The 61,954-nt window shown below is 43.2% G+C and overlaps 2 protein-coding genes and 1 pseudogene across 2 annotated transcripts; 1 reads left to right on the top strand and 2 right to left on the bottom strand.

The window, feature by feature from the left end:
• Positions 1-2,546: 2,546 nt before the first annotated feature.
• LOC128070916 (zinc finger protein 280B-like) lies at positions 2,547-25,730 on the bottom strand (annotated as a pseudogene).
• Positions 25,731-26,012: 282 nt separating this feature from the next.
• LOC128070893 (heat shock transcription factor, Y-linked-like) lies at positions 26,013-26,516 on the bottom strand (the record flags this gene model as incomplete). The annotated part of the gene is made up of 1 exon (XM_052663964.1): positions 26,013-26,516. A coding segment is annotated over exon 1 (504 nt), but the record flags the coding sequence as incomplete, so codon positions are not given.
• Positions 26,517-52,716: 26,200 nt separating this feature from the next.
• On the top strand, positions 52,717-54,357 carry LOC128070915 (zinc finger protein 280B-like). Its single transcript, XM_052663976.1, has one exon. The coding sequence runs from the start codon at positions 52,717-52,719 to the stop codon at positions 54,355-54,357; it is 1,641 nt and encodes a 546-aa protein (XP_052519936.1).
• The last annotated feature ends 7,597 nt before the right edge of the window (positions 54,358-61,954 follow it).

Here is a 61,954-nt window from a genome sequence, read left to right as displayed (position 1 = left end):
TAGCTGGCATTCCAGCATCCACCCCTGAAGAGCAGTTGTTTTGACCACTGTGTAGTAAGCAAATCCTTTGGGGTATTGCTTAGAACCCTTTGGGGTTTAAACCTGCTGCTGACTCCTGTGAACACCCCTCACAAAACTTCAAAAACTTCTCCTCTTTAAAAGTGCAGAGGTTGGTAAAGTGACCCCAAAGAAACGATACATCACGACACTATCTCTCAGATCCCCTCCACCTTAAAAAGCTTGGAAATGGCCATGTGGGGGTACTTGTTTTCGCATTTAGGAGGACAATAATCTATTTCATGGAGCAATGAAACTGCTCCATTAATGTGGCAAAGAATGAAACTTTTTTTTCCTTTTTGCCATTCTAAACCTCCTTCTTGGATGTTATTTTGGTTCATATATATGTATATGTATATCCTTTGGGATATGTCTTCAAGTCCATACTAAACACAGGAGTGCAGGGGATCAATTTACTTTTTAAAATTTACAGCCAATCTTGGAAGACTGGACTAATCCTATTAAAAAGGGCAGGTCAACACTGCACTGTGAGTGAGCCACCTCTGAAATACCAAGTTGAGGATTACTTCTGTATATAAAAGCAATCACGGGTATTTCTTGGCTGTGAGGTGTTTAAGACTCTGGCACTATCATTTTGGGACCTTGAGTTTGATCTCTGGTCAGCGTACTAAGATCTTGCAAAAATTCCATGGACTGCTCCAGGCCAGAACACTGGAGTGGGTTCCCTTCTCCCAGGGATCTTTCCAACCCAGGGATTGAACCCAGGTCTCCCACATTGCAGGTGGATTATTTCCCACCTGAGCCACAAGAGAGGCCCGAGAATACTTCAGTGGGTAGACTATCCCATCTCCATGGGATATTCTCAACCCAGAAATTGAATCCAGGTCTCCTGCATTGCATGGCCTTTCCTGGTGGCTCAGAACATATAGCGTCTGTCTACAATGTGGGAGATCTGGGTTCAATCCCTGGTTTGGGAAGATCCACTGGAGAAGGAAATGGCAATCTGCTCCAATATTATTGCCTGGAAAATCTCATGGACAGAGGAGCTTGGTAGGCTACAGTCCATGAAGTCACAAAGAGTCGGACATGACTGAGCGACTTCACTTAGCCTAACTTCACTCCCGCGTTGCAGGAGGATTCTCTACCAGCTAAGCCACAATGGAAGCCCAAGAATACTGGAGTGGGTAGCCTATCCCTTCTCTAGCAGATCTTCTCAACCCAGGAATAGAACTGGGGTCTGCTGTATTTCAAGCAGATTCTTTATCGGCTGAGCTGCCAATGAAGCCAGCAAGTTTTGTAGCCAGCATGGCCAAAAACAGTTACCAGTATCTCCAAGCTGCCCAGCAGTACTGTTCTAGTTCCTGTGTGTAAAAGCATCACATCCCCAATTTCCCTGACAACCTCAAATTACCCCAACTCCTATTCACAATTTGCTTTCGAATCAAGTATGCTAGCCCACCCCAAAGCGTGGATGTGGATGTCCATGTACATCGCTCCATATTAGCATAAGGCCTGAAAATCCGGTACCCTGCCCCCTTGGGTTAAAAATGGCCCATGATATTTTGCTTCATTCAGAGCATCAGCTGTTGCCAGGAATAAGATTTAAGGAATCAAAATCACTTCATAAATCAAAAATTAACACTCAGCAGTAATGAAAGAAGGAGTCTTTTTCAAAACTGACCTTACAGAACCAGGAACTCCACTCAATACTCTGTGACAAGCCAGGAAAAAGTGAACTCACTCAGTCATGTCCAGCTCTTTGCAAACCCATGGACTGAAGCCTACCAGGCTCCTCCATCTATGGAATTTTCCACGCAAGAATACTGGAGTGAATTGCCATTTCCTTCTCTAGGGGATCTTCATGATCCAGGGATTGAACCTGGGTCTCCTGCATTGCAGGCAGATGCTTTATCATCTGAGCCACCAAACAAGTACAGGAAAAGAATGTAAAAAAAAGAGTGGATATAAATATATAGCTGATTCACTTTGCCGTATACCTGAAACTTACACAATATTAACTATTAACTTAAATATGTTGCTCAGATGACAACTTGTGTCTGACTCTTTGTGATCCCATGGACTGCAGCACGCCAGGCTTCCCAGTCCTTCACTACCTACCAGAGTTTGCTCAAACTCGCGTCCACTGAGTTGGTGATACCATGCAACCATCTCATCTGCTGCTGTCCCCTTCTCCTCCCACCTTCAGTCTTTCCCCGAATCAGGGTTTTTTCCAATGAGTCAGCCTTTTGCATCAGGTGGCCAAAGGATTGGAGCTTTAACTAAGTTAAATATACTTCAACATAAAACTAATAATAAGAGGTAATCCTTTAAGATTGTGATGTTGGATTCATCCTTAACCAAGAGATGAATCACTCTTGTACTTCCTAAGTGTACATGCTCACACATGTATGCACAGACACACACATGCTGACATTGAGACTGCCACAGTTGACACAGGGCAGCCAAGAGACTGCACACTTTGCTGGCCTGCTCATCTCTGTCTGTCAACAAGGCTTGACACCCAGGTCTTACCTTTTCACCTTCAGCTTCAGGGTCTTATGCAACCCCTTCACCAGGCAGATGGCCTCCTGTCTAAACCTGGACAGACCAATGTCGTTGATGCCCACAGTCTCATGTCCAGCCAGCAGTTTGTCCATGGCTGCAGCTTTGCTCCTTTCTTTGACCTGCAACTCAGAAAGAGGGTCCAGGAACCTTCCCCCACACCAAAAGAGCAAACCAGTCCCCAGAACACAGACAGGAGGATGTGTCGGTGACAGCTCTGTGCCACCTACCAGTTGTCAGACTGGCTTCAGGATAACCCAGAAGTGAAGATATCCAACTTGGGCCAGGATTCCCTGTGGGAGACAAGGGATGCACCCTTTTCCTGGTCTGTACCCCTCATCTGGTTTGTATCTGCAAGGCCTACCTCTTATGGAAGGGACCCCAAAATACACCAACACTCAAAAATACACCAGAAACGGGGGATCCAGGGAGACCCCTTCGCTTTCTAGATCTCCTCCCCGCCCCCACCAAAAAAAAAGAAAAAAATACGGGTGTTATAAAATTATTGACTAGTTATTTCTCACTCATCAATCCTGCACCTAGAGCTTGCCTGGGGATCCCATAGTTAAAACTCTGCCTGCCAGCACATCAGACATGGGTGATATCCTTGCTCAGGGAAGAGTCCACATGCCACAGTGCAAGTAAGCCGGTGCACGACAACCACTGAGCCTGGGCTCCAGAGTCCAGGTGCTGCAACTACTGAGCCAACGTGCTGCAACTACTGAAGGTGGTGTGCCCTAGAGCCCATGCTCCACAACGAGAGAAGCCATCACAATGAGAAGGTCACATGCTGCAAGTGGACAGGGGCCCTTGTTTGCCACACTTGGAGAAAGCCCACATGCACCAACAAAGTCCCACCAGAGCCAAATAAATAAATGAATGAATGAACAAATATTTTAGAAAGGTCCTGCACCTAGGACTTTTCCTGTAACAGCTTTCTTTTAATATTTTATTTTTTTTATTTATGTAACAGCTTTACTTAGCTATAACTCAAGTAAACACCAATCCCCTATGTACATATGAATGAACTGTACTCCGAGTGGTCGAACTTTCAACACCCACCCAGTTGAGAACAGGCTTCCTAAGCCCAGAAGAAACCTCATGGCTGTCAGCAGTCACTCCCCAGCCCTCCTGGGCCCTGGAAACCATGTGTGGGTCTTGGATATACCTCCTATGGACACTTGATATACACAGAGTCATACAACAGGTGGCCTTTTGTGTCTGGTTTCTTTCACTCATGATGTGTTTTCCAGGTGCATCCCTGTTGACCTCTGTGTGGGAACTCCATTCCTTCTTATGGTTGAGTGATATTCCATTATACCAACTGACCACATTTGATTTATCTGTTTATCAGGGATGGATATATTTACATTGTTTCTACTGTTTGGCTATTGAGCCAGTTCAGTTCAGTTGCTCAGTCATCTCTGACTCTTTGTAACCCCACAGACTGCAGCATGCCAGCGTCCTTGTCCATCATCAATGCCCAGAACTTACTCAAACTCATGTCCATTGAGTCAGTGATGCCATCCAATCATCTCATCCTCTGGCATCCCCTTCTCCTCCCACCTTCATTCTTTCTCAGTATCAGGGTCTTTTCCAGTGAGTCAGTTCTTTGCATCAGGTGGTCAAAGTATTGGAGTTTCAGCTTCAACATCAGTCTTTCCAATGAATATTCAGGACTGAGTTTCTTTAGGATGGGCTTGTTGGATCTTGCAGTCCGAGGGACTCTTAAGAGCCTTGTCCAACACCTTCTCCAGCACAAAATATTTGCAGGTCAAAAGCATCAATTCTTTCGTGCTCAGCTTTCTTTAGAGTCCAACTCTCATATTCATACATTTGGCTATCAGCACACACGAACACTTGTATACACATGTTTGTGTGTGAATATGCGTCCTTATTCCCCTTGTGTGTAAAACTAGGAGTAGAATGGCGGGGTCATGTGGCAACTAGATTAAACATTTCCATGAACTGCTAGACTGATTTTCTGTCATGGCATAGAGTCTTAGGTCTGGAATGTGGGAACTAGTTCCCTGACCAAGGCATTGAACCCATGTATGTAAAACATTTCCTACTCAGAGTTATACACAGTATGTATACAAGTATATTGGCTGACTCCTTAAAAGGATTTTATGATTTTATGCTGAGAATTTTCAATCTGTAAGTCCTTAACTCAGCTTTTATTATATAGTAATAACCCAACTAAGCATTTAGTAAGCCATCAATTAACCAACCTACTTTCAGTACCAGTGCCCTGGAAACTGAATGCTGTGCTTAGTCTCTCAGTCATCTCTGACACTTGGTGATCCCATGGACTGCAGTATGCCAGGCTCCTCTGTCATGGAGGTCTCCACACAAAAATACTGGAGTGGGTAACTGTTTTCTCCCTCCAGGGGAATCTTCCAAACCCAAGGATTGAACCCAGGGTCCCTGAATTGCAGGCAGTTTCTTTACACCCTGAGGCACCAGGGAACTCCAAAAATACTGGAGTAGGTAGGCGAACCCTTCTCCACTAGATCTCCCCAACCCAGGAATCGAACCTGGGTCTCCTGTACTGCAGGTGGGTTCCTTAATAGCTAAACTCTCAGAGAAGCCCTATGGCCCAGGAATCAAATCCAGCCAGCTAGGACTTCCTGGTGGTCCAGTGACCCATGGTGGATTCATGTGGATGTATGGCAAAACCAATACAATATTGTAAAGTAATTAGCTTTAATGAAGATAATGGAGTTCAAAACAAACAAACAAACAAAAAAGACTCCATGCTCCCAATGTAGGGAGCCTGGGTCCCATCCCTGTCCAGGAAAACCCAACATGCTAGATGGTGTATCCTATCCTCCCCCTGCAAAATATCTACACACCTGTCTTTTTTATTGGGGGGGTGGGGTAAATAAAATTTTACTGCAATACAACTACACCTATTTGATTATTCACTGCTACTGGAGAGAATGGAATAATCTGGGGCCCATAAAGCCAAAAATAATTACTACTTGGTTTGTTACTGAAAAAAAAAATGCCAACCTCTGTTCTACACCAAAAAGCCATTCTTTTTACAAACTGCTAGGAAAAGTAGCAAAAAAGATGAATGTTTATGTACAGTTTTGAAAGTTTGCTGTGCTCCTACTATATAACAGGGTTGACCTGAAAATCAATTCCAAACCTTACCAGGCACTAAAGCAAGGAAACATTCCTCCTCTGGGAGTCACAGAGCTGGAAATGCAGCCACTGACAGGCTCATGTATGAAACCACATGGTACTTGGACTTGTTTCTCCGCCTGGACCCGAGAACAACACATTAGGATAACAGAGACAATTATTTATTGTAAGCTGACACGACAAACAAAATGACTACCCCTAACAGAACCACGAGCAATTCATTTGGCGAACAACTGGTTTTAAATTCTAGACAATTTTCATCCCAACATAATGACAGATCCCAACATTAATAAGCTGCCACCTGGCCAAGATTACATACTCACCCAGAACCAGCCAAGGTTATGGACACGTTGTGGAGAGCTTGTATTTTGACATGCCCCAGCTGGGAGGCCCAGGGGCTGTTTCCAGTCGGAGGGTTGGTGGGCAGTTATCTGGGGGGGTGGGGGGGGTGGGAGGTGGAAGTCCCAGAGAAAAAAAATGGAGTGAACAACAGGGGAAGGAACTTAAAGACTGGAAAGGCAGTGATGGAGGCTGCCCACACAGAAAACAGACCCACGAACAGCAAAGGACAGAACCCTTGGGCTTCCTGGAAAAAGAGGGTGAAGGAGCAGGTTCAGTTCAGTCACTAAGTTGTGTCTGACTCTCTGCGACCCCGTGAACGGCAGCACGCCATGCCTTCCTGTCCATCACCAACTCCCGGAGTCCACCCAAACCCATGTCCATTGTGTCGGTGATGCCATTCAACCATCTCATCCTCTGTCGTCCCCTTCTATTCCTGCCCTCCATCTTTCCCAGCATCAAGGTCTTTTCCAATGAGTCAGCTCTCCATATCAGGTGGCGAAAGTATTAGAGTTTCAGCTTCAACATCATGGAGGAGAAAGAAGGGGCGTGTGTCCCAAAAGAGACAACAACCAGACTCGCACAGAGCTGTTGAATTTGAGCATCACAAGAAAGCCTTTAGGTGAAACCATGATGATGGAGGAACATGCAGGATTTTAGGACAGGTTCTTAAAGTAGCACTCCCTACAGCAACCCATCATCTATAATGACTCAGCCATGACCTGGTGGGCTTTTCTTTCTCATCCCCACAAATCCTTGCACACAAGACTCTCTCAAAGTGCTGTCATTAGCGTTTGGCTAAGGGACTCGCCTGGTGGTCCAGTGGCTAAGACTCCGCGCTCCCTAATGCAGGGTGAGGGGTTCAATCCCTGGTCAGAGAACTAGATCCCACATGCCACAGCTAAACATTATTTTCTTTAACACAAATTTATTTTAATTGGAGAGTGATTACTTTACAATATTGTATTGGTTTTGCCATACATCAACATGAATGTGTATACGTGTTCTCCATCCTGAACCCCCCCCCCCCTTCCACCTCCCTCTTCGTACCATCCTTCTGAGTCATCCCACTGACCAACCCCAAGCATCCTGTATCCTGCATTGAACCTGGACTGGCAATCCATTTCATATATGATATACATAATTCAATGCCATTCTCCCAAATCATCCCATCCTCACCCTCTCCCACAGAGTCCAAAAGACTGTTCTATACATCTGTGTCTCTTTTGCTCTCTCGCATACAGGGTTATCATTTCCATGTTTCTAAATTCCATATATATGTGTTGGTATACTGTATTGGTGTTTTTCTTTCTGGCTTATTTCACTCTGTATAATAGGCTCCAGTTTCATCTACCTCATTAGAACTGTTCAAATATACACAATGGAGTATTACTCAGTTAAAGATTCTAAATGCTACAGTGAAGACAGAAGAGCTTCGAGGAAGATCTTACTTGGCCAAAAATATGCATATATGTGTTTTTGAACGAACATCTGGCTTCACCCTGAAGCCCAGAGCATATTGTGTCGCTTCCCTTCGTCTGCAAAGACTGCCCAGCTCCTCCTCCAGCCACAAAGACTGCATTCCAAGGCAGCCCATCTGCCTCTCCCAAACCATACTCCACCTACACTCCCAGCAAAAATGGCTCCAGGTTTGAGAGACAGAGTAGCTGGGGATCCCTGCCCTCCTTGGCTTCCTCACCAAAACAAAGCATTTATTCAACATTTTTCTCACTCATGGTGAAGAGTGGCAAATAAGGCAGCTTTGAAGACCTCTAGTCTGAAATCTTGACACCATCAAACTTCTCCCATGAGGGAAACGTCGTTAGGCTTGAACCTGGTGAAGCACAGACCTGAAGCTGGACCTAGGGACCCAGGAATATGGCTTTGCCTGCCAGCTCTGTATAGTGTATCATATCTTACATGTGATAAGTCGTGCCTTAAGTGCATCATTCATTCCAGACATGTACATTCCTTTTATCGCCAGTCAAGAGAGTGCTGGGCACTGCCAGTTGCAGAGGGTACTGTCTGCAGGAGCCAACAATGGAGCAATCCTGTCCTACAACCCCCAGGCAAAGTTCTCAGCATCGCTTACTGTAGATCAGAAACAACAACAAACCACCCTGTACAAAAAGGCAAGCAGACAAGGATAAAGGAATCCACACCCCACCCACAATGCCTGTAATATGCACCAGTCAGAAGGAAAGCCCCAAGCTCTCTCGCCAGGTTGAATACTCTGACTTAAGATTATTCACTGGAATTTGGCTTGTAAAACTCCTCTTGAGGTCCCCAGTTCAGTCAGTACATTTCAATCTGTCAGTCGTGTCCAACTCTTCTCGACCGCATGAATCACAGCACGCCAGGCCTCCCTGTCCATCACCAACTCCCGGAGTTCACTCAAACTCACGTCCATCGAGTTGGTGATGCCATCCAGCCATCACATCCTCTGCTGTCCCCTTTTACTCCTGCCCCCAATCCCTCCCAGCATCCCTCCCAAAAATGAGCATACTGCTTTGCTGTCCTTATGCAAAGATTTATCCTGAAAACAGCAAGAGGGAAGAGGGAAAAAAAAAAAAAAGGAAGAAAACCACTCATTGGAAGTCTTTTTGGAAGCAAGCTTTCATATTTCATTCAATGGACTTTACAGATGATGAAAGATGTTTACCCACGAAGGCCACGGGACCCCCAATTCTCATGAGAGTCAGGACCTACTTAGGAAGCGACTGGGTCATGGCCGTGGGGGTAAGAGGGGCAAAGCTTGTGGATGGCGATGAAAGACCTTTCCTGGACAGCAACTTGAAAGGCCCGGCACAAATAGGGGTGTATAGTCCATGAGAAGGGGTCCGAACCCAGGCCCCCGAATGAAGAATTTCAGCCTGAGGAGCGCAGTGCCCTGGCAGGGGAGCTGTTAAAGATAAGTACAGGAAGAGGAAGATGAGGAATTTGACCTTGAGTTTCAGAAACCTGAAGGATACCCTGGAGGCAGTGGTGGGTGGAGTGTGGGGGGCTCCCAGAAGGACAGACATGGAAGTAGGGGAATGATCCTGTATAATGTGAGCAAATGCAGCTTATCCTTTAGGTAGACAGGTAAAAGCATCTCCCCCACCCAGAACAGATCACAGATCGGCAGTGGTTCAAAGCAACACAGGGCAGGGAATACGAATGTAAACAAGGACTAAGTGAGCTGGGAAGGCAGGTCAAGGGACATACTCGATGGACATTAAGGAGTCAACACAGGAAAGGGGTGTTCAGTAGAGCTCAGATGTGGAAAATCACAACCACCAGAGATCAGAACAAAAGGAGGCGGAACTTCTGTGCAGAATCAGATTTCAAAGGCCATGAATCACACTCATGACTTATCAGCTATGACTAGGAAGCCATCCAGAGGAGAGCATAAGATAGCACAGGCTTCTACAAAGCCAGGATATTCTTGATATCACCTCCCTGGTGGTCACTCTTCTGAGTTCCCTTGTCTCCAGAGAGCTGAGTCATGCAAAGAGGATGCAATTGCAAAGCAATTGGAGAGTACATCTCTGATAACAGAGAAGCCTGTCAAAGAAATAAAAATTAAAAATAAAAATAAAAAACCTCCACCCCAAGGCGTACAGTGATGTACTCTCATCATTAGTTTCTGTCTCTGTACAATCCCAGGGAGTATTTTACCACTGATCTGTGTAATTCAAGCTTTGCAGGAGCTCTCAGTTCAGTTCACAGAGTCAGTTGTGTCCAACTCTTTGCCACCCCATGGACTTCAGCATGTCAGGCCTCCCTGTCCATCACCAATTCCCAAAGATTGGTCAAACTCATGTCCATTCAGTCAGTGATGCCATGCAACCATCTCATCCTCTGTCACCCCCTTCTCCTCATGGCTTCAATCTTTCCCAACATCCAGGTCTTCTCCAATGAGTCAGCTGTTCGCATCATGTGGCCCAAGTATTTGAGTTTCTGCTTCAGCATTGGTCCTTCCAACGATATTCAGGACTGACCCCTTGTAGGATGTCCTGGTTGGATCTCCTTGCAGTCCAACGGATGCTCTCAAGAGTCTTCTCCAACACCACAGTTCAAATACATCCATTCTTGAGGGTTCAACATTCTTCATGGTCCAACTCTTACATCCACACATGACTACAGGAAAAACCATAGCTTTTACTAGATGAACCTTTGTGTGTCAGGTAACATCTCTATTTTTAGTACACTGTCTAGGTTTGTCATAGCTTTTCTTCCAAGGACTCGCAGCTCTAGAAACATCTTTTAAGAAGGACGGCCCATGTTATTACAATTTTGAAGTGTACTCTTTTTAAATTTTTTTTTTTTTTAAAGAGGTGGAACTGTTCACAGATTATTTTTTCAGTGCAATCAGGAAAGAAGAGGGTAATGAATTTGCTATGGCTGACCTGGGCTTCCTAGGTTGGCACTAGTTGAAAGGAACGTGCCTGCCAATGCAGGAGATATAGGAGACATAAGAGACATAAGAGTCATGGGTTTGATCCCTGAGTTGGGAAGACGCCCTAGAGGACGGCACAGCAACTCATTCCAGGATTCTTGACTGGAGAATCCCATGGACAGAAGAGCCTAGTGGGCTATGGTCCACAGGGTCACACAGAGTCATACACAACTGAAGCAACTCAGCACAGCACACATCTTGAGTGTCAGCTGACTGTTTCATGGGGGATGGTGTCATTTTTAACCAAACAACACAAAACATACTCAATGGCAATTTGAGTCACAACTGTGCATGAAATATGTCTTGAACATCTAAGATCACCTCGACTCCCAGGTGTTTTAGTTGAATCATTTTCCAAGAAAAGCACTCTTTGCTCTTGGTTCTTTCTTGTTCCTCATCATGACATTCGTTTCTCATAATGTGCCTTGAACATGCCATGAAAAAATGAAAATCAAGCATACAGTTCTTATGATATCAAACAATGAGTTAATGGGGCCTATGATGGCACAGCCTATCAATGTTTGGTATCCCCTTAAGGTCAGGAAGCAACAGTTAGAACTGGACATGGAACAACAGACTGGTTCCAAATAGGAAAACCAGTACATCAAGGCTGTTTATTTTCACCCTGCTTATTTAACTTATATGCAGAGTACATCACGAGAAACACTGGACTGGAAGAAACACAAGCTGAAATCAAGATTGCTGGGAGAAATATCAATAACCTCAGATATGCAGATGACACCACCCTTATGGCAGAAAGTGAAGAGGATCTAAAAAGCCTCTTGATGAGAGTGAAAGAGGAGAGTGAAAAAGTTGGCTTAAAGTTCACTATTCAGAAAACGAAGATCATGGCATCTGGTCCCATCACTTCATGGGAAATAGATGGGGAACACAGTGGAAACAGTGTCAGACTTTATTTTTGGGGGCTCCAAAATCACTGCAGATGGTGAACATCAGAAAGTTCACGGTTTAAGTATTAGTGACACCTGGCTGGGAGAATTTTGAGCACTACCTTTCTAGTGTGTGAGATGAGAGCCATTGTATAGTAGTTTGAGCATTCTTTGACATTGCCTTTCTTTGGGATTGGAATGAATACTGATATTTTCCAGTCCCCTGGCCGCTGCTGAGGTTTCCAAATTTGCCGGCATAGAATGCAGCACTTTCATAGCATCATCTTTTAGGTTTTGAAATAGCTTAACAGGAATTCCATCACCTCCACTACCTTTGTTCATAGTGATGCTTCCTAAGACCCACTTGACTTCCCATTCCAGGATGTCTGGGTCTAGGTGAGTGAACTTTCTATCGTGATTATCTGGGTCATGAAGATCGTTTTTGTACAATTCTTCTATGTATTGCCACCTCTTCTTAATATCTGCTTCTTAGGTCCATATAATTTCTATCCTTTACTGTGCACATCATTGCATGAAATGTTCCCTTAGTATTTCTAATTTTCTTGACGAGATCTCTAGTCTTTTCCATTCTATTGTTTGCCTCTAATTCTTTGCAGTGATCCCTGAAGATGGCTTTCTTTTCTCTCCTCGCTGTTCTTTGGAACTCTGCGTTCAAACGGGTCTATCTTTCCTTTTCTCCTTTGCCTTTTGATTCCCTTATTTTCACAGTTTTGTAAGGCCTCCTCAGAGAGCCATTTTGCTATTTTGCCATTTTATTTTCCCTTGGGTATGGTCTTGATTCCTGTCTCCTGTACAATGTCACAAACCTCTGTCCATAGTTCATCAGGTACTCTATCAGATCTAGTCCCTTAAATCTGTTTCTCACTTCCACTGTATTATCATCAGGGATTTGATTTAGGTCACACCTTAATGGTCAAGGAGCAGGAACTTTTTAACCATGGCTGCAGTGGCTATCACTTTGATGTTAGGCCTTAATACAAAATTTAGTAATGTACCAGTTTTATATTAATTATCTGTTTCTTTCTCTTTATTCTGATGCCCGCTTTTGTCATTTAAGTCAAGAAGACATTGTCCCATACTGGCTAATGCTTATGTCAGTGTTTTCAAGTGACAGAAGAATTAGGTGGTCTCTTGACTATTCTTCGACATAATTGTTTTTAAACATTTCATGCCTTATCTTGAAATACAACTTTAAGCACTTTAGAACAAGCATCAATGTGATCTCAAGCAAAATATTGTTAATGATCAACCTAATTTTAAAATCAGTAGAGTTCATGAGGGAAAGGAAAGCCAAGATTTGATGAATACTGTAAGAAACGCGGCGGGAAGAAAGAGCCACCTCTATGGACTGTTGATCAGGGCCTTTATTGGGCGGTCACTCTCAGGCAGCACTCCCGGGGGCGGGTGAGCAAGGAAGCAAAGGGAGTCTGCAAGGTATGAGGGGTGGGGAAAGGTTTTATAGCCAGGGCCGGGCTCCCATATAAGGTAGAAAGCACGGGCTCAGCGGTGATTGGTGTCCAAGGGCTCCGTGTCGGCACCTGATTGGACGGCTTGGTTGTCGGCCCGCCTCCGGGACTTGTGTGCGGCACTTTTCCAGGGCATGCCTCAACACGCCCGGGCAAGCCTCAACATGCCCGGCATTGCCCGACCTTTCAAATACGCAGTGTGAGATGTTGCTAAATCAGCATTTAGCGTGCCATTTGAAATGAGCCGCTTTGATGTCCAAAGGTAGACCGTGTAGCCATGAAGACCAAGACTGAATTGTTTTTCTCATATTAACGGATAACTTAAATATTTCTAGTAGCAGATAGCTTTCTTGGAAATAGCATTTGTGATTTTGGATTAATAGTTGCACTTTTGTTGATTTTTACTTGCTCTAAAAATAAGGGGGTAAATACATACGTGTAGCTGAAGAGACTATAGACATTGTTTGAGAGAATAAAAGCTTTCTCATTTTCATGGAGAAAATTAATATATGTCACCTTGAGACAGCTCTCATTTGTTATAATCAGTTCAGTTCAGTCGCTCAGTTGTGCCTGACTCTGCGACCCCATGAATCGCAGCACACCAGGCCTCCCTGTCCATCGACAACTCCCAGAGTTCACCCAAACCCATGTCCATCGAGTCGTGATGCCATCCAACCATCTCATCCTCTGTAGTCCCCTTCTCTTTTATTAATAAAATAACTTTACCTGAAAGAACAAGCAAACCAGACAAGGAAATTCACAAAGGGCAATAACAAAATATCTTGACAGATATTCAACATATTTCTAAACAAACCAAAGTGTCATTGTGTGAAAAAAAATATAGAGATATCAATAGAAAAACAGAAGTAGCTTCTGAAAGAACTCAACTCACTATTAACTATCTTTTATTTGAAGGCAAAGAAACTGACTCAAGTTAATTCTAAGAAGCAAAGCCCTGAGGTTATTATCTCTTATTTTTTTTTTTAATGAAAATCTAGGAAATTTAGGCTGGAGAGGGAAGAAGAGGATAGAGACTTCAAGTGCCTTGAAGGAGGAGGAGGAAAGAGAGGGGGTTGGAGATTTGATTGTGTTATTTGAACAGCATTGGTGGAGCTCAAACAAGGGAGGTAGCAAGGCATGCAGGCCTACGGGAAGAGCATTTCCAGAAGAACAGCACTTGCAGTCTTTGGATTGGAAAGACATGGAATTTGATGGAGGAAAACCAAGGCCAGTGATGTCAAAAAGAGTACATTACTGGGGAAAATAGCAGAGTAGAAGGACAGAGAATGGAAGAGAGGAAGCAGTCAAGGACCATATCGCTGGAAACTTTTAATTTGGCAATAAATACAACTTGTACTCCTCAGGAGCATACTTCAAAGCAACTAACAATAACAGTGTTGATAATGCTAAGTAACAAAAAAACACATAACTAAAAGATTTCGTATTTTTACTATAGAAATTGAAGAAAGGAGATAAGAATGCAATAGTCTGCACATTTATTTATACATAGAGTTTTCACCTGAGACCAGAACACACACACACTTCTTTATACACCTAAAAGTGGTTTAAGCTGACACTTAGCAAAGTGCTTTGGCCCAAGTAAACTAACTGGAAAGGCCTAGTAAAATATTCAAAGGGCAAATAAACCAAGCAAGCTTTGAGTACATAAATACAATGTATTTGCATTTGAATTTACACTCAGGAAATTACCTAAAATGGAGACTGAAAGGTCGGGCATGTTGAGGCATGCCCCAGAAAAGTGCCGCACACAAGTCCCGGAGGCGGGCCGGCAACCAAGCAGTCCAATCAGGTGCCGACGTGGAGCCCTTGGACACCAACCACCGCTGTAGCCCGTGATTTCTACCTTATATGGGAGCCCGGCCCTGGCTATAAAACCTTTCCCCACCCCTCATACCTCGCAGACTCCCTTTGCTTCCTTGCTCACCCACCCCCGGGAGTTCTGCCCAAGAGCGACCGCCCAATAAAGGCTCTGATCAACGGTCCATAGAGGTGGCTCTTTCTTCCTGCGGCGTTTCTTACAGACACAATAGACTCACTACAGCTTAGTCATCTGTAGTCCTTCCTCTTCAGTTCTGAGAGGGATGATAACCCCTTGGTGATTATCACTTTCCAGCATTTTGTGAAAGCTTAGAGGATTTAAATAAATTGAGGAGGGGGGAGAGTGGGGAGAGACAAAGAGGAGGAGAAAGGAAGAGGAAACGGAGAGATTGCTCCTGGCACAGGTCTACAGACAGGATCCCAGCTTCCTTGAATGGTGCACAGAGATTGCTAGCTATCTGTGCCAGAAGTGGAGAAGGGGTGACATTCAACTCCAGGAGGAGACTCAACTCCAAGAACCTACGGAGGCAGCCAAGTGTGCTGATGTTCAGGAACCAATACTTAGAGGGTACCCCACAGGTCTGTGAAAGAGCCCTTGGAGACAGCAAGAAAAAAGATTTTCACACGTATAATCACAGATTAGATAGTTGGATAGATTAGAGGAAGGATAACTCTATGACCTGATAATTACTGAAATAAACGAGATAATTCTTGCACATCGGACTGTGTCAAGTAAGACTGAAACTCAGTTAGTTTGATACAATGGGAAATTACACACGCCAAGAATTAGCTGTTAACGCTACTACATTTGTGTCCAAGGCAAGATAAGATACAAAACTGAAATCTTCACATGCTCAACTAGGGTAAGACACATGTAACTGGAAAAGGTAAGGAAAAGTGCTAAAAAGGGTTTAATCATCCTGGACTATTTTTACCCATTATATTCACTATTCTTGGACAACTCCATTGTAGCTTAAGGGTAAGAGAACTTAATGTAGCCCAGTTCGAAAACTGAACAGATTCCCTGTGTTTGATCCTTTGCAGTTAAAACTATGGGTCCGGCACAAATCAAAGTGGACGTCAAGGCTCTCTTTCCTTTGGGAATTTTAACTTGCTTTATGACTGTGTCTGACACAGATATGCCTACCTCATTGGGACTACAGGCCAGCCAACTGGCAAAGGGGACGCAATGAATCAAATTCCCCTTTTGATCACTCAACAGGAGGTCCACAGGCACCAGGTCTCATTCTATTAACTATCTCTGCTTCTCCAACTGCAGTCAGTGATACACAGGGCCTGCTTGATGCTTGCAAGGGTCTCTCACCAAACACAGGCATTTTAACCGTTGGCTTCCTTGAGATGTCCCTGGGCTAGGTAAACGCACTCTGAGACAGTGTTCCTTCTACCTTGGCTCTATGCCTGGAGTGAATGTATGCCTCTTCCTCAGCTGGGACAAGAAGCCACAGCCCTTCACTGATTAAATCCCGTGTCTGGTCCAAACTCACAACATAGCTTCTCCATCAACTTCTCCACTGCACGCTTTCAGGGCCAGGTTATCTTCGATCAGCCCAAGAGGCACTTCAGAGAGTTCAGCAGCACAGGGGTCCATACCATAACAAAGACATTCAAATCTGGCTATATAGTTGATACTGAGATCTTCAAGGCATGGAAACAGTTGAAAATTACGTTGCTAAAACACTCTACAGATTATGTGTATAGTAGAGCCTTCGAACTTACAAGTAACATGAAATACCAGAGTAAGTTGTTACTTCTCCTTTCTCCACTTCTCATTCTCTCTCTCACACACGCACACATTCTTTTAACATGTTGACAATTCTATGAAAAACAGATAATAGATTTTTAAATAACGTCTCAATATGCAGATCAAACAAAACTGTACTTCCTGTATTTAAAACAAAAACACATAAATTACCCATCAGTTTCCCTATATTTGATATTACTGAATAACCCTATAATTTTTTTTGTTTTTAATGGGGTATTCAACTTTGACTGAAATACTTGCTTCAGACTTACTGAAAGTAGAATTAAGTTTTTTTTTCTTTTTTTGACCTCCTACTTTTAGATTTGGGGGGTGATGATTCAAAATCAGATGTGTTCACAGTAATGGATGCTACTCCCACCAATCCTGGTTGAAGGGCTTCCAGTGATACCTGAATAACAATTTTTGTTTCAGGAGATAATCCTTCTAGCTGCTTAGGCTTAAACATTTGATGACACTGGGTCTTGTGCTCCCTTTCCTCTTTGGAAGTTAAAAACTGTAGCCGACATTTGGAACACTGGCGAAAACTCTTTTCCCAGTGCCCTCTATGATGATGTCCGTAGGCTGTTGCAGTTTTAAAAATTTTGAGACAAAACAGGCAAAGTAAATTCTGAGTGTCACCATGGTATGCTCTGAAATGTGCATCCACATCTGCAAAAAATGATGATCTGTAACTGCAAACCTGGCATACATAGGGCATTTCACCAGGCTTATGATTGTCTTTCATGTGCTCTAAGAGAACCTGATCTGTCTCAAAGGACAACTCACAGATGCGACAGACTGCGGAGGGCTCCTGGGGAGTGTGGACACTTTCAATGTGACACTGCATCTGGAAGGGAGTAGGAAACTGGCGGAGGCAGTGCCGGCAGGTGGTGTGGGTTTTCCAGCTGTCACCTCTCTGCCTCTCAAGTTCCAAATGGTGCTTCATGTGATTCATAAACTTGACATTTTTTAGAACTTTCAAGCAGCTGAGGCATTTAAACGCTGTGTGGGTCTTCAGTTCTGGCTACTCAACTCCTATATGCTCTCCATAGTAGAAGTCACGAAGAAACACAATCAGATTTCCTTCTGTGGGGTCAATAATCTTGTTTGGACTTGCTAAACTTGGAAAATCAGTTTTTGTCAGTCCATTTTCCCCTAAAGGTCTTACAGGCTTGCAATGAACACTGTCCTTTGGAAAAGGTGTTGGACAAGGTTCTCCATTCTGAACATGGCTTAGTGAGGTATGGACACTGTCTGGTGTGCTCTGCTGAGTAGTCACTGTATGAAAAATACCTGAAGGGGACAAAGCTAAAGAATGTTCCCCATCACTGAGCTTAGGCCTTCTGGGATTTCTGCTATTTGTTTCACAAGTGGAAAGTCGCTTTGAGACATGAGGACTTTTATTCATATCTCCTGCAGAAACCGCTCTTTCTACTGGATGCTGCAATGAACTTGTGAAGGTAATCAAAGAAGAACATGACTCCTTTGAAAAGCAATTTGGCACTCTTTGTGGTGAAATACTTTTATAATCAGCTTGAGACGGAGGTTCAATAATAATAGGACTATCTGTTGATCTTGATTCAGAGTCAGAAACTGGCAAGACAGTCTTTGCTTCTGATGTAGGAGTCACATGACTAACAGGCTGTAATCTGTGAGTGTTACCTTTCCTGAAGAGACCATACCTTTTTCTCCTTGAACAAGAACCTGGGTTAACTCTGTTCAGTATGTTTGAAACGACTGGTTTCGAAGCTGAGCTCATCCCAACAAAGATCACGTCAGCATCTTCATTTACATGTTCCACTCCGACCAATATCACTTCATCATCATCATCATCTACTTGTTTGGTTTCTCCCTCCCTTTCCGTACTTCTGGCTCTTGTTCTTCTTCACGTAACATACATGGTAGTTCCATATTTGGAATCCTTTTTTATTCTTAGAGGGTGCGGCCACAAGTCCCGGTGCTTCCTTTATACAAACTGCCACCTAAGTATAAACATATACATATTAGTTAAGAAAAAAAAACCCAACACTACTGATCATTAGGTAAAATCACATGTAAAGGACGAGTATTTTTACAAAAGCATTATTGTACAGTGTTGAGAAACATGGACTTTGGAGGCAAAGAAGATTAAGTTGGAATTCTAAGTTAACTGCACACCAGTTGCATCTTCTTGGGCAAATTTATAACTTTTAAAGGTGTTTCTGTCTCTTAAAGACAAACATGCTTATTTCTTAGACTTAAGGTTACCAGCTCTTTTTAAAAGGCATCAGCTAGTCAATGGCATCTTGTTTTGTAGTAAAATTTGAAGAAAATGTATCTTAAATGCACATTACACCTGATTCACAAATTCTAATTTCATAAATGTTAACAAAGAAAATAGGTAGCAAATTCAAAGTATAATCTATCTATACCTAGTTAACAAACAGCATAATTCAATGTCAAGCACTTAACACAGGCCTAGGAAATTGACAATGAACTCTCTTGATAATCTCACCCCAATTCCACACCGATATATCCTAAATTTCTCCCTCTAAATCCAACAATGCTTCATCCTTCACGTCACAGGTCTCTTCCCCACATAGCAGGCAAAGTGATGCCAGTATTTCTCTCATACCAATATCAGACAGAGACATCACACACACACACCCCTGATATCCCTTATGAATACAAGTGAAAGAGTCCTCAACAAAATACTGGCAAACAAAATCTAACAACATATAAAAAAGACTGTATACCATGATTACATGGGATTTATGGAGGTATGCAAAGTTGATTCATTTTATGAAAGTGAATCAACATTATGCCATTTTAAAACAATAGAACAAAAACCACATCTGCCTGCAGAAGAAGCATTTCCCTGAATCTAGCACCTTTTCATAACAGGGGTTAAAAAAAAAAAACACTTAATAATTAAGAACAGAAGAGAACTTTCCCAATCAAAGGGTACCTGTAAAAGACCCACAGCTAACATCATGCTTAATAATGAAAAACTGAAAGCTTTCCCTCTAAGACTGGGAACAACACAAGGAAGTCTACGACACACTTTGGCTCAACATTATACTGGCAGTTCTATAACCAGAGCAATTATGTAAGAAAAAGGAACTGTTGCTGTTGTTTAAAAAAAAAGAAGAAAAAAAAAAAAACAACCAGCCTTCAGAATGGAAAGGAAAAAGTCAAAGTATATTGGAGATAACATACCTTTTTATATAGAAAATCTTGAAGAAACCACAAGTATTAGAATTAATATAAAGCTTGCAGAATACAAGAGAAATATTTTAAAAGTCAATCACATTTCTATACAGTAGCAACAAATGTTCTGAAAATGAAGTTAAGTATATACTTGAATCTACACTAGCATTAAAAATACTACTTAGGAAGTCAGAAAGAGAAAGACAATATATTCTTTATAATGGCTGAGTAATACTCCACTGTGTATATGTACCACAGCTTTCTGATCCATTCATCTGTTGATGGACATCTAGGTTGTTTCCATGTCCTGGCTCTTACAAACAGTGCTGCGATATACATTCGGGTACATGTGTCTCTTTTAGTTCTGGTTTCCTCAGTGTGTATGCGCAGCAGCGGGATTGCTGGGTCATATGGCAGTTCTATTTGCAATTTTTTAAGGAATCTCCACACTGTTCTCCATAGTGGCTGTACTAGTTTGCAAGTTTGCATTCCCACCAACAGTGTAAGAGGGTTCCCTTTTCTCTGCACCCTCTCCAGCATTTACTGCTTGCAGACTTTATACAAATCAATTCTAATGAGATAGATGATACTGGAGCCAATTATACAGAGTGAAGTAAGCCAGAAAGAAAAACATCAATACAGTATACTAACACATATACATGGAATTTAGAAAGATGGTAATGATAACCCTGTATGCAAGACAGCAAAAGAGACACAGATGTATAGAATGGACTTTTGGACTCTGAGGAAGAGGGAGAGGGTGGGATGATTTGGGAGAATGGCACTGAAACATGTACACTATCATGTAAGAAACGAATCGCCAGCCTATGTTCCATGCAGGATACAGGATGCTTGGGGCTGGTGCACAGGGATGATCCAGAGAGATGATATGGGGTGAGAGGCGGGAGGAGGGGTCAGGATTGGGAACTGATGTACACCCGTAGCGGATTTATGTCAATGTATGGCAAAACCAATACAGTACTGTAAAGTAAAATAAAGTAAAAATAAAAATTAAAAAAAAAAAGAAAGAAAGACAAATATCATATGGTATCACTTACATGGACTCTAAAATATGACACAAATGAACTTATCTACAAAACAGAAACAGACTCACAGACATAGAGAGCCAGCTATGTGATTACCAAGTGGGGAAAAGTCAGGCAGGCATAGATTGGGAGCTGGTGACTAGCAGATGCAAACTATAATATATACAATAGACAAACAAGATCGTACTGGATAGCACAAGGAACTATATTCATAATGTGTGATAAACAATAATGGAAAAGGATATGAAAAAAATTATGTGTGCATATGTGTGTGTGTTTACATATGAAGGGAAGGAAAGGGAAAGGGAAGGAAAGGAAAGACAACTGTTGGCAAGCATGTACAGTAATTGGATCCTTGTGTGTTATGAATAGATTTAACATGGTGCAACTGCTACAAAAAACAGTTTAAAGGCTCCTCCAAAAATTAAAAAATAGAACTGATGCATGATTCAGCAATTCCACTTCAGGATATAAATTCAAAAGAAGTTAACATGGGGTCTTGAGATATTTGCGCAACCGTGCTCACGGCAGCACTAACTGCAACAACTAAGAGGTGGAAGCTTCTAAATGTCCATCAAATGTGATATATACATACAATGAAACATTATTTAGCCATATGAAGAAAATTCTCTCACATGCTACAACATGCATGATCATTGCACACATCAAGCCAAATGAAACAAGCCAGTCATACAAAAAGACAAATACTGTAAGTTTCTACTTGTATGAAATAGCTAACATAGTCAAGCAACATAAAGGAAACAAAAAAGAACGATAGAGTCCATGGTCTAGGTCAACAGTCAAGAAAAGAGGAGTTGTTGTTTAATGGGACAGGTGATGGGTATAGAGTTTCAATTTTGCAAGATGAAAAGGTGTAGAGGTCTGTTTCATAACTATGTGATAAGGAATTCCCTGGTAGTTCTGAGGTTAGGACTCCACAGTTTCCTATCAGGGGCCTGGGTATGATCCTCAACCAGGGAACTGTCATTCAAGCTGCATAGCACAGCTAAAACAATGACAACAACAACAAAACAACACTGTGACTATGTGTGTGTATATGTGTTAGTCACTCAGGTGTGCCCAACTTTGCATCCCCATGGACGAAGGCTCACCAGGTTCCCTTCTCATGGGATTCTCCAGGCAAGAATACTGGAGTGGGTTGCCATTTCTTTCTCCAAAAGGCTGATGAAAGTGTGTGAAATACTTAGCATGCAAAAATGATTAAAATGGTAAAAATTTAAGTTGGATGTTTTCTACAACAATTAAAAAAAGAAAAGCATTTAACAACCAGGAAAAGAATGTGAATAGACATTTCCGACTCTTTGCAACCCCATGGACTGTAGCCTATCAGGCTCCTCCGTTCATGGGATTTTCCAGGCAACAGTGCTGGAGTGGATTACCATTTTCTTCTCAAGGGGATCTTCCCCACCCAGGCATTGATCCCAGGTCTCCTACATTGCAGGCAGACACCTTCCCTTCTGAGCCACCAGGGAAGCCCCTAGCAAAATGTAAAGCAGTCTCTCTGAGATACTACTTCACACTCATACTACTTCACACCCAATCAAAATGACGAATAATAACAAGTGCTGCAGAGGATGTGGAGAAAAGGAATCTTCAGATATTGTTGAGGTAACTGCTGTAAAATGGTACAACCCACTCCAGCGTTCTTGCCTGGAGAATCCCAGAAAAGGGGGAGCCTTGTGGGCTGCTGTCCATGAGACTGCGGAGTTGGACACGACTGAAGCAGCTTAGCAGCAGTAGCAGCACAGAAGAAGAGTACACAAGCCAAATAATTTGCTCACATTGACAGAGCTGAGATCATATGAAAAAAAGGCTGGCATGGTGGATTAATGGGTATGGTAACCAGCCTTCAAGTGAATCGAATCTCCTGATATTCCCACCCCTGTGTAGTTCTCTCTCAATCTATCACAGGGTTGACCTGTGAGACTAAGCAAATACACAAGTGAAGATGTGTAACATCTGAAAGAAGACTCTGCACTTTATCATGGGTGCAAGTGCTTTCCTGAATCACTCATTCTGAGAAAAGACAGCAGCCTCCACAAGAGAAGCCCCTTGGAGAGGCCCACAGAAGGAGGAACTGAGGCTTCATGAGTACAGACAAGTGAGAGAGCTTAGATTCAACAAACTAAGTCTTCAGAGGTTGCCAAGCCAGACAAAAGCTTGACTACCTCAGGAGAGATCCTAGGCCAAGAGAAAACAAGTGTTAAGTTCTTTCAAACTACTCAATTTGAGATCATATGTACAACACAAACATTTCAAGTTATTCATACCACTCACATCATACTTACACACAGAAGAGTTCTCCTATAAATATAGCAAAAATTTTAAACACACACACACACACACACAAACAAAACAATCCAAAGCACCGAAACACAGGAGTTGCCTGGCAGTCCAGTGGTTTGGTTAGGACTCAGTCCTCTCACTGCCAGGATCCTGTGTTCGATCCCTGGTTGGGGAACGAATATCCTACGAAGCCACATGTTGTGACCAAAACAAAACATGCTGTGAAGTTCAAAGCTGTACCAGCAAGATAAGTATACAACACAGCTGTAGGCACAAGTTGCTGGGCATAGAGCTACCTATGATCTTGTTTACATGCATGAAATGAACTCATGTGGTCCCTCGCCCCCATCCAGTGGAGTTCACTAACTTAATGAAATAAAGCCCTTAAGGGTACAGAAATGAGCAAGTAATCCCACGTGAACATGTTAAACCACACACATTTTCTCTGAATGAACCACTTGATTCATTTATTCATTTCGCCATGCTGCTTGGCTTGTGGGGTCCCGGTTCCCTGACCAGAGCCTGAATCCAGACCACTGCAGTGAAAGCCCAGAATCCGAATCACCAGGCCACCAGGGAACCCCCACACCTGCATTGCTTTGCTCTGCTAGCTAAAACCTTAGGATATGTGCATTCCCCATTTTAGCCTCACCAAGTGGTAGGAGTCAGCTCTACACAGCTTAAGACCCATGGTGCTCTTACTTTTTTTCTTTCAAGAAGGCAGGAGAAAGCAAGTCACCCTGCCTGTTTTTAAGCTTGCCACTCAGAAAGCTGCAAACCTGAAACCATGACTGCCCTGAAGTCAGCACCCGCAATCAGGGACAGGTAATCCCCAATCAGGAATACTCTCTCTCAACACCAACGTGTCAGCCGACGAATGAAAGGAGAAAAACGGAAAGTAAGAAAGCCACAACTTTGTCCCTTATTGTAAAGATGTCTGTCACCTTACCTCAGGGGCCCACTGAAATCCTGAGCGCTTGAGACCTACCAGGCAGCAAACGGTCACATCCTGGGGACAAGCACAGGAAAAGCTCAGGGTGAGTCACCTGTTCCGGGAACATTCTATCCCCCCAGGCCCTACCTGGTCCTACCCTACGGATGCTGACCAGGCGTCTCACACTCAACCAGACCGAGTGATTGAACTCCTTTGCCCTGAGCTTCTTCCTCCCACCTCCCTTCTCTCAGTAACAAACAAACAAATACCTCATCTGCCAACTTCCCGAACCAAAGGCCTGAATCTCGGGGCCCCCAGGGACGGGGCAGCCCTGGAGTTCGAGGAGACGCAGAGGAAACAGGAAAACGACCAAAGCACCAGGGCAGTGAAGAGGCCACTAGATCGATTTTTTTTCTTCTTCTTTTTTTTGCTGCGCCCACCTGACTGTGCCTGGGTGCAGAACCGGCTTGGGCCGTGAAGATTTGTGTGTGTGTGTGTTTAAATACATTAGGTTCCACAGGAGAGCTGGGCGTGGTGCCGGTGGCCAGGGGCCTAAGAGGCCCTTTCCGTGAGCTGGCCTGTCCCACCCCCTGGGCAGGAAAGCTGCTGGAGAGCACAGCCCGCCCAGACTAGAGAGGGGAGAGGGCGAAAGGAGCCTGAGGCCTGTGGGTCCTGCCGCAGGCTCCCTCCTGAGGGCCCGCGGGCCCTCACCGGCCGCCCCGCCGAGCAAGGCCTGGTGCGAGTGGGGACCCGAGAAACCCTCCCTTTAGCCATCAGGCACCGCTTGGGCTGAACCACGCTCCAGTCCTTACCGGTCCCTGTTGGCGGAGGAGACAGAACTGCCTGTGGCTCACCTGCCCTAGGCAGTTCCCGGACCAAGGCTGAGGAGGCGAGCCTGAGGGGATGACGCTTCCTCAGGTCCGGGGCGCCGCCTCAGCTCCCCGAGTTGGGCGCATGCGCGGGCGATGAACCCTCCCCCCACCCCCTCACCCCGTACAATCGCCTGCTGGAGGCGTGGTCAGGCTGAATCTGAATCTCAAGGGTCTTGGGTCAAGATTGCTCAGCTCACCAAACGCGAAGAGAAAACAGATGCACAGGGCTGAGAACGGCCTCCGAGTCTACCAGGGGAGTCCAGTGATGGTGTCCAGCACTCACAGCCCTCAGGGATGACCTCCCTTAAGCAAGTTCTTTGCTTAAGGAACTTGACCATACAGTGGATCTTGACGCCCCTCCTCTTGGAATTACATTTCAATCAAGGCAGGGCAGCCTGCCCCTGTTTTTGCACTGTCTGTTGTGAGCTGAGAATGAGCTTTACTTTTTCTTCTTCTTCTTCTTCTTTTTTTTAATTTTATAGCTTTGCACTTTTAATGGCTGAGGAAAACCAAAAAGAATTTTATTTTCTGACATGAGAATTGTGTGAAATTCCGTTTTCGGAGTCCTTAAAGTTGGAACAGGGACTTGCCAGCTTCTTTGGTTATTCTCTATGCCTGAAAACTTAATTAATGCCAATGATGATATTCGCAAAGCCTAAAATATTTCTTTTTTGACCCTTTACAGAGTCTTTTTTAAAGGCCCTGTTCTGCTGGAAGTCTCCTAGTAGTCATATGGGAAAATAAAGTTTTGGTTTTGTTACATTTTCTTCTCTATTATATTCATTTTTCATTCTTTACTAATTTAATTCCTGCATATCTCTATGTTTCCTTTAATGGAAGCAATGAAATAACGTCAAATAAAATACCTCTGTTGGTAGTTTTAACAGGTAACATGTTAGAACGTATATGCTCAACTAAAAATACGTTGTATATATACAGTAAATACCACTTTAAGTAGCTTCAGAACTTGTATCTGGTTTCAAGTTACTAGGAAGGTTTGTTAAACATCCAATATTCTAACCTCCAGCTGTTCTCAACTTCAAAAAGAAAACGTTTTCAATAATTTGTTAGCTCAAGTTTCAACTCCGTTTTAGCTATATATATGAACATGCATTCTAGGTCACATGATTTAATCTGATATATTGCCGATAAGTGAAAATTTTGGAATACCTTACTCAAAAGAGAGATGTTGTTTTCTTCTTCCAGAAAGACAGGTAGTGAAGCCGATCTTTGAACGGTTTGTCGGTTTTTATTAAATCCATAAAGATTAAGCTGTTGAATTAAACTTTTCATGCTCTTGGTTTCAAATATTCTGAAAGGCTCCTTTCTTTCCAAGACTTCTTTCCTAAAGAGTTCTTCACTGATCACTCTACATGTGCCTGTCTCATCCCACCAAATAGATTCAAACTGATCACTTTCAACTATATTCCAAAGCTTTTGTGGAAATGTGAGTGAAAGAAAATCATTCACATCATCTGTTTCAGAGACAGAATATGTGTAGTGTGGCCTTTTGATCACAAGATCCTCAGACAAAGCCTGAAAAGCATATTCTTCAATCATAGATCTCAAAACTGAGTCCCCAGGTGTATAATCATACCAATAAGATCTAATGGAGGTTTCTGAACCAGTGGATTCATCTTTAGGAGGTCCATCTTCAATTTCTGAAGAAATATGTGCCATCTCAGGGAAAGCTTTCTTCAGATAATTTTCTCATTTGTCTGCTTTTACACAATGCAACTTCAAATGATGTTTGGCTGGCCTACAGAGAGAAACTCTCTGGACAATCACAGAGGTCCTCCCGGTCAAAAAGCGGTGACATCACAAAATCACTGGTCTCCTAGCAATTGAAGAGTAATGTTCAACCAAGTGTTTACTTCAGCATCAACTTCAAATACAGACTGCTGACAGAAATAGTAACCAAAACCATGAAGCATGCAAAATCTCATTACTAAAGTTGTTGGCTTTTTTTTGGTTCCTGTGTTTGGGATGGCCTTTCTCTTTCTGGCAGTTTGTGGTTCCTCTTTATTGTGGAGGTTCCTCCCTGTGGCTGGGGTTGGACGAGTGGCTTGTCAGGTTTCCTGGTTAGGGAAGCTTGTGTCAGTGTTCCAGTGGGTGGAGCTGCATCTCTTCTCTCTAGAGGGCAATGAAGTGTCCAGTAGTGAGGTTTGAGATGTCTATGGGTTTGATGTTTGGGCAACCTGTATATTGAAGCTCCGGGCTCTGTTCCTGTGTTGCTGAAGAATTTGCATGGTATGTCTTCCTCTGGAACTTGTTGGCTCTTGGTGGTGCTTGGTTTCAATGTAGGTATGGAGCTTTTTGGATCATTTCTTTTTTTTTATATAAATTTATTTATTTTAATTGTAGGTTAATTACTTTACATTATTGTATTGATTTTGCCATACATTAACATATATCTGCCACAGGTATACACATGTTCCCTTTCCTGAACCCCTTCCCTTCTCCCAACCCGTACCATCCTTCTGGGTCATCCCAGTGCACCAGCCCCAAGCATCCAGTATCATGCCTTGAACCTGGGCTGGGGACTCATTTCATATATGATATTATACATGTTTCAATGCCATTATCCCAAATCATCCCACCCTCGCCCTCTCTCACAGAGTCCAAAAGACTGTTCTATACATCTGTGTCTATTTTGCTATCTCACGTACAGCGCTATCGAAAACTCACATCAATAAATCTACTTTATTTCTGAAATAAAAGTGATGTATCATCCTTCTATACACACATTCTTAACATTCAGTCCTGTTACCCTAGCAGACTTGGTCTACTTGCTTCTGTGCAAAAAAATTTATGAATTGACTGTGGGTTTCAGTTGGCGGAGGGGGGGGGGCGGCGGCGGGAAAGTGCTTATTGTAGGACCAAGCAAGGTGTCTTAGCAGCTGGTGCTTCAAAGACGCAAATCCCGAAACACTTTCAGGGGAAATATTTTAATGGCTGAGTGAGGGTGGAACATGGGGTCTGTGATCAATATTGGGACATTCTACTAGTGGCCTATTACTGAGGATATTGGGAGTCCACATCATTGACCGTCTAGTTCCAACTATGCACTTAAATTTCAGCCTGGTTTGGGCTTTAGCATCTCTAAAATTGTTCACAGGAGATTGCTCAGAATGTCATCGATGGTCCTTGCTGCTGCTGCTAATTCGCTTCAGTCGTGTCCGACTCTGTGCGACCCCAAAGATGGCAGCCCACCAGGCTCCCCCATCCCTGGGATTCTCCAGGCAGAACACTGGAGTGGGTTGCCATTTCCTTCTCCATGCTGGCCCTTGAGGAGCGACTAAAGACCCTTGAGGTTGACTAGTGGCTAAATCATTATTATTGTCTATCGCTTGATTACTTTCCTTAGTTTCTGTCTTTTCTAGCTTCTCCGATTAAAATTACTGTTGAACATGAGGACGTCTACAGTCTCCTACCTCTCTCTCTCGATGTCCATGCTTTTCAGTCTTAAGAAGGGACTGCTTAGTACAATAAAGGAAAACAAGTCTCGGACTTAGAGCTCGATCATAAATATGACACAAAATCTCAGTGCAGGTTCAGTTTCTTTTTCAGGTTTCCCAGCTCTTGGAGTGAGTGAGTCAGCAACAACTTTGGCTCTTTCCTGTTGAGATGGAGCATGGAGTTGGAAATAATTCTAAAATCTAAGCTTGCTATCAATAGTTTATGATATGAAAACATCTCTCTATTTTATATATTATTTATATATATTTCTGTATCAGTATTTTGTCATGAAACTGGACAAACATTTGAAAATGGGTATATATTTATGAAACGGAGAGAGGTGAGTGATATAAAAGAGTCCTCATATTTTACATGCGGCCAAGAAAACATATTTGGAAGTATTTCAACTTACATAATATTCAACAATCGAGTAGAATTTGAATCATTCTACATTTGGGTTTTATTTTTTTCCCATTTCTATTACACCTAACATGAATTAAAAGCCATTGCACTTTTTTTTCATACACACACTCATGCATAGACAGGTGTATATATGTATAGATGTCAAAATATAATTTTAGGCAACTTTATGTAGGTGACCACACTCACTGCTAGCTCCCAAGATCGTAATAAACTGTTTGGGAAGCCCTACGTTACTTAGTATCTTTCTGGCTGAAACATTCCTATCTTGTTGCTGAAAAGCTCTCCTTTCATCTAGCTCATTTTCCACTCTTCTTTCTGTAATAAGAGTTAGGGCTCATACTTATGAGGGCACCTTGAACCCAGAAAATTGCAACTCAAGCTTACTTAGTGATATTGTTCAAAAAATGCTGTTGTTTTCCTCACGTTGGACACAATTTTATTTGATTTATTTCTAATATAAATTTGTTTATTTTAAGAGTAGTCTAATTGCTTTACAATATTGTATTGGTTTTGCCATACATTAACATGGATCTGCCACAGGTATACACGTGTCCCCTATCCTGAAAACCCCTGCTACCTCCCTCCTCAAACCATTCCTCATGGTTATCCCAGTGCACCAGCCCCGAGGATCCTGCATCACGCATCGAACTGGCCTGGCGATTCGTTTGACAAACAATATTATACATGTTTCAATGCCATTATCCCAAATCGTCCCACCCTCGCCCTCTCTCACAGAGTCCAAAAGACTGTTCTATACATCTGTGTCTATTTTGCTATCTCACGTACAGGTTTATCATGACCATCTTTCTAAATTCCACATATATGCGCTAGTTTACTCTATTGGTATTTTTCTTTCTGGCTAACTTCACTCTGTATAATAGGCTTCAGTTTCATCCACCTCACTAGAACTGATTGAAATGTATTCTTTTTAGTGGCTGAGTAATACTCCATTGTGTATATGTACCACAGCTTTCTGATCCATTAGTCTGCTGATGGACATCTAGGTTGCATCCATGCCCTGGCTATTAGAAATAGTGCTGTGATGAACATTGGGGTACACGTGTCTCTTTCAATTCTGGTTTCCTTGGTGTGTATGGCCAGCAGTGGGATTGCTGGGTCGTATGACAGTTCTATTTACAGTTTGTTTGTTTGTTTGTTTAAGGAATCTCCACAGTGTTCTCCACAGTGGCTGTACTAGTTTGCAATTCCACTAACAGTGTAAGAGCGTTCCCTTTTCTCTACACCCTCCCCAGCGTTTATTGCTTGCAGACTTTTGGATAGCAGTCATTCTGACTGGCGTGAAATGGTACCTCATTATCGTTTTGATTAGCATTTTTCTGATACTGAGTGATGTTGAGAATCTTTTCATGTGTTTGTTAGCCATCTGTATGTCGTCTTTGGAGAAATGTTTGTTTACTCCTGTCGCCTATTCTATCATGGGGTCATTTATTTTCCTGGAATTGAGGTTCAGGAGTTGTTTGTGTATTTTTGAGATAAATTCTTTGTCAGTTGCTTCAGTTCAGTTCAGTTCAGCTCAGTTCAGTCGTGTGTGACTTTTTTGAAACCCCATAAATTGCAGCACACCAGGACTCCCTGTCCATCACCAACTCCCGGAGCTCACGCAAACTCACGTCCATCGAGTCAGTGATGCCATCCAGCCATCTCATCCTCTGTCGTCCCCTTCTCCTGCCTCCAATCCCTCCAAGCTTCAGAGTTTCCCAGTGAGTCAACTCTTCATATGAGGTGACCAAAGTACTGAAGTTTCAGCTTTAGCCTCATTTCTTCCACAGAACACCCAGGAATGATCTTCTTTAGAATGGACTGGCTGGACCTCCTTGCAGTCCAAGGGACTCTCAAGAGTCTTTTCCAACACTACAGTTCAAAAGCATCAATTCTGCAGTGCTCAGCTTTCTTCATAGTGCAACTCTCATATCCTAACAAGACTATTGGAAAAACCATAGTCTTGACTAGATGGGACTTTGTTGGCACAATAACGTCTCTGCTTTTGAATGTGCGATCTAGGATGGTCATAACTTTCCTGTCATAGGGCAAGCGTCTTTTACAATTTCATGGCTGCAGTCACCACCTGCAGTGATTTTGGAGCCCCCCAAAATAAAATCTGACACTGTTTCCACTGTTTCCCCATCTATTTCCCATGAAGCCATGCGACCAGATGCCATGATCTTAGTTTTCTGAATTTTGAGCTTTCAGCCAACATTCTCACTCTCCTCTTTCAGTTTCATCAAGAAGCTTTTTAGTTCCTCTTCACTTTCTGCCATAAGGGTGGTGTCATCTGCATATCTGAGGTGACTGATATTTCTCCTGGCAGTCTTTGTTCCAGCGTGTGCTTCTTCCAGCCCAGTACTTCTCGTGATATACTCTGCATATAAATTAAACAAGCAGAGTGACCATATATAGCCCTGACGGACTCGTTTTCCTATTTGGAACCAGTCTGTGGTTCCATGTCCTGTTCGAACGGCTGCTTCCTGACCTGCATATAGGTTTCTCAAGAGGCAGGTCAGGTGGTCTGGTATCCCCATCTCTTTCAGAATTTTCCACAGTTTATTGTGATCCACACAGTCAAAGACTTTGGCCTAGTCAATAAGGCAGAAATAGATGTTATTCTGGAACTCTCTTGCTTTGTCAATGATCCCGCTAATGTTGGCATTTTGATCTCTGGTGCCTCGGCCTTTTGGAAAACCAGCTCGAACATCTGGAAGTTCATGGTTCATGTATTACTGAAGCCTGGCTTGGGGAATTTTGAGCAGTACTTTACTAGCGTGAGATGGATGCAACGGCGCCGTGATTTGAGCATTCTTTGGCTCTGCCTTTCTTTGGGACTGGAATGAAAACTGACCTTTTCCAGCCCTTTAGCCACTGCTGAGTTTTCCAAATTTGCTGCCATATCGAGTGAAGCACTTTCACAGCATCACTACAAGGGGGTAAATCCCTCAACGGACATTTCTTTAAAGAAGACATACAGATGGCTAACAAACACATGAAATATGCTGAAAATCATTCATTATGAGAGAAACAAAAATTGAAATTTAATGTGTAGTCATATCACACTGTTCAGAGTGGCCATCACCAGAAATTCTACAAGCACGACGTGCTGGGGAGGTTGTGGAGAAAAGCTAACCCTAATACCCTGCTAGTGGTGACACAAACTGGTACAACCTGCATGCAGAACAGTTTGGTGATTCCTTGAGAAACTTGGACTGGAACTGTCGTATGACTGAACAACCCCCCTTCTTGGCATATACCCAGAGGGGATTACAATCAAGAGAGACACATGTGCCCCAATGTTTATTACAATTCTCTTTACGAAAGCTATGACATGGACGTAATCTAGATGCACATCCGCAGATGAAAATATAAGGAAGTTGTGCTATATATTCAAATAGAATATTGCTTAGCTACAGAAAAACATATATTTGTGTCACTTTTAGTGAGGTAGTTCAACCTGCGGCCTATTATTCAGAGTAAAAAAAAAAGTTAGAAAGAAAGAGGCAAATATTGTTTATTAATGCGTATAAATGGGATTTAGGAAGACAGTAACAATGATTCTGCATGAAGGCTAGTAAAAAAGATCCACATATAAAGAACACACGCTGAGACCCAATGGGAGAGTTCAAGGGTGGGATGATTTGAGAAAATAGCATTGAAGGTACATTACCATATATAAAAGAGATGACCAGGGCAAGTTCAATGCATGAAAGATGCATGCAACTCTTGTGCTGTGGAAGAACCCAGAAGCACGGGGTAACAAGGGAGGTTTGAGTTGTGTTCAGGATAGGGGGACACATGTATCCATGTGGCTGATTCATGTTGATGTACATGTCAAAAACCATCACAGTAATACACAGTAATTCTATTCCAATTGAAATAAATCATTTTTTAAAAGAAATATGAAGAAATAAAAAAGAATGCATTCAGAAATAGCAGGGACATGCTCCAGAATACAACCTCAACAGTTGTTTCATATCTATTCAAGAAAGTGGGCTTAGGAGGGGCAGAACACGTGTGCTGGTATAAAAGCTGAAAGTCGAAGAAGATAAGCTTGAGACTGCCACTATGCAGTTGCAGCATGACCTCAGTATCATAGTCTAAATAGTGAAAGATGCATGCGGCAGAATGCAAGCTTAGTAGATCGGCATGACTACTGTGGAGCGTAGGCTCAGTAGGAGTTAAATGCATGCACTTGAGCATCCTTTCAGGAGTGACGGTACATGTGTTTCAGAGTGAAGATAAACAGGTGCAGCAAAAGTGCTCTAAAATGGTGGACAGATACTTGTAAGAAGGAAGGTTCAGAGTGGAAGCTCAGTATTTGCTATAGACTTAGACTTAAGTTGATGACAGTAGGGAAGACCACTAGATGATTCAGGTTTGACCTAAATCAGATCCCTTATGATGGTACAGTGGACATGAGAAAATATTTAAGGGATTAGGTATAATAGAGTGTTTGAAGAACTGCATATGGAGGTTCATGAAATTGTACAGGAGGCAGTGATGAAGACCATCCCCAAGAAAATGAACGCAAAAAGGCAAAATGGTTGTCTGAGGAGGCCTTACAAATAATTGAGAAAAGAACAGAAGCAAAAGGCAAAGGAGCAAAGGGAAGATATACCCATGTGAATACGGTGTACCGAAGAAGAGCAAAGAGCGACAAGAAAGCCTTCCTTGGGGATGAGTGCGAAAAATAGAGGAAAACAACAGAATGGGAAAGACTAGAGATCTCTTCAAGAAAATTAGAGATACCAAGGGAACATTGCATGCAAAGGTGGACACAATAAAGGACAGAGATTGTACGGACTGAACAGAAGCAGAAGATATTAAGAAGAGGTAGCAACAATCTATACAGCAAAGATTGAAGAACTATGCAGAAGAGATCTCCATGATCCAGATAATCATGATGATGTAATCACTCACCTAGAGCCAAACATCCTGGAATGTGAGGTCAAGTGGGCCGCAAGAAGCATCAAGAGAAACAAAGCTAATGGAGATAGAGAACTCCAGTTGAGTGATTTCAAATCCCAATAGATAGTGCTATGAAAGTGCTGAACTCAACATGCAAGCAAATTTGGAAAACTCAGCAGTGGCTACAAGACTGGAAAAGATCAGCTGTTCCAGTATACGCATTTTAGAGCTTCTTCTCTGTAGTGGTGAAATGTGTTCCACACAGAGTTAGACAGGACTGAAGCAATCCTGTGCAAATAGTTAGTTGCCAGGTTTTTTTTTGTTCAACCTGTAGCAGTTTTTTTCCAATGAGAGTTAACTGTGAAGGTGGAGCAGCTGCTTGGCTTTGAGGGACCCAGGTGGTGTCAAATGGGCAGGGTGCAGGGACACAGACTGACTACACCACAGGAGTTATGGCCCTGTCAGAGTCTTTTTTTTTTTTTTTTTTTGAGCTCTTCTTTCTGGTGAGAAGAAGGCCTCTTTGGCCAGTCTTCTCCCTAGTTCCACCTATTCAGCCATTCAGAAGGCTTCCTTGCCTGGGATCCTTCTCTGTCGTTCCATGTGTCAGCACATAGAGAGAATTTCCTGGCTGGGGTCCTACTGTGTAAATCAGTGCATTTGACACTTAAAGGAGCATCCTAAGTGGGATTCTACTCTAGTATGGTGCATCAGGCACTTAAAGGAGGACGCTGGGTGGTGTCCTGCTGTGCATTTCAGTGTGTTCAGCATTTGATGGGTCAGCCTCACTATTGTAGTAACTGGTGAGGCTAGCATGTGGGGAGAGAGAGGCTATGGTGATTGCTCCACCCCCTACATGTGACTCGGCGTTATTGCCTTGCTTTCATGGCTGCCAGGCTTTCCTCCACAGGCATACCCTACCACAGTGTCCTCCTTCACACCCCCTCTCTCCATCTCTCCCCAGTAAACAGCAGCCCTCCCCGTGAATTGCCGCAAAGTCCTTAAACTGCAGCTCCCAGCCACGGGGCCTTTCAGGGGACAGATGCCCTTGTACAGGGTATGGACGGCTGCAGCAAGGACCCTCTGATTCTCATTGCACCTAGCTTTCCACAGATCAGCTGTTTCACTCTCAGCTTTAAATGTGTATTCTATGATTCAGACGATTGACCCAATGTGGGATTGGACCTCAGCTTCAGTGCCTTCACCCACTCAGGGCAGATCCAGTCCTACTAACCCTCCTGATTTCCCCCCAGTTCTTTCATCCTACTGAGTTTTGCGTGGTTCTATATATTCTTTTCCACTTGTCAGGTACTCCTGTCTGCTTTCAGCTGATGTTCTGATTACTCTTCTGTGCCTGAAGATGTATGCCTGATGTATCCATGGAGAGAAGTACTCCACATCCACCTACAGCTCCCCCATCTTGTTCTCTCATCTCACGAGAGTTTTAGAGCACAGAATCCACAGTGGTAGTAGGTGTGCTATAACATGTGAGTTCAGATATACTCTTGAGGGCAAGCTCAGTGATTTTAGCACAGCTGATCTAAAGCGTGGATTTAGTGTTGGCCAGACATCTGCTTCAAATGTTAAGAAAATTATGTATGGTGTGCCAATTCTAGAGCACAAGGTCAGTGTTTGTGTACCATTTCCTGTAGAATGCAAGTTCAGTTGTAGAAAGAGGTATGCTCCGCAAGGAGCTGAGCAGTTTTAGACATCTTGTGGTAGAGTACATGCTCAATAGTGGCAGGAACTGTGCTCTAGTGTGCATTCAGCAGTGGCTGGACGCATGTTGCCAGTGCCAATGGGATGGCTTCAGACAGCCTGCTCTAAAGTGCAAGCACACTAGTGGCAGAACGTGTGCTCCGGATTGCAAGCTAAGCTGTTTCAGTACTTCCAGGCTAGAGCTGAGATGCAGTGGTGATGCATGCAGGCTCCAAAGTGCCATCCTACTGTTTGTGTCACACCCGCTCGGGAGCACAGTCTTAGTAGTGGTGGGGAGAATCCGCAAAAGCACCATCTCAGGAGATGAAGCACGTGTTCTCTAAAGCCAAGATTCAGTATTTGAAGCATGCCTGCTCTAGATCATGGGTCTGTATGAAGAGGGGTATGCCTAAAGTGTGTTTCACTGTTGAGAGGCATGCTGAAGAGCTAAGTTCAGCAGATGCAGCATGCCTGCTCTACATGTGCTTCAGAGTGTTGTCTCAGGGGTTGCAGTGCCCTTGCTCAAGAGTGCAGACTGCTGAGGGACATGTTCTCTTGAAAGCTGGGTTTTTATTTTTGGTTGCATATCCAGAGATCAAATTCAGAAAATGTGATATACCTGCTCTGCCACACAAGCTCAGTAGGGGGAAGACAAGCCCTCAACAGTGCAAGCGCAAGGGTTGTGGCATATGTGTATTGTGATGCATGATCAATTGAGGCAGGAAATATGAAGTACACACCAGGTCTGTAGTGGTGGCAACATCATCCATAGATATACAGGTACACTACTCACAGCTTGCACAGTCTAGAGTGCTGGGTGACTAGCAGCAAAATGGCTGGTATAAAATGTCACTGGGGTGATTGTTGCACGCACCTTCTCGAGCAATACCTCAAGGAAGTGACTTTATTCTTCAGAATTCAAGGTCACTAGTGGTCACACAGTTGATCTAGAATGATGGTTCACTCGTGGGTAGGATATGGGTTTTAGAAAGCAGCCTCCTGGAGTAGGTCCTCCAGAGTGCAACCTCAGTAGTTGGGACACCTGCTCTAGAGTGCAGGAAGAAGAGTGGGGAAAATATGCAACAGAGGGCAAGCCAAGTCATTGGCAATTTTCAGCTGCAGAGTGTAGGCTCACAGGTTTAAGCACACAGGCCATCGAGCAAGATTAGTAGTAGCGGAACTCATGCTCTATAACGCAGGCTCAGCAGTGATAAAGGAGTGTACCAGGGTGCAAAATCAGTAGCTGAAACATGAATATTTGGGGGCCTGGGCTTCCAAGTGGCAAGACACAGGCTTCCGAGTGTGAAATTAGCAATGGCCACACATATGCTCTAGACCACATGCCCACTAGCTGTGCCATGCCTGCTTAGTGTAAGGACTCAGAAGTGACACGTGTGCTGTAGTGCTAGGATTTATACTGCTGGGCTGCATGATTCAGTGTGCAGTCGTGTAGTTCAGGCATTCTTACTCTACAGCGCAGTCTCAGTGGGTCAGAACACTGGCTCTTGAAGGCACACGCAGTCATGATGGGAGGTATGCTTCTGAGTAAACCTCAGTAGTGCAAAACCCATGATGAAATGTGCTCACTCTGTAGTCATGAGATCTGTACCCCCCAGCTGCACGTTCAGTTACTGCGGCATGTGTGCAACTAGAGCATGTTCTCACCAGAGCCCGGATGCCTGCACTTGAGCTCATGCTCAGTAGAGGCGTAGCATGTCCTCCAGTGTTTAAACTCACTCTGTCTACAGGAGTGCTGGCTCAGTTGTGTCCAGAAGCAAACTTCAGAGTGCAAGTTCAGTAATTGTTCAGGCACGCCTGAACTACAGTGCAGGTTGAGTAGTGGCCTGACTTACCTATAAAGCAACAAGCTAATGGTTGTGATATTTATGCTTCAGAGTGAAAGTTCAGCCGGTGATGAACTCTTGCTCTGGAAGGCAATTTCAGTAGTGCAGGGATGCAGAATCCAGAGTGTAATACACCAGAAGTGTATGTGTCCTTACAACAGGCATGTTTTAAGGACAGGCTCAGTAGTGGCAGGCCATATCCTAAAGAGCCCGGGTTTAGGAGTGATGGGATGTATGCTCTACTGTGCAGTCTCAGTGACAGCAATGCACTGGTTCTAAAGCTTGTTAACAGTCTCAATTGCGGCAGGAAAGGGTGATCCAGATTGGAAACTTAAGTAGTTCCGGCGAGCGTCCTCTAGATGGCGGCCTCAGTATTGACAAGCGCGTATTCCAGAGGGCAAGCTCAGTGCTTGTAGCATGTGTGCTTTGACATAAGAGAAGGGAATGGCCACCCACCCCAATATTCTTGCCTGGAGAATCCCGTGGACAGAGGGGCGTCGTGGGCTACCGTCCGTAGGTTCGCACGGAGTCGGATAAGACTAAAGCGACTTAGCATGCATGCACGCATTGGAGAAGGAAGTGGCAACGCACTCCAGTATTCTTGCCCCGAGAATCCCAGGGATAGGGGAGCCTGGTGGGCGGCTATCTATGCGGTCACACAGAGTCGGACACGACTGAAGTGACTTAGCAGCAGCAGCAGCAGCAGCAGCGGTTTCAACTCAGGGGTCAGTGATTGTGAAAAGCTTCTTGCATTTTCAGTCGTTACCGCATGCCAGGTCCGGAGCGCAGACGCACTTGGTTGTGATACTTATGCTCTAGAGTTGTAATGTATGTTGCAGAGCGCAAGCTAACTAGTGCACCTGTCCTAATTTAATTCTTAGTAAAAGCAGAATGCAAACTCGTGATTTCAACCTCAGTAGTTGCTGCATGCATCATGAGAAGTAGTGGAGCATACACTCATTTGATCTCTGGTTCCTCTGACTTGTCCAAAACCAGCTTGAACATCTGGAGTTTATGGTTCATGTATTGCTGAAGCATGGCTTGGATATTTTTGTGCATTACTAGCGTGTGAGATGAGGGCAATTGTGCAGTAGTTTGAGCATTCTTTGGCATTGCCTTTGTTTGGGATTGGAATGAAAACTGACCTTTCCCAGTCCTGAGCCACTGCTTAGTTTCTTAAATTTGCTGACATATTGAATGAAGCACTTCCATAGCATAATCTTTTAGGATTTCAAATAGCTCAACTGGAATTCTATAACTTCCACTCACTTTGTTCATAGTGATGCTTCTTAAGGCCCACTTGACTTCACATTCCAAGATATCTGGATGTAGGTGAGTCATCCCATCGTCATGATTATTTGGGTTGTGAAGATCTCTGATGTACAGTTCTTCTGTGTGTTCTTTGCCACCTCGTCTTCATGTCTATTGCTTCTGTTAGGTCCATACCATTTCTGTCCTTAATTGTGCCCATCTTTGCATGAAATGCCCCCTTGGTATCTCAGATTTTCTTGAAGAAATCTCTAGTCTTCGCCATTCTATTGCTTTGCTTTATTTCTCGGCCCTGATCACTGAGGAAGGCTTTCTTATCTCTCCTTGGAACTCTGTGTTCAAATAGGTATATCTTTCCTTCTCTCCTTTGCCGTCATTTCTGTTCATTTCACAGCTAATTGTAAGGCCTCCTCAGGCAGCCATTTTGCCTTTTTGCATTTCATTTTTCTTGGGAACGGTCTTGTATGTAGCTGTGGAACATTCTTTTTTGATTGCTGGGTAGAATTCCCTCGGATGAGTTGGCATAACTGTGCCTGAAATTTAAGGCTCTTATTTTTCCTTTTTGAATAAGCTGCCTATGAACGTTTTTGTGTCTTTCCTTGTAATTTCTCTAGGATAGCTATATCTATATGTCTAGACATGAGATTTTCTGACAATGCATGTGGCAGTGGTTTAGTTGCTAAGTGGGATTTAACTGTTACAGCCCCATAGACTAGCCAACCAGGCTCCACTGTCCATAAGATTTCCCAGGCAAGAATACAACAATGGGTTGGCATTTTCTTCTCCAGAGGATTTTCCTGACCCAGGGTTCCAACCAAGGTCTCCTCCATTGCAGCCAGATGTTACTGACTGAGCCATTCTAACAGGCAGGTACAGTCAAACGCTTTTTTGAAACTGGTTGAAACAATGTGTATTTCCACTAACAGTACTGGCATTTCCATTTCTACGGAACACTTGGCATTGCCAGTCTGTTTCATCATATAACTGAGCAGGACCCTGCAGGGCTTTCCCAGTGATAGACCACCCCCTGCCCAACCCCCACCAATGTAGTCCCTTATGTGTAGAAAAACTTTTGGTCCTAGACCTGCCATGAGTTTCAAAGAACAAGTTTAATTAGAAGTGAAAAGCTGCAGAAACAAGAAAAACATCAAGCAAGACAAACAATAATTTGGACAGTCGTGTTCACTCCTTGTGATCCCATGGGCTGTGGAACACCAGGCTTCTGTGTCCTTCACCGTCTCCTGGAGCTTGCTCAAGCTCAAGTCCGTTGAGTGTGTGATGCCATCCAACCATCTCATTCTCTGTCATCCCCTCCTCCTTCTTTCAAACTTTTCTGGCATAAGGATGTATTCTAATGAGTCAGCTCTCCCCATAAGGTGGTCAAAGTATCGGAGCTTCACTTTCAGTATCATTCCTTACAGTGACTATTCAGTGATGATTTCCTGTAGGACTGACTGGCTTGATCTCGCTGCCAGTCCAAGAGACACTCAAGAATCTTCACCGACACCACACTTCAAAAGCGTCAATTCTTTGGTGCTCAGCCATCTTTATGCTCCAACTCTCACACCCATACATGACTAGTGGGAGAACAATAGCCTGGACTACACGGACCTTTGTTGGCAAAGTAATATCTCTGCTTTTTCATATGCTTTCTAGATTTGTCACAGCTTTTCTTCCAAGAAGCAAGATCTTTTAATTTCGTGGCTGCAGTCACCATCTGCAGTGATTTGGGAGCTCAAGAAAGTAAATTCTGTCACTGTTTCCATTGTTTCTTCATCTATTTTCCATGGAGTGATGAGACCTTTGACTGTGTGAACCACAACAAACTCTGGAAAATTCTTAAAGAGATGGGACTACCAGACCATCTGACCTGCCTCCTGAGAAATCTGTATGCAGGTCAAGAAGCAACAGTTAGAACTGGACATGGAACAAGTGACTGGTTCCAAATAGGGAAAGGAGTACGTCAGGATTATATACTGTTGTCCTGCTTATTTAACTTAAATGCAGAGTACATCATGAAAAACACTGGGCCGGATGAAGCACAATCTGGAATCAAGATTGCTGGAGAAACAGCGACAACCACAGATATGCAGATGATGCCACCCTAAAGGCAGAAAATGAAGAGCCTCTTGATGGTGGCAAAAGAGGAGAGTGAAAGACTGGCTTAAAACTCAAATTTCAAAAAAACGAAGATCACAACATCTGGTCCCATCACTTTATGGCCAAGAAATGGTGAACAATTGAAAATAACAGCAGATTTTATTTTCTTGGACTCCAAAATCGCTGTGGATGGTGAATGTAGCCACAAAATTAAAGGAAGCTAGCTCCTTGGAAGAAAAGCTATGGCAAACATAGACAGCATTAAAAAAAAAAATAGAAAAAGAAAAAAAGCTAAGGCATCACTCTGCTGACCAAAATTTTTATAGTCAAAGCCATGGTGGTTCAGACAGTAAGGAATTCACCTGCAATGTGGGAGACCTGGGTTCAGTCATGGGAAGGACATCCCTGTAGTCCAGTGGAAATACTCGTCGCTCCCAGATTAGGGCCTCCAAGTTCATTCCCTGGTCGGGGCATTAGATCCCACATACTGCAACTAAAAATACCACATGTGACAATTAAAATTCCTGCTCCCACATGCTACAATGAAGATTGAAGGGTCCTTGTGCTGGAACTAAAAACAAGCGCAGCCAAGTAAATGAATCAATATTTGAAAGAAAGAAAGAAAAAAGATAGGAGAATTCCCTGTTGGTTCAGTGGTTAGGACTTGATGCTTTCACTGTCAATGGCCAGGGTTCAACACCTGGTTCTGGAACTAAGATCCCACAGCTTCTGTGGCATGACCAAACAAAAACCCAGAAAGATAACAGAGGAGTACAGAACTCCCAAAGTTTGAAAACGAAGCAGTATCACTGCAAACAAGCTGAGGATAGAGTAAGGATTGCCAGGAACCCACAGTGCAAAAGCAGCACCTCTGTAATTCACAAGCCTCTTTAATGTTGTGGTTTAGGCTTCTCCTTCTCCTGCTTCTGAACCTAAATAACTTATTGCTCCTAAGAGAAATTGTTATGGGAAAAACATTCTTTGAACTGAATGATACTCAAAATAGCAAAGTTTTGAGACAGAGCTAAAGCAGTTTCATGTGTTAATATGCATTACATTTGAAAAGAAGAAAGGTTGGCAAAACAATGACCTAAGTCAGTGCTATTCACAGACATTTCTGCAGCAATAGAAAACTTTTTAATAATTGTTACATGTATTCCCTCATAAGGGCGATCAGCTTTTCACATATATAAATGCTTATGTTTCTTTTCTTTTCTGTGAGGTGTTCTGTTTATATCCTTTATCTGAATTTTCAGATGGAGTGTTCATCTGGCAGGGTTTGTTCTTTTTTTTTTTTTTTTTTTTTTTGCCTTGCTGTGAGGATTAAGGGATCTTAGATCTTCAACCAGGGATTGACTCTCTGCCCCCTGCAGTGGAAGCACAAATCTCTAACAACCCGATCACTAAGGAATTCTCAATAAAAAATATTTTCTATGTCCTTGTCTAATATGCCACTTTGCAAATGTTAAAATGTAGCCAGTGTGACTGCGGTATTAAATCTTTGTGTGTGTTCAGCGGCTTCAGTCTGTCCAACTCTTTGCGACCTCATCAGTGTAGCGCACCAGGCTCCTCTGAACCCACATCTTTTACATCTCCTGTATTGGCAGGCAGGTACTTTACCACTAGCATCAACTGGGAAACCTATTAAATCTTTAATTAATTTAAAATTAAAAGATATGGCTAGAAGAACCAGATCTTCCTTACAAACAGAGTTTCAATTAACTTGTATACTCAGGAATTTGTGTATCTCTTAGATATTTTCCTCAAGATGAGATTCCATGCCCCTCCCTAAATGCAGGCTGCGTTTAGTGGCTTGTTTCCAAGAACGGAATATGTCAGTAGGAAGGAGACAACTTTATAGCAGATGAACTAGTGGTAAGTCCTATTGATCGTATGAATCCTTGATGGGAAATGATGAGAAAGATATTTTGCCTTGGAGGTATAGTTCTAAAATTATATAAACGCCAGGGCAATCAGGAGAAACATACCAAACCCATATAGAGAGACATTCTGCAAAATACCTGTCCCTGAAGGACTCCTGAAAACTGTCAAAAGTCATGAAAAACAAGGAAAGTTTAAGAAACTGCTATAGACCAGAGTAAGCTAAGGGAGGTATCTGTAGCTTTTTGCTATATATTCTCATGCAGTTCAGTATCCTATACGGGAATATGAAACTAGGAAAGAACATCTGTGGAAAAACTGGTAAAATTTGAGAAAACCCTGGAACTTAGTTAAAGGCACCCTACTGAAAGATGCTGGCATAATTGTGAAGCATAAAGGAAGTCATTTCACATATATACATTTCAGACATTGCAAGTGTTTTCTCTACACAACACCCACTTCATTTTGACTTCACTGAGATGGAAATCTGAAGTACGGTATACTTAACGGAAATCTTCAAATACAAAGGATCAACAATATTTAGACTGTGTCATCTGACTATAATGCAATAATGAGAAGTTGACCAAGAAACGTCTTGGAAAATGCCATTCACTTGGAAAATAGAAATAACTATATTAACACATACCATATATCTCTATGGAATTTTCATGCAAGAATCCTGGAGCAGCTTGCCATTATTTTCTCCAGGGGATGCTCCAGACCCGGGATCGAACCCAGGCCTCTTGTGTCTCCTGCATTCGCTGGAAAGTGATTTACCAGTTGAGTGACCAGGGAAGCCCATGCAATATACAGTCTTGTCTTTAGAAGAGAATATTAGGATATACTCGGACGTGAATGATAATGAACAGTCTATTCGCAAAAATTGTGGGACACAGTTAAAGTTGTACGGAGAAACAATGGAAAGAGTAACAGACTTATTTTCTTGGGGTCCAAAATGATTGTGGATGGTGAATGCAGCCATGAGCTTAAAAGATATGTGGCCCTTGGAAGAAAAGCTATGACAAACCTAGACAGCATGTTAAAAAGCAGAGACTTTTCTTTGCTGACAAAGTCCATCTAGTCACAGCTATGGTTTTTCTGGCAGTCATGTATGGATGTGACAGCTGGACCGTAAAGAAGGTGGAGTGCCAAAGAATTGATGCTTTGGAACTGTGGTGTTGGAGAAGACTCTAGAGAGTCCCTTGGACAGCAAGATCCAACCAGTCAATCCTAAGGGAAATCAACTCTGAATATTCACTGGAAGGACTGATGCTGAATCTGATGATCCAACAGTTTCGCCACCTGATGTGAAAAGCCAACTCATTGGAAAAGACCTTGATGCTGGGAAAGACTGAGGGCAGGAGAAGAAGTGGGCGGCGAAGGATGAGATGTTTGAATGGTATCACAACTCAACGGACATGAGTTTGAGCAAACTCCAGGAGACAGTGAAGGACAGGAAAGCCTGGTGTGCTGCATGCAGTTCATGGCGTTGCAAAGAGTCCAACGTGACTGAGGGACTGAACAACAACAACAAATTAAGGTAAATTTATAGCATTAGATACAAGAGAAATGAGAGTTACAAATAGTTATCTCAAAAAGTTGTAAAGATGAGCAACAGAACAAACTTACAGCGATATGAAGGAATGAAATTAGTAAAGAATGAAAAATGAATATATAGAGAAGAAAATAATGTAACAAAACCAAAACTTTATTCTCCCATAGGAGATCTCAAGGGTCTACTAGGAGACTTCCAGCAGAACAGGGCATTTAAAAAAGACTCTGTGAAGGGCCAAAAAAGAAATATTTTAGGCTTTGCGAATATGATCATTGGCGATTAATTAAGTTTTCAGCCATAGACAATAACCAAAGAAACTGGCAAGTCCCTGGTCCAACTTTAAGGACTCTGAAAACTGAATTTCACACAATTTCCACGTCAGAAAATAAAATTCTTTTCGGTTTTCCTCAGCCATTAAAAGTGTAAAGCTCTAAAATTTAAAAAAAGAAGAAAAAGTAAAGCTCATTCTCAGCTCACAATAGACAGTGCAAAAACAGGGGCAGGCTGCCCTGCCTTGATTGAGAGGAGGGGCGTCAAGATCCACTGTACGGTCAAGTTCCTTAAGCAAAGAACTTGCCTAAGGGAGGTCACCCCTGAGGGCTGTGAGTGCTGGACACCATCACTGGACTCCCCTGGTAGACTCGGAGGCCGTTCTCAGCCCTGTGCCCTGGCGACTGTGCCATCTGTTTTTTCTTTCCTCGCGTTTAGTGAGCTGAGCAATCTTGACCCAAGACCCTTGAGATTCACATTCAGCCTGACCATGCCCACAGCCTGTGCCTTTACGGGGTGGGGGTGGGGGGTGGGGGGGTGTCCATCGCGCGCGCATGCGCCCAACTCGGCCTCACGGCCAATCAGATTGCAGGCACCGACACCTGGCAGCCAATCATCGGAGGCTGCCCGAACTCCTGTAGGGGGAGCTGAGGCGGCGCCCCAGACCTGAGGAGACCTCATCCGCTCAGGCTCGCCTCCTCAGGCTTAATCCGGGAACTGCCGAGGGCAGGTGAGCCGCAGGCAGTTCTGTCTCCTCCGCCAACCGGGACTGGTAGGACTGGAGCGTGGTTCAGCCAAAGCGGTACCTGACGGCTAAAAGGAGGGTTTCTCGGGTCCCCACTCGCACGAGGCCTTCCTCGGCGGGGCGGCCGGTGAGGGCCCTCAGGCCCTCAGGAGGGAGCGTGCGGCAGGCCTCAGGCTCCTTTCACCCTCTCCCTTCTCTAGTCTGGGCGGGCTCTGCTCTCCAGCAGCTTTCCTGCTCTGGGGGTGGGTGGCACAAGCCAGCTCGCGGAAAGGGCCTCTTAGGCCCCTGGCCCACGGCACCACCCCCAGCTCTCCTGTGGAACCTAATGTATTTAAACACACACACACACACAAATCTTCACGGCCCAAGCTGGTTCTGCACCCAGGCACAGTCAGGCGGGCGCAGCAAAAAAAAAAAAAAAATCGATCTAGTGGCCTCTTCACTGCCCTGGTGCTTTGGTCGTTTTCCTGTTTCCTCTGCCTCTGCTCGGATTCCAGGGCTGCCCCGTCCCTGGGGGCCCCGAGATTCAGGCCTTTGGTTCGGGAAGTTGGCAGATGAGGTATTTGTTTGTTTGTTACTGAGAGAAGGGAGGTGGGAGGAAGAAGCTCAGGGCAAAGGAGTTCAATCACTTGGTCTGGTTGAGTGTGAGACGCCTGGTCAGCATCCGTAGGGTAGGACCAGGTAGAGCCTGGGGGGATAGAATGTTCCCGGAACAGGTGACACACCCTGAGCTTTTCCTCTGCTTGTCCCCAGGTTGTGACGATTTGCTGCCTGGGAGGTCTCAAGTGCTCAGATTTTCAGTGGGCCGCTGAGGTAAGGTGACAGACATCTTTACAATAAGGGACAAAGTTGTGGCTTTCTTACTTTCCGTTTTTCTCCTTTCATTCGTCGGCTGACACGTTGGTGTTGAGAGAGAGTATTCCTGATTGGGGATTACCTGTCCCTGATTGCGGGTGCTGACTTCAGGGCAATCATGGTTTCAGGTTTGCAGCTTTCGGAGTGGCAAGCTTAAAAACAGGCAGGGTGACTTGCTTTCTCCTGCCTTCTTGAAAGAAAAAAAGTAAGAGCACCATAGGTCTTAAGCTGTGTAGAGCTGACTCCTACCACTTGGTGAGGCTAAAATGGGGAATGCACATATCCTAAGGTTTTAGGTAGGAAAGCAAAGCAATGCAGGTGTGGGGGTTCCCTGGTGGCCTGGTGATTAGGAATCTGGGCTTTCACTGCAGTGGTCTGGATTCAATCTCTGGTCAGGGAACCGGGACCCCACAAGCCAAGCAGCATGGCCAAATGAATAAATGAATCAAGTGGTTCATTCAGAGAAGATGTGTTGTGATTTAACATGTTCACGTGAGATTACTTGCTCATTTCTGTACCCTTAAGGGCTTTATTTCATTAAGTAAGTGAACTCCACTGGATGGGGGCGAGGCACCATCTGAGTTCATTTCACGCGAGTAAACAAGATCATAGGTAGCTCTATGCCCAGCAACTTGTGCCTACAGCTGTGTTGTATACTTATCTTGCTGGTACAGCTTTGAATTTCACAGTGTGTTTTGTTTTGGTTGCAATATGTGGCTTCATAGGATATTAGTTCCCCTACCAGGGATCGAACACAGGATCCTGGCAGTGAGAGGACTGAGTCCTAACCAAACCACTGGACTGCCAGGCAACTCCTGTGTTTCGGTGCTTTGGATTGGTGTGTGTGTGTGTGTGTGTGTGTTTAATTTTTGCTATATTTATAGGAGAGCTCTTCTGTGTGTAAGTATGATGTGAATGGTAATATAACTTGAAATGTTTGTGTTGTACATACGATCTCAAAATTGAATAGTTTGAAAGAACTTCGCACTTGTTATCTCTTGGCCTAGGATCTCTCCTGAGGTAGTAGTCAAGCTTTTGTCTGGCTTGGCAACCTCTGAAGACTTAGCTTGTTGAATCTAAGCTCTCTCACTTGTCTGTACTCATGAAGCCTCAGTTCCTCCTTCTGTGGGCCTCTCCAAGGGGCTTCTCTTGTGGAGGCTGCTGTCTTTTCTCAGAATGAGTGATTCAGGAAAGCACTTGCACCCATGATAAAGTGCAGAGTCTTTTTTCAGATGTTACACGTCTTCACTTGTGTATTTGCTTAGTCTCACAGGTCAACCCTGTGATAGATTGAGAGAGAACTACACAGGGGTGGGAATATCAGGAGATTCGATTCACTTGAAGGCTGGTTACTGTACCCATTAATGCACCATGCCAGCCTTTTTTTTCATATGACCTCAGCTCTGTCAATGTGAGCAAATTATTTGGCTTGTGTACCCTTCTTGTGTGCCGCTACTGCTGCTAAGCCGCTTGAGTCGTGTCCGACTCTGCAGTCTCATGGACAGCAGCCCACAAGGCTCCCCCTTTTCTGGGATTCTCCAGGCAAGAGCGCTGGAGTGGGTTGCCATTTCCTTCTCCAGTGCATGAGACTGAAGCCGCTCAGGCGTGTCCGACCCTTCGAAACCCCATGGACTGCGGCCTACCAGGCTCCTCCATCTGTGGGATTTTCCAGGCAAGAGTACTGGTGTGGGTTTCCATTGCCTTCTCCAGCTTGTGTGCTCTCTGGCTTGATCTACTCAATTCTTGATGTACTCAGTTCTAGACCTACTCATTTCTTGATCTTCTAGCAAGTCTCCTCTTTGTCCCGGATTAAGTTTTCTGTTTCTCTGGATGGTTCCCATCAGCAAACAGACTGACTATAATGTGACCTGTCGTTAAAAATCCATCTTTGGGTGACACATCCTGCTTCTGCTGCTTTTTTTTCATGTTTGCTTATTATAGACCTCTGCAGAGTTGTTCCTAGACTTTGTTATCTCGAGTTCTCTCATTTTCCTTTAAAGCCGCTCTTGTCAAGGCCACAGGTGTATTTCAAATGTTTTAACTCCGTGGTCAATTTTTAGTTGTTATCTTATTTAATTTATTGGCATCCTTTATCAGACTAGCTCATTTCCTCCTCCCTGAAAAAAATGTTTCACTTGGATTACAGAGTGCTTCTCTTTCCTGCTTCTCTTCCACCTACAGTTCTCCCACATACAAAGTGTGACCTTTGTGTCTGGCTTGATTCAGATGTCATATTTTCTTTTTCAATATTTATTTATTTAGCTCTGTGGCATGTGGGATCTTAGTTCCCAGCCCAGGGATGGCACCTGTGGAGAGTCTTAAACACTGGATCTCCAGGAAAGTCCCCTCGTTTGTGTACTTTCAAGATTCCTCCATTTCATGGCTGTATAGCAGTGAATGTTTTTGTTTTATTTTTATGGCTGAATATGGTAATGAATATGGTAAATGGCTTCTATGCCGTCCATTTTGAGCGTATACCACAGTTTGTTTATCCATTCGTCAATGAATGGATAATACGTGGATGGTGTACTCTTTGTGGCTATAGTGAGTAATGTTGCTGTGAACACTGATTTTGCATGGACTGAACATTTTCAGTGTTTGTGGATATGTACAAAAGAGGGAAATTCCTTGATCATATGGCTACTCTATATTTAATTTTTGAAGTACTGACAAACCACTTCTGCAAGAGTGATTGTACCATTTACAGCAATTACCTCAACAATATCTGAAGATTCCTTTTCTCCACATCCTCTGCAGCACTTGTTATTATTCGTCATTTTGATTGGGTGTGAAGTAGTATGGGTGTGAAGTAGTATCTCAGTGAGACTGCTTTACATTTTGCTAGGGGCTTCCCTGGTGGCTCCGAAGGGAAAGTGTCTGCCTGCAATGTAGGAGACCCGGGATCAATTCCTGAGTCGGGAAGATCGCCTTGAGAAGGAAATGGTAATCCACTCCAGCACTGTTGCCTGGAAAATCCCATGAACGGAGGAGCCTGATAGGCTACAGTCCATGGGGTTGCAAAGAGTCGGAAATGTCTATTCAAATTCTTTTCCTGGTTGTTAAATGCTTTTCTTTTTTTAATTGTTGTAGAAAACATCTAACTTAAATCTTTACCATTTTAACCATTTTTGCATGCTAAGTATTTCACACACTTTCATCAGCCTTTTGGAGAAAGAAATGGCAAGCCACTGCAAATCCGATGGAGAAGGGAGCCTGGTGAGCTTTAGTCCATGGGGATGCAAAGTTGGGCACACCTGAGTGACTAACACATATACACACACATAGTCACAGTGTTGTTTTGTTGTCGTTGTCGTTGTTTTAGCTGTGCTATGCAGCTTGAATGACAGTTCCCTGGTTGAGGATCATACCCAGGCCCCTGATAGGAAACTGTGGAGTCCTAACCTCTGAACTACCAGGGACTTCCTTATCACATTGTTATGAAACAGATCTCTACACCTTTACATCTTGCAAAATCGAAACTCTGTACCCATCACCTGTCCCATTAAACAGCAACTCCTCTTTTCTTGGTTGTTGACCTAGACCATGGACTCCGTCGTTCTTTTTTGTTTCCTTTCGATTACTTGACTATGTTAGCTATTTCATACAAGTAGAAACTTACCGTATTTGTCTTTTTGTATGACTGGCTTATTTCATTTGGCTTGATGTCTGAAATGATCATGCATGTTGTAGCATGTGACAGAATTTTCTTTATATGGCTAAATAATATTTCATTGTATGTATCTATCACATTTGATGGACATTTCGATGCTTCCACCTCTTAGTTGTTGTGCTTCGTGCTGCTGTGAGCACGGCTGTGCAGATATCCCAAGACCCCATGTTAACTTCTTTTGAATTTATATCCTGAAGTGGAATTGCTGAATCATGTGCCAGCTCTAGTTTTTAGTTTCTCGAGGAGCCTTTAAACTGTTTTCTGTAGCAGTTACACCATTTTAAAATCTATCTGTAACACACAAGAATCCAGTTTCTGTACGTGCTTGCCAACAGTTGTCCTTTCCTTTCCTTCATATGTAAACAACACATATGCACACACAGTTTTTTCATACCCTTTTCCATTATTGTTTATCACAAATTACGAATATAGTTCCTTGTGCTATACAGTATGATCTTGTTTGTCTATTGTATATATCATAGTTTGCATCTGCTAATCACCAGCTCCCAATCTATGCCTGCCCCACCATTCCCCTCTTGGGAATCACATAGTCTGCTCTCTATGTCTGTGAGTCTGTTTCTGTTTCATAGATAAGTTGATTTGTGTCATATTTTAGAGTCCATGTAAGTGATACCATACAAGATTTGTCTTTCTCTTTTTTTTTTATTTTTATTTTTACTTTATTTTATTTTACAATACTGTATTGGTCTTGCCATACATTGACATGAGTCCGCCACGGGTGTACATGAGTTCCCAATCCTGACCCCCCCCTCCCACCTCACACCCCATATCATCTCTCTGGATCACCCCTGTGCACTAGCCCCGAGCATCCTGTATCCTGCCTGGAACATAGACTGGCGACTATCTTACATGATAGTGTACATGTTTCAGTGCCATTCTCCCAAATTATCCCACCCCACCCGCTCCCTCAGAGTGCAAAATTCCGTTCTAAACATCTGTGTCTCTTCTGCTGTCTCTCATACAGGGTTATCATTACCATCTTTCTAAATTCCATATGTATGTGTTGGTATACTGTATTGGTGTTTTTCTTTCTGGCTTACTTCACTGTGTATAATCGGCTCCAGTTTCAACCTTGTCATTAGAATTGATTCATATAAAGTCTGCCAGCAATAAATGCTGGAGAGGGTGTGGAGAAAAGGGAACCCTTTTACACTGTTGGTGGGAATGCAATCTAGTACAGCCACTATGGAGAACAGTGTGGAGATTCCTTTCAAAATTGGAAATAGAACTGCCGTATGAGCCAGCAATCCCACTGCTGGGCATACACACTGAGGAAACCAGAATTGAAAGAGACACATGGACCCCAGTGTTCATTGCAGCACTGTTTATAACAGCCAGGACATGGAACAACCTAGATGTCCATCAACAGATAAATGGATCAGAAAGCTGTGGTACATATACACAATGGAGTATTACTCAGCCATTCCAAAGAATATATTGTCTTTCTCTTTCTGACTTCCTAAGTATTCTTTTTAATGCTAGTGTAGATTCAGGTATTTACTTAACAACATTTGTTTCTACTGTATAAAATGTGATTGACTTTTAAAATATTTGTCTTCTATTCTGCAAGCCTTATATTAATTCTAATACTTGTGTTTTTTTCAAGATTTTCTATATACAAAAGTATGTTATCTCCAATATACTTTGACTGTTTCCTTTCCATTCTGAAGGCTGGTTGTTTTCTTTTTTTTTTTTTTTTCGTTTTTGTTTTTTAAACAACAGCAACATTTCTCTTTTGTTACCTGATTGCTCTGGTTATAGAACTGCCAGTATAATGTTGAGCCAAAGTGTGTAATAGACTTCTTGTGTTTTCCCCAGTCTTAGAGGGAAAGCTTTCAGTTTTTCATTCTTAAGTGTGATGTTAGCTGTGGGTCTTTTACAGGTGCCCTTTGATTGAGAAAGTTCTCTTCTGTTCTTAATTATTAAGTGTTCTTTTAAGCCCGGTTCTGAAAAGGTGCTAGATTCAGGGAAATGCTTTTTCTTCAGGCAGATGTGTTATTTGTTTCATTGTTTTAAAATGGCATAATGTTGAGTGACTTTCATATAATGAACCAACTTTGCATACCTCCCTAAATTCCATGTGATCATGGTATACAATCTCTTTTATTTGTTGTTGGATTTTGTTTGCCAGTATTTTGTTGAAGATTCTTTCACCTGTGTTCATAAGGGATATCGGGTGTGTGTGTGTGTGTGTGTGTGTGTGTGTGTGTGTGTGTATGTGTGTGTGTGTGTGTGATGTCTCTGTCTGATATTGGTTTGAGAGAAATACTGGCATCACTTTGCCTGCTATATGGGGAAGAGACCTGTGGCGTGAAGGATGAAGCATTGTTGGATTTAAGTTTAGCTAGGATTAGAGGGAGAAATTTAGGATATATCAGTGTGGAATTGGGGTGAGATTATCAAGACAGCTCATTCTCAATTTCCTAGGCCTGTGTTAAGTGCTTGACATTGAATTATGCTGTTTGTTAACTAGGTATAGATAGATTATACTTTGAATTTGCTACCTATTTTCTTTGTTAACATTTATGAAATTAGAATTTGTGAATCAGGTGTAATGTGCATTTAAGATACATTTTCTTCGAATTTTACTACAAAACAAGATGCCATTGAATAGCTGATGCCTTTTAAAAAGAGCTGGTAACCTTAAGTCTAAGAAATAAGCATGTTTGTCTTTAAGAGACAGAAACACCTTTAAAAGTTATAAATTTGCCCAAGAAGATGCAACTGGTGTGTGGTTAACTAGGAATTCCAACTTAATCTTCTTTGACTCCAAAGTCCATGTTTCTGAACGCTGTACAACAGTGCTTTTGTAAAAGTACTCGTCCTTTACATGTGATTTCACCTAATGATCAGTCGTGGTGGGTTTTTGGGTTTTTTGTCTTTATTTTTTTAAATAGAAGAGGTTAAAGTGAACATGGGACAAAGATATGATTCTAGAGCCATGTAGACTTGTAGTCATAGGTTTTTCAGCTGTCATTGAGTCTCGTTGACACTCAGTGTCTTTGTCTGTAAGAAACGGGTGTTTATAACTACTCTAGAGTTTTGGAGATAATCAAATAGCCCATTTTTCTGTACTTAACTAATATGTAGTATGTTTATACTTAGGTGGCAGTTTGTATAAAGGAAGCCCTGGGACTTGTGGCCGCACCCTCTAAGAATAAAAAAGGATTCAAAATATGGAACTACCATGTATGTTACGTGAAGAAGAACAAGAGCCAGAAGTACGGAAAAGGGAGGGAGAAACCAAACAAGCAGATGATGATGATGATGAAGTGATCTTGGTCGGAGTGGAACATGTAAATGAAGATGCTGACGTGATCTTTGTTGGGATGAGCTCAGCTTCAAAACCAGTCGTTTCAAACATACTGAACAGAGATACCCCAGGTTCTTGTTCAAGGAGAAAAAGGTATGGTCACTTCAGGAAAGGTAACGCTGACAAATTACAGCCTGTTAGTCATGTGACTCCTACATCAGAAGCAAAGACTGTCTTGCCAGTTTCTGACTCTGAATCAAGATCAACAGATAGTCCTATTATTATTGAACCTCCATCTCAAGCTGATTATAAAAGTATTTCACCACAAAGAGTGCCGAAGTGCTTTTCAAAGGAGTCATGTTCTTCTTTGATTACCTTCACAAGTTCATTGCAGCATCCAGTAGAAAGAGCGGTTTCTGCAGGAGATATGAATAAAAGTCCTCATGTCTCAAAGGTACTTTCCACTTGTGAAACAAATAGCAGAAATCCCAAAAGGCCTAAGCTCAGTGATGGCATTATAGGGGAACATTCTTTAGGTTTTTCCCCTTCAGGTATTTTTCATACAGTGACCACTCAGCAAAGCACACCGGACCGTGTCCATACCTCACTAAGCCATGTTCAGAATGGAGAACCTTGTCCAACACCTTTTCCAAAGGACAGTGTTCATTGCAAGCCTGTAAGACCTTTAGGGGAAAATGGACTGACAAAAACTGATTTTCCAAGTTTAGCAAGTCCAGACAAAATTGGTGATCCCACAGAAGGAAAGCTGATTGTGTTACTTGGTGACTTCTACTATGGAGAGCATATAGGAGTTGGGCAGCCAGAACCGAAGACCCACACAGCGTTTAAATGCCTCAGCTGCTTGAAAGTTCTAAAAAATGTCAAGTTTATGAATCACATGAAGCACCATTTGGAACTTGAGAGGCAGAGAGGTGACAGCTGGAAAACCCACACCACCTGCCGGCACTGCCTCCGCCAGTTTCCTACTCCCTTCCAGATGCAGTGTCACATTGAAAGTGTCCACACTCCCCAGGGGCCCTCCGCAGTCTGTCGCATCTGTGAGTTGTCCTTTGAGACAGATCAGGTTCTCTTAGAGCACATGAAAGACAATCATAAGCCTGGTGAAATGCCCTATGTATGCCAGGTTTGCAGTTACAGATCATCATTTTTTGCAGATGTGGATGCACATTTCAGAGCATACCATGGTAACACTAAGAATTTACTTTGCCCGTTTTGTCTCAAAATTTTTAAAACTGCAACAGCCTACGGACGTCATCATAGAGGGCACTGGGAAAAGAGTTTTCACCAGTGTTCCAAATGTCGGCTGCAGTTTTTAACTTCCAAAGAGGAAAGGGAGCACAAGACCCAGTGTCATCAAATGTTTAAGAAGCCTAAGCAGCTAGAAGGATTGTCTCCTGAAACAAAAATTGTTATTCAGGTATCACTGGAACCCCTTCAACCAGGATTGGTGGAAGTAGCGTCCATTACCGTGAACACATCTGATTTTGAATCATCACCCCCCAAATCTAAAAGTAGGAGGTCAAAAAAAGAAAAAAAAACTTAATTCTACTTTCAGTAAGTCTGAGGCAAGTATTTCAGTCAAAGTTAAAAACCCCATTAAGAACAAAAAAATCAAATTATAGCACTATTCAATAATATCAAATGTAGGGAAACCGATGGGTAATTTATGTGATTTTGTTTTAAATACAGGAAGTACAGTTTCGTTTGATTTGCATATTGAGATGTTATTTAAAAATCTATTATCTGTTTTTCATATAATTGTCTTAACCTGTAAAAAGAATGTGTGCATGTGTGTGTGTGTGAGAGAGAGAGAGAATGAGAGAATGGAGAAAGGAAAAATAACAACCTATTTCGGTATTTGATGTTACTTGTAAGCTCGAAAGCTCTACTATACATATAATCTGTAGAGTGTTTTAGCAACGTAATTTTCAACTGTTTTCATGCCTTGAAGATCTCAGTATCAGCTATATAGCCAGATTTGAATGTCATTCTCTGAAGTGCCTCTTGGGCTGATCGAAGATAACCTGGCTCTGAAAGCGTGCAGTGGAGGTTGATGGAGACGCTATGATGTGAGTTTGGACCAGACATGGGATTTAATCAGTGAAGAGCTGTGGCTTCTTGTCCCAGCTGAGGAAGAGGCATACATTCACTCCAGGCATAGAGCCAAGGTAGAAGGAACACTGTCTCAGAGTGCGTTTACCTAGCCCAGGGACATCTCAAGGAAGCCAACGGTTAAAATGCCTGTGTTTGGTGAGAGACCCTTGCAAGCATCAAGCCGGCCCTGTGTATCATTGACTGCAGTTGGAGAAGCAGAGATAGTTAATAGAATGAGACCTGGTGCCTGTGGACCTCCTGTTGAGTGATCAAAAGGGGAATTCGATTCATTCCGTCCCCTTTGCCAGTTGGCTGGCCTGTAGTCCCAATGAGGTAGGCATATCTGTGTCAGACACAGTAGCGAAGCAAGTTAAAATTCCCAAAGGAAAGAGAGCCTTGACGTCCACTTTGATTTGTGCTGGACCCATAGTTTTAACTGCAAAGGATCAAACACAGGAAATCTGTTCAGTTTTTGAATTGGGCTAAATTGAGTTCTCTTACCCTTAAGCTACAATGGAGTTGTCCAAGAATAGCAAATATAGCGGATAAAAATAGTCCAGGGTGATTAAACCCTTTTTAGAACTCTTCCTTACCTTTTCCAGTTACATGTGTCTTACCCTTGTTGAACATGTGAAGATTTCAGTTTTGTATCTTATCTTGCCTTGGACACAAATGTAGTAGCGTTAACAGCTAATTCTTGGTGTGCGTAATTTCCCATTGTATCAAACTAATTGAGTTTCAGTCTTTCTTGACACAGTCTGATGTGCAGGAATTGTCTCATGAATTTCAGTAATTATCAGGTCGTAGAGTTATCCTTCCTCTAATCTCGCCAACCATCTAATCTGTGATTATACTTGTGGAAACCTTTTTTTCTTGCGGTCTCCAAGGGCTCTTTCACAGACCTGTGGGGTACCCTCTAAGTATCGGTTCCTGAACATCAGCACACTTGGCTGCCTCTGTAGGTTCCTGGAGTTGAGTCTCCTCCTGGAGTTGAATGTCACCCCTTCTCCACTTCTGGCACAGATAGCTAGCAATCTCTGTGCACCATTCAAGGAAGCTGGGATCCTGTCTGTAGACCTATGCCAGGAGCAATCTCTCCCTTTCCTCTTCCTTTCTCCTCTTTGTCTCTCCCCACTCTCCCTCTTCCTCAATTTATTTAAGTCCTCTAAGCTTTCACAAAATGCTGGAAAGTGATAATCACCAAGGGGTTAGCATCCTTCTCAGAACTGAAGAGGAAGGACTACAGATGATTAAGCTGTAGTGAGTCTATTGTCTCCATTTTAGGTAATTTCCTGAATGTAAATTCAAATTCAAATAAATTGTGTTATTTACTCGACGCTTGATTGGTTTATTTGCACTTTGAATATTTTACTAGGCCTTTCCAGTTAGTTTACTTGGGCCAAAGCACTTTGCTAAGTGTCATCTTAAACCACCTTTAGTTGTATAAAGAGCGTGTGTGTGTTCTGGTCTTAGGTGAAAACTCTATGTATAAATAAATACGCAGACTATTGCATTCTTATCTCCTTTCTTCGATTTCTATAGTAAAAAATATGAAATGTTTTAGTTATGTGTTTTTATTGTTGCTGAGTATTATCAACACTGTTGCTGTTAGTTACTGTGAAGTATGCTCCTAAGGAGGACAAGTTGTATTTATTGCCAAATTAAAAGGTTCCAGCAACATGGTCCCTGACTGCTTCCTCTCTTCCATTCTCTGTCCTTCTACTCGACTGTTTTCCCCACTAATGTACTCTGTTTGACAACACTGGCCTTGGTTTTCCTCCATCAAATTCCATTTCTTCCCGATCCAAAAACTGCAAGTGCTGTTCTTCGGGAAATGCTCTTCCCGTAGGCCTGCATGCCTTGCTACCTCCCTTGTTTGAGCTTCACCAATGCTGTTCAAATAACACAATCAAATCTCCAACCCCCTCTCTTTCCTCCTCCTCCTCAAAGGCACTTGAAGTCTCTATCCTCTTCTTCCCTCTCCAGCCTAAATTTCCTAAATTTTCACCAAAAAAAAAAAGAACAAAGAAAAAAAGAAGCGATAATAACATCAGGGCTTTGCTTCTTAGTATTAACTTGAGTCAGTTTCTGTGCCTGCAAATAAAAGATAGTTAATAGTGAGTTGAGTTCTTTCAGGAGCTTCCTCTGTTTTTCTATTGATACCTGTATATTTTGTTCACACAGTGACACTTTGTTTTCTTTACAAATACATTGAAGATCTGTCAAGATAACTATTTTGTTACTGCCCTTTGTGAATTTCCTTGTCTGCTTTGCTTGTTCTTTCAGGTAAAATTTATTATTTTATTAATGTTGCCAAAACATTGTAAGTAAAATTAGTATTTGCAGAATTCTGCTGTCTTTTTACAAATAACATGGCATATTTTTATTTTTTTAAATAATCGTACTGTGTTGGCCAGTTCTAAACTTCTAAACAGTGATGTGTAAATGGGCTTCCTTGTTCTGAGTGCCATCAAAAGCAATGAGTATCTGGCTTAATAAATTTCCGTTTCTGTTTTTAGATCTTGAAGAGAATTGTTTGATTGGATAGTTTACAACATGTGTTGAGACATTTACTTTTCCTTCCTTCTCCTTTCCTTCCTTTTTCTTGCTTTCTTCCCTTGTCTCTCTTCCTCTTTCTTTCCTTCCCTTTCTTTCCCCAGGTTTTTGCTTGACTGGACCTTTCCTGAAACAAAAGTAATTCCACTCAGAGTTGAATGTTATCCTCTCAGAATCCCATTTCGTTCCTCATTTCTAGTATTGGGATTAATCTCCTTGTCCCCTTAGTAGATTTGCCACAGTTGTATCAATGTTTCTGATTTTCTTTTTCCAAGAATCAGCTCTTGTTTTATTATCCCAACAAGTTTTGTTTTTGTTGTTTTCTATTTTTGTTTCAATTCATATATACTTTCTGCATTTTTCTTTATAACTTCGTATTTTAGAAGCTTTCTTTACAATTTTTTTTCTGTAAATATATTAGATTTACAATGTTGAATTTCAGATGTATATCAGAGTGATTTAGTTATGCAGATACGTATCTATTCTTTTGTAGGTTCTTTTCCATTATAGGTTATTACATGATACTGAGGATTTCTTTCCTTTTTTTTTTCCATGGATGGTTTAGGGGTTGACCTATCTTTATTTAGCAATTTTGTCTGAATCCCAAACATTTTTATGTATACATGTTTTTTAATTAAAATTTCATTGTCTTAAGATTTTGGGCAAGTTGATTCCAAAGATTTCACTATTTTCAGGCTGTTTTCATTTATTGTTTACTGAGAATTAAGTTTTCCTTGGAGCTCTGAGGGTATGTGTGTGTATCCACTGACATGTCTATATACACATCCTTTTCAGATTCCGACATGTTTTAAGATATGTAAATGTATTTTCAAAGATATTTTCTGTTTGTATGGTAAAAACATGAAATGTTTTAATTCTAGAAATGTGTTCCTCCAAATGAATATAGTATAAAGAATAAAGATATAAAACTATATTCCTTTGAGAGTAATCCTTACTAACAGAACTTGGAAATGTTAAAAAATTATTCATAACACTTCCGAAAGGTGGTAAGGAAAACTTGATTCAAGGTAAGAGTACTACAGTGGGGTATTATAATATGGGAGAGAGATTGAGCTTATGTCTGACTCCAGGAGGGGTGCAGCTGGGATTTATAGCTAAGGAACAGGGTAGGTCCATGGGATTGCAAAGAGATGGGAGACTGAGAAGCAATGGACAACAATAACAGAATGGGTGTCAGTGGATGGAAACTTATTAAGAGGACTATAAGGGTGAGGGTGGATTCTGGCTCAACTGAGAGGATCATTGCTGAGGCTAGGCAAGGCTGATAAGATATTCAGGTGAGTGAAATGATATTTGATCTGATACTGAGGGTGGTCAAATCAAGGGTGGGCTGTGTTTTCTAAAGTGAAGTAGCAGATTCTGGATTAGATTGGACTAGATGGACAGGCAGCCCTGAATAAAGGCATTGCCCAAAGTTGGCAGTGCATTAATGAACGAGTGCTGCATAACCAATTAGCCAAAACTAGCAGCTTGAAAAAATATAGTTTCATACTGCTGGTGAAAGTTGGGAATCCAGGGAGTAATTCAGCTGAGTGTTGTGGCTCAGCGTCTCATGAGATTGCCACCCTCTGAAGCCTTGCCATGCGCCGGTGGATTTCCTTCCAAGATGGCTTACTCACATAGCTGTTGAAAACCAGTTTGCTTGCTGGCTGTTGGGGAGAAAGCCTCGGTTCTTTCACATGGGCCTCTCTAAAGGGCTACCTGAGTGTTCTCAAGATATGACTAAGCTGGCTTCTAGAGTGAGTGATCCAAGAGGATGAGCAAGGAGGCTGCAGTGCCTTTTATGACCTAGTCTCAGACGCTTCATTGTTCGTTTCTACAATATTCTAACATGAGAAGTGAGCCACTAAGTCCACCACACATGTGAAGGGGAGAAGGAAGGAACCATGGACATAGTTTAAAACCGCGTGGTACACAGATGGCCGGAAACTGTTTACATGCTTGTATGTCCAAAATGCATTTTCCTGCCAGTGCTTTTAAACAGTTTATCTGTTATAGCATTAACTTGAAGTTCAGGACGTTGTCGTCTAAGTCAGGTCCAGCTATGGATCAGGGTCCACGTGTACAGTATCTCAAGTGTTCTGTTGCTCAGTTGTGTCGTATTCTTTGCGACCCCATGGACTGCAGCCCTGCAGGCTCCCCTGTCCGTCAACTCCAGGAGCTTGCTCAGACTCAAGTCCATTGAGTCGATGATGCTATCCGACAATCCCATCCTCTGCTGTCCCCTTCTCCTACCTTCATTTTTTTCCGCATCACGGTCTTTTCCAGTGAGACAGTGATTGGCATCACATAGCCCAAGTATTGGAGCTTCAGCTTCAGCATCAGTCCCTTCGAATGAATATGGAGAGATTTACTTTGGCTTATGAGTATGAACTGTCAGAACTGACCTAACCAGGTGATGGAAGTTGAATAGCAAAAACATGAAAGCCATAGGGAAAGGTACGTAGACTCTAGCTAGCAGAAGCACTGAAGCCAGGGTACTTACTGATCCCCATTATCTCACTGAGTGAGCAAGTTCTGAGTGGAATCACAGTGGTAGAGCAAGGATGCCTGGCAGAAAGGAGAGGCAGGAATAAAGTGCCTGGGGGCGACCAGTGAGAGTGCAGAAGATCTGAGACACAGAACAGGCTCCAATCCCAGACACAGAAGCCATGGTGGGTGACCCCACAGCCCCTTGAACACCCGGATACAGGGGCCTTTCCATCCTTCCCAAGTGCCAGGCATACGTTCCTGACCTTACCATGAGCATGAGCAACACTTGCCTATTTGGTGTGGTTTCAGTGATGGACCAGAACTGCAGCATAAGCACCTGCTACCTGCAGTTTTCCAGTTTGAATCATCACTCTTTGTACTCTGCAGAACACATATATTGGGTATCAGGACTATAGGACGGATGGCTTAGCTTGATCCTCTTGCTGCTCCCAGCCCCACAGGCGTGGGTGACCGGGCAGGCTTGAATGTGTTCTCACATGGAGAACAGAACCCCTTTGAAAGGGCCTCGATAGGGTAAATTGGCAGCTGTGCATGTTTCTGGCACCAGTGTGTCATGGAACTTAATGGGGAGCTGTCCTTACCATCTCCCTGGGAGGTATTCAAATAATGTACAGGAAGTTCCCTCAGGCCCCAGGCCATGCCCCAATTCTCCATCTGTGCAAAGTGTGGCCAAGCTACCTGAGGCCTTTGCAGCATTCACGTCTGTCCAGCGAGGGAGGGAGGGTCGCGCCGCACCTGCTGCAGTTCAGCAGTGACCATGCACTGTTGATTTTCAAGTTTGAGAAAGCACTGTCCGAATGTGTGGACTAACAAAGTCTGATCTCCCATGGGTGCAACTCACGAAGGAGGAGAAGGGCTTGCCTTCTCATATAAACTTCTCGTATGAGCACTGGTGTCCAGAGAGTGGCAGACAGCAAGAGCACCACTTAGAGAGATGGAGACAAACAGACACCAGCCCTTGGTACACACATGGAAGGACTGCCCAAAACAGTGCTATGCCAGAAGCAGAGATGAAGAGACACAGAGCCAGCTCTGTACCCTAAGGCTCTGGTGTCCCTGAACAGCGGAGATCAACTGTAGCCAACAGTGCGGTTTTTCCCTTCTCCCCTAGCATCCGGACAACAACAGGTTCTGTGTCCCATGGAGGAAAGTATCCAGCCACGTGGAGTCCCTGTTTATCCTTTGGATCCTCAGGGAAATTTCTCAGTTATTGAGGGTCCTGAGGGACACAGGAGTGAGCTGTTCAGACTGTGAAGCAGGAACCCGTCACTGGAATTTCCAGAGTCCGGACAATGACAGCGCCTGGGGTATCAGCAGATGCAAAACCCATTACCTCCCTGGAGCTGTATATGCCATGTGGATGCGCTGTAGCCCAGGAAACGTGGAAGATGCCCTGCGTTTCAGGGGGTGTGTCCATAAGGGCACCGCCCACCACGCTCTCGGCCATTGGACTAGATTTGGGGCAGCAGCCTGTGCGTGGCTCACAGCCTAGGGATCCGCCTATTCGGCTGATTTCCCCAGGGCCTGTTCACCCTGTCCCGTGCTGTCTGCCACCCCTTTCTTCAGCCTCAGGCCACCGGACACACACCAGCCCCCGCTTCCCTACCATCCTCCTCACTCCCCGCCCCCAAAGAGCTGGTGGGTCCCACAGGATTACTGAAACCTGAGCCGCGTTTACACACCACTTGTTGTGCTATTATGTCCCGTCCCTTCGCATCTGCCCCAGCCTGGGGTCACGGCCAGGGCCAAGAGGAGTGTGAAAGGCCGTCAGAGGAATGCAGGAGCATCCTGGGACCCCCGACCTTCCCAGTTGTGAGCCCCGGTTTCAGGGCGCTGGGGTTGGTGGCCTGCCATCCTCAGGCTTTTTGAGGCTGGGACCTTGCAGCCACAAGTTGTCATGCCAGGCAAAGGAGCCACGCTATGCAGGGTGGAGGCGGTGGACGACGGTGAGCCCCTGGCGGACGGAGACGTGGTGG

This window comes from Budorcas taxicolor, chromosome Y (assembly GCF_023091745.1).
Source record: "Budorcas taxicolor isolate Tak-1 chromosome Y, Takin1.1, whole genome shotgun sequence".
NCBI classification, from domain to species: Eukaryota; Metazoa; Chordata; class Mammalia; order Artiodactyla; family Bovidae; genus Budorcas; species Budorcas taxicolor.
The sequence above is the reverse complement of the archived record's forward strand: the minus strand, read 5'-3'. Positions and strand labels throughout refer to the sequence as shown.

Coding starts and splice junctions, on each gene's coding strand:
- LOC128070915 (XM_052663976.1), top strand. CDS start 52,717: ATGGAACTACCATGTATGTTACGTGAAGAAGAACAAGAGCCAGAAGTA.